The sequence below is a fragment of the Rhineura floridana genome, chromosome 3, assembly GCF_030035675.1.
Source record: "Rhineura floridana isolate rRhiFlo1 chromosome 3, rRhiFlo1.hap2, whole genome shotgun sequence".
Classification (NCBI taxonomy): Eukaryota; Metazoa; Chordata; class Lepidosauria; order Squamata; family Rhineuridae; genus Rhineura; species Rhineura floridana.
Genome location: NC_084482.1, coordinates 221416227 through 221488091, shown reverse-complemented (window position 1 = coordinate 221488091; position 71865 = coordinate 221416227). Strand labels below are relative to the sequence as shown.

Here is a 71865-nt window from a genome sequence, read left to right as displayed (position 1 = left end):
CAAACACACAATAAAACACTGAATGACAACTATTAAAACCAGCAGGAATTTCGGGTCTGTCTTCCTCCGAACACCTTCCAAAAAGATGTCTTCACCGACGGCATGGAAATATAAAGAGACGAGGCCTGACGTAGGGAGAATGTTCCATGTCGAGGAGCCATTACTGAAAAATGACCATGTACCTCATCCTGTGTAGGGACCACCAGGAAGGCCTCATCTCCTGATCTTCAAGCAAAGGCAGATTCATACATGTGGGGGTGTTGTTGGCTGGCTACTAATTTATGAGCCTGGGAGTCCCTCCATCTCAATATTGCCAATATGAGCTTTAAAAATGGCTTCTATATGGGTCACTTTGCAAACAAACAAAGAGGCCTGATGGGAAAAAGTACCCTAAGGAGTAAAATTGGTCCCACTCTGCATTCCAGTTTGTGCGGTTCCTTTTGCTGCTTGAAATCTCTCTTAGCCCCAGATGTCAACCGGGGTCTGACTCCATCACCCTCCCCTGCTTTTCATTCATCACCGCAGGTTCCTGCCTTCTCTGGACCCTTTCCTGCTGCAGAAAAGGTCCCGTCAAGGGCGCTGCTGCAATTCCAGCTTTCCTGGGATGTCTGCTAGCTGAGGGAATGGCACTTGTTCCACCTGGCAGAGAGCCTTTCTCAGGGTCCCTCTTGCCTGCTGCCTTTGCTGTGTCCCTGCCTGAGTCAAAGAGTCTCTGTGCTCCATTTCTGCTTCCAGACTTCCCACCAGGGCTGGCAAAGCTAAATCGTGTTCTCTGTCCTGTCTTCTGGAGGTCATTCCCTACAAACTGTAGCCTCCACCTCTGCTTCCTCTTCTCCAAACTGCCGCTTCTTCCTGCTTCAAAGACAAAAGCTGACCTTTGGGCAGTGGAAGGCAGAGGGAGGAGGCAGCGGGTGCTCCCGGGAGCATCTCTTCCCACTGGGAGGTTAGAGTTCAAGGCACAGAGTGTCAATGATCTGCTGAGGATGCAGGAGAAGATGCTCTGCTGGAGTTTGGGAGCTCCTGCCCTCTCCTCCTCCAGCTGCAAGGTAAGATTTTTCATCATGGGGCAGCAAAAGGCGGCAGGGAGGGGCACTTTTTGCACTGAATGATCAAAAAGCCCCAAGAACAGAGGAAGCTGCATTCTACCAGATCACATTGGTCCATCTAGTCCTGCCTGCTTACAGCAACTAGCTGTGGATGTCAGGCAGAGAAAGACCTTTCCCAGCACCTCCTACCGGATCCTTTCACCCCTCTTGGAGCTGCCAGGGACTAAACCTTGGACCTTCTACATGCAAAGCAGGTGTTCCCCTTCTGAGCTGCAGTCCCTCCCCAAATATCCACGGCCCAGGCACCCATTTCCACGACAGCATCCCTGCAGTGGAAGGTTAAATAGCACAGGTACTAAATCCATACCTTCAACATTCATCAGTCAAGGGGGAAAAGTGCCCATACCGAGAGAGGCCACCGTCTCATAATTCTCCTCCATGACTTCCCTGTGCAGAGCTCTTTGGCCAGGATCCAGCAGGGCCCATTCCTCCTCCGTGAAATACACGGCCACCTCCTCAAAGGTCACCAGACCCTGGAAGGGCAACAGATCCTGGAAAAAGGAGAGGCAGTTTCTCCAACATGTACCATTTGCTCAGCCAAAAACTTGAATAGCTTTCAAAGAAGATTGGACAAATCCATGGAGGATCAGGACATCAGTGGCTACGAGCCACAATGGCAATGCATTCCCTCCACTGCCAGAGGCAGTATGCTGGGAATGGCAACAGAGCAGGACACTTGGCAGCTACACTTTGGTTCATATCGTACTAATAGCCTGACCAGTGGGGCATGCTGGGATTAATTAATTAATTAATTAATTTTATTGCATTTATATACAACCCCATAGCCGAAGCTCTCTGGGTGGTTTACCACAAAAACAATATAGAAATCTAAAAATACATTTTAAAAAGCAATCTAAAAGCACATGCTAAAATGCCTGGGAGAAGAGGAAAGTCTTGACCTGGCGCGGAAAACATAACAGTGTTGGCGCCAGGCTCACCTCATCACAGAAATCATTCCATAATTTGGGGGCCACCACTCAGAAGGCTCTCTCCCTTATTGCCAGACTCCGAGTTTCCCTCGGAGTGGGCACCCGGAAGAGGGCCTTAGATGTTAAGCGTAGTGTACGGGTGGGTTCGTGTCAGGAGAGGCATTCCATCAGGTATTTTGGTACCAAGCCGTGTGACTCTCTTGAAGCTGTCCCACTCTCTTTTTCTTTGCATTTCTTTAGTACAGTTACTTTTTATTTAGCTTTTGTGGGGGTGAGTATTTCTGGATTTTACACTGCTCAGACACAATTGCAGGGCAGAGCTTGATTGACTCTCGAAAAAGATCCCACCTCTCCAAGAGTGTATTTTAGGAGTTTTGCCAGAGTTCTGCCAGACACGTGTCACCGAATCACAAGTGGGGCGAGTGCTCATGTGTTCAGGTCCTGCTTGCAGGCTTCCCACAGGCATCTGGTCGGCCACTGCAAGAACCGGCTGCTGGAACAGACGGGCTATTGGCCTGATCCGGCAAGCTCTCCTTATGGAGCCTCAGAGGTAGTATTCTCCCACAGCCCTCCCCAGTACGCTCAGGGAGACACACCCCAGCTGTCCCCTCGGTCTCTCCCCCAATGATCCTCCCCTTACCTGATTGGGCTGCCCGGCTGCTCTTTCCACTCCATCCCAGAAAAAAGACAATCTGGACGGTGCCTCTGAGGCCATGGCGCTGCCTGAGAGGGAGGAGTAAACTAGGCCAGCTCTGGGACTCCCACAGCTTTCACCATGATGCACGTTTCGTAGGGAGCAGCTCTCAAAGGCCTGCAGGGGAGAGACGGAGGATGGGAGGGATTTCATCCTTCATGCAAATTTGGGTTCCAGAGGTTTGAATGTTATAAGCAGCCTCAATCCAAATCAATAAATGGCACGTCCCTTTCCTCTGTTGTTTTCCCCCACAATGCTTGATCTGCAAAAGGCCTTAAAGGCCCCAAATCTCTCTCAGAACATTCTCCAGTTTCTTCCAGACTTTTCTCCATGCTTGGGCACCTTTTCTGTCCTTTGCTACCCCCAGGAATTTCACCCATGTCGGACCCCTCACCTCTCATCTCTGCTTCTGCTTCCGTAAAGTCTTTAATTCCTGAGCCCCACAGAGTTTCTTCGTCACATTGTGAACCATTTCAGGCTTTATTATTGGGCCTTTTCATCAGGGATATAATTAAAAATTTAATCTGCACAGATATTAATTCCATGTCATCTTCCTGACAGTTGGCAAAAAAATAGGTTTTGCACACATTGTCAAGAAATACTGGGGGTGAATTTGGTCAAATGACTCCATCTTGGAGCTTCCTGGGGATGCAAAACACCTCCAGTCTTTCCATCAGAAATATGGGGAGAGGAAAAATGAGATGCATTCAGTCTGGTTCAGCTCACTGGGCAATGAAAAGAGTATGAAGAACTACTTGCAATACATCCATTTCAAGATCAGCAGGACACGTTATTTGGTACCATCCACTTGTATAATCTGAGTTAACCTTTAGACATTTCTGGACTACAACTCCCATCATCCCTGGCGTTTTGCCATGTTGTCCAGGGCTGATGGGAGTTGGTCCAACCATACCTGGAGGGCACCAAGTTACAGAACACTACTCCAAGTTGGAGAGGTGATGCACAAGGTGGAAAGCTTAACAGCAAACTCACCACACAGGGTTGAGCAACTGGGGTAATAAGTTGATTTGCTTATTATAGGTTTATCCAAACATTTCAATATATTTTTATATTTCTGTGCAGGCTTTCCTCTAATGAGCTCACCGTGGGAAACATAATTTGTGCCCCTCCTTTTGTCTTCACAACAACACTGTCACTGGGACCAGGACACCACCTGAATTTCACTCCTGAGCAGGGATTTGAACCTGGGTCTCTGTGGACATAGTTCAGCATTAAACTGTGATTCCAATACAATAGACACACACACTTCCACAGATGTGGAAGGCCCCACACAGAGTGGATGTCTGAAATCTAGAGTGGCACATAAAAGTTTATCCTCACAACAATCCAGTGAGGTGGGCTGGGCTGAAAAAAAGTAGACCCAGAGACCTGCATAGATCTGGGGGGGGGGGAGAGGTCTTAGACCCCTTACTTTTTTGGGAGCAGGCTCTCAGCAGAGTCCCCATGTCTCCAGCAACCTATGAGCCAATCAGCAAGAAAGGAGAGTGTATTAGCCACTGAGAAGAGTCTTCTAACATGCTTCCTTGTTCTTTCCTGATAATTAGAGTGAATCAGAGTGAAAGGAGGTGAAGTCAGCCACTGAGACTCTTCTCAGGAGGCAACACTTTGCCCTTCCATGCTTTTCGGCTTCTAGCTGTGGGAGAAGGCATTAACATGCATCTCATTCTCAACCCAGCAGGAACAGGATGGGAGGGGGCATGGCTATCATGAATGGACCCTGCACTTCTGAATTTGCCACTACACTACTGTAGAGATGTGAAGGCCCATAACAAAAGTGGAAAATTTGGGAGGGAAAGCAGTTTTTTTCTCTCCCCCCCCCCCATGCTCTGACCCCGCTCCTTAGAGAGCTCTGTATTGCTGTCCTGGGCTCCTACTGGGAGAAAGGGCAGGATATAAATCTAATAATTAATTAATTGCGCTGAAGAAATGTCTGACTTGTTCCTGGCTACAAGAGACTCTACTATACAAATGTCAGTGACACATCCATAGCTCTACCCACTCTGGCATTTGACAGTAAATTGGCCCTTGGACTGCTGCTTGTGCGTAAATGTGGCCCTCGGGTTGAAAAATATTCCCTAACCACTACATTAGCCACAGGCTCTCATCCGAGACCACCTTACAGGGCTCTTGCGACCACTGCCCAGCTATTGTGCTTTGGACAGGGGGGACGCTGGCTGCCAGCACCCCCACAGATGGGCCAATCCTGCAAGAGAAGCTGAGATCCACCCCAAGGGGGCTTCGATGTTCCCCTCCAACACACTCCCAAGGGGATGTCTGGAGAAGCCTCTTCCTCTGGAGCCCAGCTGAGGAGGGGACATTTATTCATCCATTTCCTCCATCCTCTGCCTTGAAAGCTTCTAGAAGCCCATTCAGAGCCTGGTCAGTTTCAGATTCCTCTCTCCATCCCTCCATCTTTCTTGCCTGACAGGAGGGAAACTGACCAGCCCCTCTTCCAGTGGAGGAAATCCAAAAGGGGCTCTCCCTCCAGCTGTGGGGCAGAAAAGCAGCACAGCATTCTCCCCTCCCCTCCAATGTGCCCCCCAACAAGGCTGCATCAAGAGGTCCCCCTTTCCCCCCTGCCTGAGCTGCGTTCCATCCTTGGGGGGAATGGGCTGACCTGCAAAAGGGTTGGGGGGCAGCTTCAGTGGAAACAGTTTTGGCCACACTTTGCCTCTGGACTGCGTGGATCAGGCCCCCTCCACACACTTTCTATGGGTTCCCAGAGGGAAGGGGGGGCTTTTCCATCACCCCCTCCCCCTCCCAAAAAACAAATCTTCCTTCCCTCATCAGTCTCCCGTCAGGCCCAGGAATTGCAAAGGCAGCTCCCCTCCCCCAGCTGTGGCCCTCAAAACAACACAGGACATCAACCCCCAACATACAGCCGCCCCCCAAGTGCCCCTCTGCAAAGCTGCATCCCCTTGCCCGGGCTCTGGCTTCCAAGACGGCCTTGCAAAGCCAACCCCGCGGCACTTTGCAAATGGATTGCATGCACCAGGGACCGCCAGAGGAAAAGGAGGGAGTGGCCCCCCCTTCCCTCACCCCCCAACAAAAATACCAAATCCTCCACCCCCTTTGCACCTCTTTCTCCTCTGCACGAATTCTTTCTTTACCCGGAATACGAATTAAGACAGCCCCCCTACTTCCCCTTCAATATTCCCTCCCCCCTCCATGTGATTAAGACTTCCTGCCTCTCTAGGAACCAGAACTCCTTGCCTTAACCCATCGGAGGACTAAGTGGCAAGAGCTGCTTCTGCCCCCCCCAACTGCCAACATTTTCCTCCCTCCCTTCTGTCCCAGTATTGCACCTCATCTTCCTCTCTTGCCTCCTGCAGTAGCAGCAGCAAGATAGGTGTGTGTGTGTGTGTGTGTGTGTGCTGTGTGATATATATCATATACGCATTTGTGTGTAAAAGGTAATGTGTTCAAGATAACAGAGCTAAAGTGCCCCCATTCCCACAGTTGCTTCCAGTGCTGGTGTCTTCCCCACTAGTACACTCCCTCTTCCCAATGCTGACTTTCTCATCTCCTGCCTGGGCACCTTCTCCTCCTGCATCTCCCACCCTGCGGCACTTTCTGCCCTTGTCTCCGATGCAGGGAAATGTCCAACTTCAACCAATCTCAGAGGGTTGCCGCATCCTTATTCCTCCCCGTGTGGCATGGTTCCACCTCGCAGCAGTCACTGTTCAGGTTGCTGTTGCGATGGCCTCAAATCATCTCAATCTGAATGCAGGGGATTGAGAATTCTGGCGTCTCTCCCCTTGGTCCGCTCTCTGCCAGCTACCATATGACAAACTTTGCGGTCACTTGAGCTTCCAACAGTTTTTGCCAGCAGTTAGGTCTGACCAGGTGAACCAAGTGGCCGGAGATCCCAGCCAAGAATCTTTTCAGGTATAGGAATATCTCAGGTAATTAATGGACAATCAACAAATTTATTATTTGGGAGCTTATTGCTATAGGGCGGTCTAAAAATGTAATAAAATAAATAATAAATAAATAAATAAATTATTATTTATTTATTAATTCAATTTATATACCGCCCCATAGCCAAAGCTGTCTGGGCGGTTTACAACAGGTAAAAAACATCTGACATACAATTAAAACCTCATATTAAGCAGTTTAAAAATAAGTTAAAAATATCAAGAATTAAAACATAATTAAACACACACTAAAATGCATATTAAATACTACTAAAATGCTGAAAATGCCTGGGAGAAGAGGAAGATTTTTATCTGACGCCGAAAGGATAATAATGTTGGCGCCAGGCGTATCTCATCAGGAAGAATATTCCACAGGTACAAAGGAAATGTTTATCAGTGTCTATTTATTATTAATACATCTAATTTACTATACATTGTGGACATACCCATATATCAGAACATAGATCTTACACAGCGCATACAACGGGGATGTACACTAATGTGTTACATTTCAAAGGACAGCATAGGTCACATTGCATTTCCATCTGAAAAGGAGTGATCTCACCTTTGCTGCGTGTGGACCTTAACACTCAGAGCAGGTGGTTCTTTCTTCGACCAGTGTCACAGACAACTGGTAAAAATCCCTAAGGCTGTCTGTCTTTTATAGCTCTAGTTTGTATCTATCTAGACTTTGTCAGTTCATGTTCATATTACAACTATACTCCATCATTTGAACTCTCATCCTAACCCTACATCTTGATGCTGATGTTGTATTCTAATAAATTCTCCTGACTCACCCCTTTACAGCTTCAGCCATATATAGACATGATCATGGGCTGAACGCTCAGACTCCTTATAAAATGTTCATACTATGAGAAACATTTTATTTTGGAACTACTGTAAACAAAACTCAAAGGAAAAAAAGATTCTTTAAGTGGCAGCTTGTCTTTTTACTCTCATTTTGGCTTGTATTGTTTGCACCACTTTTCCCCACATAATTTTATATAAATCAATTATAAAGAATTTGAGATGGCCAATTTCTATAAAAATTCAGGTGGCCTGTGACACAGTGAATTGCATCCGCTGTTCCTAACTTTACTAGGTTCTCCAGTGCCACCCCGAACAGGCATTTCAAGATGAGCTTCATGCCCAGTGGATGCATGTTCACAAGTGTCAGACTGAGCCTGTTTTGTCCACATAACTTTGTTCTGTTCACAGAGGGCAGGACTTTGTTGTTGTTGTTATGTGCTTTCAAGCCATCCTATGCAGATTTCAGTGATGGGCTGCATATATAACAGGTGAGATAATTTTTTAAGCATCCTGGCCCCAACCTGTATAGGGCTTTAATCTATGTAGCCTGCAAGATGAAGAATAAAGCTCCCATTGAAGTTCTTTCCATACTCCCTACATTTCAATTGTTTCTCCTGTGTATCCCCTGTGATGTAAGCCTACTGCTTTCATTGAATCTCTTTCCATACTCCGTGCATTAAAAAAGTTACTCCATAGTGTTTTTTCATGTGAAGTGTGCTCTGACTGAACCTCTTTCCACTCACTACATTTAAATGGTTTCTCCCGTGTGTGTTCTGTGATGTAAAACAAGTCTACTGCTTACACTGAAGCTTTTTCCACACTCCCTGCATTTAAACGGTTTCTCCCCTGTATGGGTTCTTTGATGCAAAGTACGGTGACCGCTCTGACTGAAACTCTTTCCACACTCCTTACATTTAAATGGCTTCTCCCCTGTGTGGGTTCTTTGATGTGAACTAAGCTTACTTCTCTGACTAAAGCCCTGTCCACACTCCATGCATTTAAATGGTTTCTCCCCTGTGTGTGTTCGGTGATGTAAAGTAGGGTGACTGCTTACACTGAAGCTCTTTCCGCACTCACTGCATTTAAATGGTTTCTCCCCTGTGTGTGTTCTTTCATGTAGTGTAAGGCTACCACTCTGACTGAAGCTCTTTCCACACTCTTTGCATTTAAATGGCTTCTCCCCTGTGTGGGTTCTTTGATGCGAAGTAAGGTCACTGCTCCGACTAAAGCTCTTTCCACACTCCCTGCATTTAAATGGCTTCTCCCCTGTGTGGGTTCTTCGATGTAAAGAAAGTTTACTGCTCTGACTGAAGCTCTTTCCACACTCCCAGCATTTAAATGGTTTCTCGCCTGTGTGGGTTCTTTCATGTAAAGTAAGGCTACTGTTCAGACTGAAGCACTTTCCACACTGCTTGCATTTAAACGGCTTCTCCCCTGTGTGAGTTCTGTGATGTAATTTAAGGTTACTGCTGTCACTGAAGCTCTTTCCACACTCTCTGCATTTAAATGGTTTCTCCCCTGTGTGTGTTCTGTGATGTAAAGTAAGGTGACTGCTCTGACTGAAGCTCTTTCCACATTCCCTGCATTTAAATGGTTGCTCCCCTGTGTGGGTTTTCATGTAAAGTAAGGCTACTGTTCTGACTGAAACACTTTCCACACTCCCTGCATTTAAATGGTTTCTCCCCTGTGTGTGTTCTGTGATGTAAAGTAAGTTTACTGCTCTGATTGAATCTCTTTCCACATTCCCTGCATTTAAATGGTTTTTCTCCAGTGTGGGTTCTTTCATGTACTGTAAGGTACCGCTTGTGTCTAAAGCTCTTTCCACACTGCTTGCATTTAAATGGCTTCTCCCCTGTGTGAGTTCTCTGATGTAAAGTAAGTTTATTGCTTACACTGAAGCTCTTTCCACACTCCATGCATTGAAATGGTTTCTCCCCTGTGTGTGTTCGCTGATGTAAAGTAAGTTTATTGCTTACACTGAAGCTCTTTCCACATTGCCTGCATTTAAATGGTTGCTCCCCTGTGTGGGTTCTTTCATGTAATTTAAGTTGACCATTTCCACTGAAGCTCTTTCCACATTGCCTGCATTTAAATGGTTGCTCCCCTGTGTGCGTTCTGTGATGTAAAGTAAGGCTGTTTTTTACACTGAAGCTCTTTCCACACTCCCTGCATTTAAATGGTTTCTCCCCTGTGTGTGTTCTGTCATGCAATGTAAGGTACCACTTGTGGCTAAAGCTCTTTCCACACTGCTTGCATTTAAATGGTTTCTCTCCTGTGTGGGTTCTTTCATGTAATGTAAGTTGACCATTCTGAGGGAAGCTCTTTCCACACTCCTTGCATTTAAATGGCTTCTCCCCTGTGTGGGTTCTTTGATGTGAAGTAAGATTACTGCTCTGACTAAAGCTCTTTCCACACACCATGCATTTAAATGGTTTCTCCCCTGTGTGGGTTCTTTCATGTGAAACAAGATGATCGTTCCGAGTAAAGCTTTTTCCACATTCCGTGAATTTAAATGGTTTCTCCCCTGTGTGGGTTCTGTGATGTGAAGTAAGGCTATTTTTTACACTGAAGCTCTTTCCACATTCCATGCATTTAAATGGTTTTTCTCCGGTGTGTGTTCTTTGAGGAAAACTATGACAAGTAGAGGATTTCTTGCTCCCATTCTTTGGCTGCTTTCTTTCAGACGTTTTTGGTCCCCTGTGATTTCCAAATATCTCTTTTTGACTCTCAGTCTTGGCTATTACCAGTGGCACCATCTGTGGTTTTCTATAATTCTCATTCTGCCGGTCACCTGCTGAGGGGGAAGAGGGTTGAAAAAAACACATTGGAATTTCAAGGCAAAAACAAAGCATTTCATCACAGATGAAGCCCAATTATCTGCTTCTCCATTTTTGCATCTCCATAATTCTCCCCCTTTTATCTTTGCATGGCCCTCCCTCCCTATTCAATATCTATATAAACTCGCTGACAAAATGCCTGTTGGCAGTAAACTCTCACCCTCCTGTCTTTGCAAGGAGACACTTAACCTGTCTTCTATATGCCGACGACATTGCCCTGTTATCCCAAACGCAGGTGGGCTTACGTCGTCTCTTAAGAGAACTTGCCTCCTTTTGTGTGGATGAACTTTTGAGAATTAACTATGCGAAATGTAAGGTTTTAGTTTTTGCCAAAAGTAGACATAAACACCGCTGGCAAATTGACAACCATATTATTGACCAAGTCAACGCCTTCAGTTACCTTGGCATTGCATTCCACCCCTTAGGTTCTTGGAATGCGCATTTTGTCCAGTCTGCTACGACGGCACAGAAATCAGCCAGAGTTTAATGACCTTCTTTTATACAAAGGGCGGTCAGTACATTCCGGCAGCAGTCCAAGTATTCAACGCCAAGGTGCTTCCTCAACTTCTTTATGGGACCCAAATTTGTAGTGGAGGCAATTACGCATGGTTGGAGAGGGTACAATCTAAATTCATGAGGTCCGTTTTGGGTGCTCCGAGATGTGTCCCCAATGTGACCTTACGCTTGGAATTAGGTGCCCTTCTGATTGAGACCCACGCTTGGATATTAAAATTTAACTACTGGATGAAGCTGCTATTTTTACCCACGGGATTGCCCCCCTTAACTTTGGAAGATTCCTTCCAATCTCAATGGCATCGGGTAACGATTCACAAACTCGGAACTCTCGGTTTTTCGCTCCCAGCGATTGGTGCCCTAGGCCATACGACCGCTAAAACAACAATCATCCAACGCCTCAAAGATGTTGAGTATCAGAACAACATGAGCCTAGTTGCCGCTTATTCAGAATGCAGTATTAATGTAAATCCCTGTATCTTGGCCACTTACATTTCAAGTTTATCTACCCCAAAACTCAGGAGAGCTTTTACCCTGGCACGACTCAATGTTCTGCCCTCGGCACTATGGAGGGTAGATACAGGGGAGTCGATTGTTATGATCGAACTTGCCCCTGTGGAGCAGATGCGGTGGAGACAGTGAACCTTGTACTACTTTGCTGCCCTTTTTATTCAGATCTCCGCCTGAAGTTCATCTCCCCACTTTTATCTAATCTTCCTCTGAGCCCAGAAGCTATGATTTTACAATATTTAACTGCAGATTCAGAATCACGGATCACTCTGAGGTCGCCTCGTTCTGCACAGCTGCTATGGCTCGCAGGAGGGACCTAATGCGATGTCTATTAGATCAAGGTTTTAGCTAGATTACTATGTGGACCCGGTTTTAGCTTTAAAGCTTTCTCACTGCACTGATACTGTATTCTATTCTATCTCCACTCTGATATTCAGAGGATCCGTAATTATATTGCTGGTCTTGGACCGTAATAAAGATTTTACGTTATCTTTGCATGGCCAGATGAAAGCAAGGTTACCTGAATATCCTACAGTCTCACACAGCAACATAAATTCCTTTCAGGTCCATATAACACTTGATGTCACTAAGCCCAGATTTGTCTGGGTTTCCTCCTACTGCCATACAACTGTGATATATATTTCTAAAATAATATGCAATGAAAAGTGGGGTGTGGGGGAAGAGAAGGGCAGCAAGTCTGCAGAACAGGACAAATTGGGCACAGCTCACTTCTCCTTGATTCTTAATAATTTGACTGCAGTCAAAAGAGCCGGTCAGACAGAAATATAGGAACAAATGAAGTTGTGATATACTGAATCAGACCCCTGGTCCCTCGAGCTCAGTACTGTCAATACTGGCTGGCAGCTGCGCTGCAGGTTTTCAGATAAAGACACTTCTAAATTCCACCTGAAGATTCAAGGGATTAAACTTAGCTGAGCTAAGACAGGGATGGCCAAAGACCAACACTACACGAGTTTGCAATGATGCTCTGAACCGTAAGGGGAATGCCCGACTGATCTCTCCCCTTCATCAAAGCCCTGTACAATTAGATCTTGTTCTTCCAGCCAAGAGACTAAGCCCAGATTTGACATTTCTTTCAAAGTTACAGGTAAGCTAGTTAATTCTGAACTGAAATTATTCTCCTCTCTCCAAAACAAAGAACGATCTTAGATCTCCTGGAGATGAATAGCACAGGGACATGTAGATCCAAATGTCTCTTGTGGACAAGAAACTGTTCAAAAACCTCAATTCAGTGACACTGTGGAAACCAATCCAGCTATCTTAATTTGGGGGATTTCTCAGCAGATGGGAAGGAAACTTCAACCTGGATGCCATTCCCCCTCCTTATATGAACAGCCTGGCTGGATCAGACTACAGGCCTATCTATTCCAGCATCCTCACAGTGCCAAAGTGGATGCAGATGGGAAGTCTACAGGGAGCATGTGAAGGCATCACTTAGCTCCAGCTGTTTTTCTGATTCCAGAGATATCACATCAATTTATTCATTTATAGGCTCTTTGTATACCGCTATTTCATTAGAAACGTCAAAGCAGTTTACAACACGTTAAGAAAAGGCAACCACCATAAATTAAAAACATCAAATATACAATAAAAACAAAGGTCAAGTGTTGTGAAAAGAGCATGCTCTTAATTGCCTGCCTGGCGGCACAGAAAGGTTTTCAGCAGGCGCTTCGAAGTTAAAACAGAAGACGCCTGCTGAACCTCTGTTGGCAGAGCTTTCCAGAGAACTGGGCCGATGACGCTGAAGGCTCGATTTCATGTCAATGTTCAAATCATTTAAACTCTATGAAATCTAGTTTCAAAGGAGATGAAGCTTCATCATGGATAGGGAGTAATTTACAAATGAATGCAAGCAAGAGTGAATTCGTTACAAGAAATTTTAAATGTCTCTACGCAAAGCACAATAGCAAGCTGGAGGATGCAAAGGGAGACATCCTGGTTTGCTCCAAGAAAGCTAAATTGAGGAAGGTAACCTGGAAAGAAGGTGATGTGGAAGGCTAGTGACCAACTAATTTCAGAGATGAAAGGGAGACATCCTGGATAAACTGAGGAAGGTAACCTGGAAAGAAGGTGATGTGGAAGGCTAGTGACCAACTAATTTCAGAGATGAAAGGGAGACATCCTGGATAAACTGAGGAAGGTAACCTGGAAAGAAGGTGATGTGGAAGGCTAGAGACCAACTAATTTCAGAGATGAAAGGGAGACATGCTGGATAAACTGAGGAAGGTAACCTGGGACGCACGTGCAAGAAAGGAAGATGCTTTAAATGCAATTATAATGCCAATATAGAGGTACTGATTAAACAGAGATTATAACTTTAGGGTTTCTATAGGTTTCAATTAATCATAAAATGGCATCCGTATTTGTTAGGGAAAAGCTTTAAAAGAGCAGGTCACTTTGGGTCACCAATGATTGACATTTGAGGTTTAGAAAGTCCCGAAGGTCACAAAAAGCAGAACCAAAAGGAGATAGAAACCACAAAGTTTAATCTCAAAAAGTCGAACAAGTGTGCACTTTGAAAACAACCTATGCAATCAGGACAGACACTTTCCAGGAAAGAAGGTGATGTGGAAGGCTAGAGACCAACTAATTTCAGAGATTTGACATTAAAACATCTTTAAGAAAGAGGGGGGAACATCGGTGAGGGTATATAAAGAACATGTCATCACTACCTGACCATCCAGAGGCGGATCCTATGTTCTCTGAGCTACCACTTAGTCCCAGCAGCCTGGGCATTGCTTTTGGAGCATGGGGGTGCCCCTCTGCTGAGCTGGCAGAGTAAGGAAGATCTTTCATGCCTGCAAGCTACTTCATTGCTGCTAAGGATCCATTGGAGAAGCTTTGCTGATTTGAGAGTGAATGTGCACGCTTGTAATTTTCCTCTTTCCTCTTTTAATAAAGTATTTATATTTTATGTCACACTTTTGATTACTGCTGAAAATAGAGAGTGCTTCAAAGGCACGTAGCACACGCTATTGCCAACCCTACACCTATGTGTGGGAAGCGTGGGGTATTTGAGGTGTTGGGGTACTCCCTCTAGGTTCCTGGAGACCACCAAGATTCAGTGTTGTGAAATCCTTCTACAGCTTCCCTGAGTAATCTTTCAAGTCCATACCTACTGATCTCTCCCTTTCATCAGAGCCACATACAACTGGATCATGCTCTTCCAGCCAAGAGGTGAAGCCTAGTTTTGACATTCCCAAATTATCCTCTCCTCCCCAAAGCAAACAAAGATTTTAGATCTGGAACCGATTAGTACAGGGACCCATGTTATCCTCCTGACCAGTTGCCTGGAGGTGTACATAAATCTCCACTCAGGGGCTCTGTGGAAACCAATCCAGCCATCTTAATTTGGGGGATTCCTCAGCAGGTAGAAAAGAAACTTCAACCTAGCGGCTCTTCCTCAGAACAGCCCTGTGGAATCAGACCACAGGCCTATCTAGTCCAGCATCCTCACAGTGCCTGATCAGATGCGAATGGGAAGTCTACAGGGAGGACATAAAGGCACCACCCTCCGATCTGACATCAGATGTGCGGCAGATAAAGGTGAGGCTTCAAAAGAACCACCAGGACCTTGAAATGGGCTGCCAATTGCTCCTTTGCTGGACTGGGGCGCACTTGCACCTGCCAGTCAGCTGATCAGCGGTTGGAGGGGGCTTTGCTCAAGGAAGGGGAAGCTGTTTCCAATGAATGGAAATCACTTCTCCCTCCCAGCGCTGCTCTGTGAAGCAGCCCCATTCAGCTCCTGAAGTTGAAAGAAGCAGTGTGGGGTGGCAAGCCAAGGGTTCAGCTTGGCTGTGGGTGCCTGTTCCCTTTCGGAAGCCACTGGTTTTTAGAAAGATCGGCTGTGCATGGGACTTCTCTGGCAGGCAGCCCATCTGAAAGGCACCTTTTTCCCCTCCCCCCCTGCTCAATGAAAGGAGGGGGAAGGGTGCTTTGCAGCTTTAAGACAGTCACTGTGCTCCCAACGGGGCAAGGGTTGCACTCAGGTCCTGCTTGCTTGCTTCCTATAGGCATGCTGCCATTGGACTGATCCAGCAGGCTCTTCTTAAAGACATCAAAGATGTTCTCCAGGACAACTCACACCCTGATGGGTCAATTAATCTGCAACGAATCATATTACACAGGAACTGAAAAATCCTACAATTTCCAAACCAAAATGGGGCCTCAACGCAGCTGAACATCTACCTGTTGATGTCGCATCTTTGGGATACTGGATAAAGGGATCTTTTCTTTCTTCCCAACACGAATGGAGGTCCGACTCTTTGAAGGAAATAGACAAGACTAGTTACTTTTGACCAGAAAATATTCAGCCCTTACAAACAGAGATTTTTATAGATAAGAAAAGGTATAATTTTGATCTGGTAAGTCCTGCTCTCGGTGAATACAACAGAGTTGTGTGGACCAAGTAGGGTCAGTCTGGCACTTGTGAACATGCGTCCACTGGGCATGAAGCTCATCTTGAAATGCTTGTTGGGGGTGAACCTAGTAAAGCCAGCTTCTTAGTAGGCTGCAAACTACTAGGGCAGAACCTAGTAAAGTCAGCAACAGTGGATGCAATTCACTGTGTCACAGGCCACCTGTATTTACAGAAATTGGCCATCTCCAATTCTTTATAATTGATTTACATAAAATTATGTGTGGAAAAGTAGCGCAAACAATACAAGCCAAAACATGAGTAAAAAGACAAGCTGCCAGTTAAAGTGTCTTTTTTCCTTTGAGTTTTCTTTACATAGTTCCAAAATAAATTCTTTCCCATAAAGTATCAACATTTTATAAGGAGTCCGGGCATTCAGCCAATGATCATGTCTATATATGGCTGAAGCTGTACAGGGGTGAGTCAGGAGAACTTATTAGAATACAACATCAGCATCAAGATGCAGGTTAGGATGAGAGTTCAAATGATGGAAACAAGAGTATAGTAGTAATATGAGCATGAACTGACAGAGTCTAGATCAGGGTTTCCCAACCTTTGGTCCACAGATGTTGCTGGACTACAGTTCCCATAATTCCTGACCATTGGTCATGCTGGATGGGGCTGATGGGAGTTGTAGTCCCACAACGTCTGTGGCTCAAATGTCGGGAAACCCTGGTCTAGATAGATACAAACTTGAGCTATAAAAGACAGACAGCCTTGGGGATTTTTACCAGTTGTCCGTGACACTGGTCGAAGAAAGAACCACCTGCTCTGAGTGTTAAGGTCCACACGCAGCAAAGGTGAGATCACTCCTTTTCAGATGGAAATCAATGTGACCTATGCTGTCCTTTGAAATGCAACACGTTAGCGTACATCCCCTTTGTATGTGCTGTGTAAGACCTATGTTCTGATATGTGGCTATGTCCACAAAGTATAGTAAATTAGACGTCTTAATTATACATAGACACTGATAAAGATTTCCTTTCTTGATCGGCCATTAGATATTCCTAGACGTAAAAAGATTCTTGGCTGGGATCTCTGGCCACTTGGTTCACCTGGTCAGACCTAACTGCCGGCAAAAACTATTATGTATATCACACACGGACACGCCTGTCTTGCTTCTGCTACTGCAGGAGGGAAGAGACGAAGATGAGGTGCAATATTGCGCATTGCTGGTTTCTGTTATCAGTTCGTTATTTTCTTCCAGTTTTTTACAGCTCTGCTATTAGTGGATATTTACTTATTCATTGTCATGTAGGTGAATTATACGTCACCTTTTTGGACAGGACAGTTTATAATAAGGAAGAAGTAGATAAGAATATATAAACATCCCAAAAAACTCCCACAGTCTATCCAAACACACAATAAAACACTGAATGACAACTATTAAAAGCAGCAGGAATTTCGGGTCTGTCTTCCTCCGAACACCTTCCCAAAAAGATGTCTTCACCGACGGCATGGAAATATAAAGAGACGAGGCCCGACGTAGGGAGAATGTTCCATGTCGAGGAGCCTTTACTGAAAAATCACCATGTACCTCATCCTGTGTAGGGACCACCTGGAAGGCCTCATCTGTTGATCTTAAAGCACGGGAGATTCATACAGGTGAGGGTGTTGTTGGCTGGCTACTACTTTATGAGCCTCGGAGACCCTCCAGCTCAATATTGATAATATGAGCTTTAAAAATGGCTTCTATATGGGTCACTTTGCAACAGAAACAAAGAGGCCTGATGGGAAAAAGTAGCCTAAGGAGTAAAATTGGTCCCACTCTGGGTTCCAGTTTGTGCGGTTCCTTTTGCTGCTTGAAATCTCTCTTAGCCCCAGATGTCAACTGGGGTCTGACTCCATCACCCTCCCCTGCTTTTCATTCATCACCGCAGGTTCCTGCCTTCTCTGGACCCTTTCCTGCTGGAGCAAAGGTCCCCTTTTCAAGGGCGCTGCTGCAATTCCTGCTTTCCCGGGATCTCTGCTAGCTGAGGGAACGGCCCTTGTTCCAGCTGCCAGGGAACCTTTCTCGGGGACCTTCTTGCCTGCTGCCTTTGCTGTGTCTCTGCCTGAGTCAAAGAGTCTCTGTGCTCCAGTTCTGCTTCCAGACTTCCCACCAGGGCTGGCAAAGCTAAATCTTGCTCTCTGTCCTGTCTTCTGGAGGTCATTCCCTACAAACTGTAGCCTCCACCTCCGCTTCCTCTTCTCCAAACTGCCGATCTTCCTGCTTCAAAGACAAAAGCTGACCTTTCGGCAGAGGAAGGAAGAGGGAGGAGGCAGGAGGTGCTCCCGGGAGCATCTCTTCCCATTGGGGGTTTAGAGTACAAGGCACAGAGTGTCAATGATCTGTTGAGGATGCAGGAGAAGATGCTCTGCTGGAGTTTGGGAGCTTCTGCCCTCTCCTCCTCCTGCTGCAAGGTAAGATTTTTCATCATGGGGCAGCAGAAGGTGGCAGGGAGGGGCACTTTTCGCACTGAATGATCAAAAAGCCCCAAGAACAGAGGAAGCTGCATTCTACCAGATCAGAGAATTGGTCCATCTAGTCCCGCCTGCTTACAGCAACTAGCTGTGGATGTCAGGCAGAGAAAGACCTTTCCCAGCACCTCCTACCGGATCCTTTCACCCCTCTTGGAGCTGCCAGGGACTAAACCTCGGACCTTGTACATGCAAAGCAGGTGTTCCCCTTCTGAGCTGCAGTCCCTCCCCAAATATCCAGGGCCCAGGCACCCATTTCCACGACAGCATTCCTGCAGTGGAAGATTAAATAGCACAGGTACTAAATCCATACCTTCAACATTCATCAGTCAAGGGGGGGAAAGTATATTTACCCAGAGAGGCCACCGTCTCATAATTCTCCTCCATGACTTCCCTGTGCAGAGCTCTTTAGCCAGGATCCAGCAGGGCCCATTCCTCCTCCGTGAAATAGACGGCCACCTCCTCAAAGGTCACCAGACCCTGGAAGGGCAACAGATCCTGGAAAAAGAAGAGGCAGTTTCTCCAACATGTACCATTTGCTCAGCCAAAAACTTGAATAGCTTTCAAAGAAGATTGGACAAATCCATGGAGGATCAGGACATCAGTGGCTATGAGCCACAATGGCAATGCATTCCCTCCACTGCCAGAGGCAGTATGCTGGGAATGGCAACAGAGCAGGACACTTAGCAGCTACACTTTGGTTCATATCGTACTAATAGCCTGACCAGTGGGGCACACTGGGATTAATTAATTAATTGATTGATTTTATTGCATTTATATACCACCCCATAGCCGAAGCTCTCTGGGTGGTTTACCACAAAAACAATATAGAAATCTAAAAATACATTTTAAAAAGCAATTTAAAAGCACATGCTAAAATGCCTGGGAGAAGAGGAAAGTCTTGACCTGGCGCCGAAAAGATAACAGTGTTGGCGCCAGGCTCACCTCATCACAGAAATCATTCCATAATTTGGGGGCCACCACTCAGAAGGCCCTCTCCCTTGTTGCCAGACTCCGAGTTTCCCTCGGAGTGGGCACCCGGAAGAGGGCCTTAGATGTTAAGCGTAGTGTACGGGTGGGTTCGTGTCAGGAGAGGCGTTCCATCAGGTATTTTGGTACCAAGCCGTGTGACTCTCTTGAAGCTGTCCCACTCTCTTTTTCTTTGCATTTCTTTAGTACAGTTACTTTTTATTTAGCTTTTGTGGGGGTGAGTATTTCTGGATTTTACACTGCTCAGACACAATTGCAGGGCAGAGCTTGATTGACTCTCGAAAAAGATCCCACCTCTCCAAGAGTGTATTTTAGGAGTTTTGCCAGAGTTCTGCCAGACACGTGTCACCGAATCACAAGTGGGGCGAGTGCTCATGTGTTCAGGTCCTGCTTGCAGGCTTCCCACAGGCATCTGGTCGGCCACTGCAAGAACCGGCTGCTGGAACAGACGGGCTATTGGCCTGATCCGGCAGGCTCTCCTTATGCAGCCTCAGAGGTAGTATTCTCCCAGAGCCCTCCCCGCTATGCTCAGGGAGATGCACCCCAGCTGTCCCCTCGGTCTCTCCCCCAATGATCCTCCCCTTACCTGATTGGGCTGCCCGGCTGCTCTTTCCACTCTATCCTACAGAAGAGACAATCCGGACGGTGCCTCTGAGGCCATGGCGCTGCCTGAGAGGGAGGAGTAAACTAGGCCAGCTCTGGGACTCCCACAGCTTTCACCACGATGCACGTTTTGTAGGGAGCAGCTCTCAAGGGCCTGCAGAGAAGAGACGGAGGATGGGAGGAATTTCATCCTTCATGCAAATTTGGGTTCCAGAGGTTTGAATGTTATAAGCAGCCTCAATCCAAATAAATAAATGGCACGTCCCTTTCCTCTGTTGTTTCCCCCCACAATGCTTGATCTGCAAAAGGCCTTAAAGGCCCCAAATCTCTCTCAGAACATTCTCCAGTTTCTTCCAGACTTTTCTCCATGCTTGGGCACCTCTTCTGTCCTTTGCTACCCCCAGGAATTTCACCCATCTCGGACCCCTCACCTCTCATCTCTCCATCTGCTTCCTCAAAGTCTTTAATTCCTGAGCCCCACAGAGTTTCTTCGTCACATTGTGAACCATTTCAGGCTTTATTATTAGGCCCTTTTCATCATGGATATAATTAAAAATTTAATCTGCACAGATATTAATTCCATGTCATCTCCCTGACAGTTGGCAAAAAAATAGGTTTTGCACACACCCTAACCCTAACCCTAACCCTAAAGAAATACTGGGGGTGAATTTGGTCAAATGACTCCATCTTGGAGCTTCCTGGGGATGCAAAACACCTCCAGTCTTTCCATCAGAGATATGGGGAGAGGAAAAGTGAGATGCATTCAGTCTGGTTCAGCTCACTGGGCAATGAAAAGAGTATGAAGAACTACTTTCAATACATCCACTTCAAGATCAACAGGACATCCTCTTGGACCCCTCGCCTCTCATCTCTGCTTCTGCATCCGCAAAGCCTTAATTCCTGCTCACCGCAGAGTGTCTTCTCCACGTTGTGAATCATTTCAGGCTTTTATTATTGGGCCCTTTCCATCATGGATGTAATAGTGACAAATAGTGGTAACAAGAGAGGAAGGTCTAGGCTTAATGGACAATATAAAAACTGGCAAGTCACCGGGCCCGGATGGCATCCACCCGAGAGTTCTCAAAGAACTCAAATGTGAAATTACTGATCTGCTAACTAAAATATGTAATTTGTCCCTCGGGTCCTCCTCCGTGCCTGAGGACTGGAAAGTGGCAAATGTAACGCCAATATTCAAAAAGGGATCCAGGGGGGATCCTGGAAATTACCGGCCAGTTAGCTTAATTTCTGTCTCTGGAAAACTGGTAGAAAGTATTATTAAAGCTAGATTAACTAAGCACATAGAACAAGCCTTGCTGAAGCAGAGCCAGCATGGCTTCTGCAAGGGAAAGTCCTGTCTCAGTAACCTATAGTGTCAACAAGCATATAGATAGAGGTGATCCAGTGGACATAGTGTACTTAGACTTTCAAAAAGCTTTTGACAAGGTACCTCACCAAAGTCTTCTGAGGAAGCTTAGCAGTCATGGAATAAGAGGAGATGTCCTCTTGTGGATAAGGAATTGGTTAAGAAGCAGAAAGCAGAGAGTAGGAATAAATGGACAGTTCTCCTAATGGAGGTATAATGTGCTTTATTTCACAATAAACACATCTTGATTCTTTAACATAAGAATAGTATACTTTAATCACCGTTCCACAGGGCACAGTCTTTACATCTGCTTATGCTGTGCTTAACCCATCTCAACCGAAACACCAACTGAACTCAACTGACAATTCCAAGACCTTAAAGAGAATCAAGATGTGTTTATTGTGAAATAAAAAACACATTATATGGTGTCAGAAGTCCAAAATGGACTCAGTCCGGCCTCCACCTCCTCTGGTATTGCAAGGTAATCTGGCTGAGACATGGAAGCGATGGGAGCAAGCTTTTATTTTATATCTTTCTGCAGCTGGAGTTAATAATGTTGCTAAGAATTGACAAATTGCTATTTGGTTACATTGTGTTGGAGAGGAAGCATTGGCAGTTTACAATACTTTTGATTTGCCTGAAGGGGGGCCACAAGACATAGAGGAAGTTCTTGAACAATTTAGGATATATTGTACTGTTGGTGTGTGTGCGTTGTTGCGTGAAACAGCATACGTTACGTTGGAGTTAAGTTGAGCAAGAAACTTCTTCAGAGCAGTAGAGCATGTTAAGAGTCTTTTATTAAGACATTATGGCTTAAGGCTTAAGAGTAAATACATGTAGAATTTCTTCAGTCACCCCCCCCTTCTGGTACATCTCTCTCCAAAGGTAAACATAGAACACAACCTCTCAGTTCAGAGGCATGATACAGAAGACAAAACTCACAGACTCTGTTAGAACTTTCCCAGTCGCTATCAGATGGTTACCATAGCAACGGCCCTGGCAGTCCGTTCCCAGACTGGGCAAAGACATAACTCCCCCTTAACTACAGTTTTTCAGAACTTTCAGACTTGATGGAAAACTACCAGGCCTCATGCCAACAAGTCCCCCTTTTTCCCATCATGTCTGTCAATTACAAATAAATCTCAACAATACATCTCCACAATACATAGTCATACAGTAATACATTTAAAATTACATCTCAGTACATTACAGTACATTACAGTACATTTCAGAACATCTCTGTACATTTAGCTAGAACTTTATTCAATCAAACTTTGGTTGAACACAAGTCAAATAAAGTGGCTCAGGATCCATTTCTACAACTTTATTCATTCCAGGACTTGTTATTAATCCCACGGTAAATCTTTCAGGCGGTTTGCCTAAATTCACTCTTGTAGAGCATCTTAAAGGAACCAGGGCTTCAGCTCTCTCTGCCCCCCCATTTGTACTTGCGCTTGTGCTTGGCACCGCGTGCCCAGGAGATTCCATTTCCTCAGCTTTTCGTTTCTTCGATCTGCGTCTCCCACAAATGAGCTCATTTAATGCATCTTTGAGAGGAATTTGTGTGCCTTCCACTTTAATGTCAAGATTTCGCTTAAATGTCTGTGCTTGTGTTCGTGTTTGTGTGTCATCTGTTCCTGTAAGAATGACTGTCTGCTTTTGATCCCAAGGTTTCTCTGAGACTTGAATGCTTCTGCTCAGAATTAACTGCTGTGTTTCTGGACACCACACTCTGAAATATGCATTCTGAAAACCCAAAACAAAACATTGCTGTGCTCGAGGTGCAAGCTTGCCTCTTCTCTTGTGTTGTGGAATGTGTACCCAGCATCTAGCTCCGAATTTTTGAATGTGTTCTATTTTAGGCTTTCTGCCAGTAAGTTTCTCATAAGGAGACATTCCAAGTGCACTATGTAACACCCTGTTGTGAATATAATTCGCATAAAGAATTGCTTCTGCCCAGAAAGAATTCCCTAAACTGCAATCCATCAGCATGGCTCTCATTGCTTCCTGCAGCACCCTATTTTTTCTCTCAGCAGTTCCATTGGAAAACGGGCTAAATGGAGCAATGAAATTCTGGTTTATTCCCTTACTCTCCAGAAAGTCACTCAATGCCTTATTCGTGAATTCCCCTCCCTGGTCCGAGCGTATGGCCCCCACTGTGGTGCCATGTTGAGTTTCGATTCTCTTAATGAACAGTTTCAGCTTCTGCTCAGCTTCACTTTTATGCTTTAACAGAAAAACATGAGAAAATCTTGAAAAATCATCTACCAGTACCATGAAGAATTTCGCACCTCCTCGTGAAGCATTTATTGGCCCTGATAAATCAACATGAACTAGCTGGTAGGGAGCTGTTGTGGTTCTTTCAGCCTCCCGGTTTATTGGTGCAATAGTCATTTTAGCTTTATGACAAGAATCACAATCCATTAACTGACCACAATCTCTTAAATGCATGTCTTCACTATGCATTGGGGTTTTCTTAATTGTGTCAAGGTTTGCATGCCCCAGCCTTTGATGCCATTCATGGACGCAGCCCTGATGTACCTGTGCCTCAGCGTTTAACACAGCACACCCTGCTTGACTGCTCTTTATTACAAACTGTGAATCATTCAGGCTTCCCTGCATGCACACTTGATCTCCCCTCATTACAAAACATTGGTCTTTGTGAAACAAAATTGAGTAATTACAACTCACCAGTTTGCTAACTGATAAAATATTATGAGCCAATTCCGGAACAAACAAACAGTCTGACATTATTCCAAGCTTGTCAAATTTCACCAGACCTTTAGCTTCCACAGATTTACGTGATCCATCTGCCAGGTAAACAAAGTCTTGCACTTTTTCTGAAATGTAAAACAAACGTCTGTCTTTAATTAATATATGGCTTGCCCCGCTGTCAATAATCCAGGTAACAGGTCCTAAATCTTGAGACTTCTGTTTACAAACAAAGTTCACACTGCCCTGCTTCAAGCCTCCATCCCTGGAGTTTCGCTTGACTGGACAGTCCCGCTGTAGATGCCTACGATCTCCGCAAACAAAACAAGACTTCAGCCTCTGTTGCTGCTCCTGTTTATAATCCTTCAGCACGGCATATTTCACCTCTTGCCTCCTGACAGCTTCCATCGACTCGGCTCCTTTCGCCTCCTGTCTCCGCTGCCATTCTTGGGTCAGCTTTTCCTCAATAAATGCAACGTTCAAACCTCCGTCAGGCATGGCTTCAAAAGCCATGACCATATTATTCCAAGTCCCATCGAGCGAAGCCAGGATCAGATAGGTCTTCTGAAGCTCAGAGTGTTCGACGCCTCGGTCTGTCAGCTCAGCAAACAGGCGTCTGAATTCCGTGAGATGCTCACTCAAGTTGCACTCACCCGTGAAGCGCATCTGATACAGCTTCCGTGCCAAACACAATCTAGATCCCGCGGTCTGTTGCACATGAATGCCTTCCAACCGGTCCCACATCTGTTTGGCGTTTGTAGCATCCCTCTCGTGCAGCAGTTGAGAGTCTGATAGAGCCAGAAGTATAAAAGCTTGAGCTCGCTCATTGTTCCTAGTCCAAGCCGCTGTAAGGGGTGCAGGGGGTGTACCTTCAATAGCTTCCCATAAATCTTCTTTTACTAGCAAACCCGCATTCTCGGCTTCCAGCTGCCATAATTCTTTTCATTAAGCCGTTCCATCAGCAAGCCTCCCCCAGACAGGTTTACAGCCATGTTGCTCACCTCCGTCTAGTACAATCAATCAAGCTGCCCTCTGGAACTCCATCTGCCGTTCAGACCAGCAACTTACTCCCATGTAATACGCTGTGGATCTGGGCCATAACCCCTGTTGGTGTGTGTGCGTTGTTGTGTGAAACAGCATACGTTACGTTGGAGTTAAGTTGAGCAAGAAACTTCTTCAGAGCAGTAGAGCATGTTAAGAGTCTTTTATTAAGACATTATGGCTTAAGGCTTAAGAGTAAACACATGTAGAATTTCTTCTGTCACCCCCCCCTTCTGGTACATCTCTCTCCAAAGGTAAACATAGAACACAACCTCTCAGTTCAGAGGCATGATACAGAAGACAAAACTCACAGACTCTGTTAGAACTTTCCCAGTCGCTATCAGATGATTACCATAGCAACGGCCCTGGCAGTCCATTCCCAGACTGGGCAAAGACATAACTCCCCCTTAACTACAGTTTTTCAGAACTTTCAGACTTGATGGAAAACTACCAGGCCTCATGCCAACAAGCACTCCTCGTAAGAACATGATATTTGAATGCTATGCTTTTTGGAACCACTCACAGAGATATCAAGAAACCAGTGAACAGTTTGTGACTGAGCTTAAGCTTAAGGCTAGTAAGTGTGAGTTTGGTGCAACAGTTAATGATATGATACGAGATAAGATTGCGTTCAGCGTTAAAGATGAAAAATTGAAGAAAAGATTGATTGCGGAACCTGAGCTTACTTTGGAGAAGGCGATTGAAATATGTCATTTAGAGGAAATAACAAGAGTTCAACTACAAGCTATGTCAACTCCCTCAAGAGATGGCCAAGAGTTACATACAGTATCTGTGATTGATAAGACCCATGGACAAAGTCCAGTACAGGCTTTTGGATCTGATAAGTTTCAATCTAAAGATAACTATTTTTTTTTTTCAATAATTTTTATTCAGATTTTCATAAAACATACAAAACAAAATCATAAAACATTCAAAGACAAAAAACAAAATCAAAAATAGTTAAACAAAAAGAAAAAAAGAAAAAAAAAACAAAAATAAAAAATAAAGAGTAAAATATTGACTTCCCATTTGTCAAAGATCAAATCAGTTATAAGTCTATAATATATAACAATCCTGTCTCTTAAGTCATATTATAAAATCACTTTCCTCCAGTAGTTATCTTACTTAATCATCAAATCTCATAAACATTACTTTATTCTTTCCACAAAAAGTCAAAGAGAGGTTTCAATTCTTTAAGAAATATATCTATCAATTTTTTTTTCCAGATAAGCATATCGATTAATCCATCTCATTACTAATTATGATAATCTTATTGTCATAACCATAGTCAAAATAAACATTTCAATTAATCCATCACATCAGAATCTGTTAGGTTCAATAATTTCAGTAGCCATTGTTCTATTATCTCTATTAGTTCCATTTTCCATCTTCCATCTTCAGTAGTCTTGTTAAGTCCAGTAATTTCAATATCCAATCTTCCATTATCAGTATTCCATAATAATCTTGCTGTCAAAGCCATAGTCATATAGTAAGAGTCTGATGGGGATTACCTCTATCCCAAATATTTTCTTGCCATCCATTCTGAATAGGTTGCTGAAATACTGCTGTAAAATCATATCTCTGTTCTTTTTTTCAAAATACACTGGGTCATCTCTTAAAAGTTTTTCCATTGTCACATGGCTGCAGATAATTCCATAGATTTTCTCTATATTGGGCTCCATCACATCATTCCAGTCCAGAAGATTATCCATGCCATTGATAACTTTATCTCTAGAATCTTCATTCATTTCTTCAGAGATAACATTGAGTTCCAAACAATAGATTTTATTTCTAAAGTCCATAGACTCCAAATCTTGTTCCTGTTCCACGTTGGTTCCAATCTCCGGGATCTCCTCTCTCACAGGGACCCCTATTCCAGTCTCCAGGGTCGCCTCTCTCACAGGGACCCCTGTTCCAATCTCCGGGGTCTCCTCTCTCACAGGGACCCCTTCCAGGGTCACCTCTCTCACAGGGACCCTTATATCTTTAATCTCCTGCTTCATTTTACTCAATTCAATTTTCATTATCTCAATCTCATCCATTATTTTCTGAAACATAGTTATTTCCAGATTTTCAGCCACTTTCTTAATTGCCATTTTAAAAGAAAAATATAGGAAAACCACTTCTTATTTCAGCAACAATTGGGTTAATACTCCAAACTTGGTGACATCACAGTATAAACAGAGCAGACAGCCTTATCTCTCCAATAGTTAAGTAAACAAAATGCAGTTCCCAGGATCGAAACAATTAATGGCAATCGTCAAGAAACAGATTCGTCAAAATAAAATAGACCAAAAAGAGAGTAGTCTCAAAACAGTATAATATTTTTCAAAATAAAAATCTGGAATAGAAATCCCTCTTCTGTGTATATCTTTAGAATGCAAATCCAGGACAGCTTTTTGCAACAAAAACAGAGATAAGCTATTAATTAGTGCGTAGCAGAGAGAAGTTATGGCTCCCCAGTGAGATGTCAAAAACTGATCAATCTGGCAAATCTCTTTTAAACAGCAACAATTTAAGTCAAGTAAAAGAAAAATATAGAAAGAAGGGTGCTTGCCTGTTAGTGCGTTCTCTCTTAGAAGATAAGGTGAACGTTCGCTTTATCAGATAGAGCTTGCTGTTAAAAATCCGTCCCACCTTCGTCGGCTGGACCTCGTCCCATAAATTAATGAGATCTGGTCGTCCCAACAAAAATAGGCTTTGAGGTTAATCTCTTCGTTTCTCCCTACCCGGGAGAAGTTTAATCAGTCAAAAAAAAAAGAAAAAACTGACTGATATATCTGAATAAGCTTCTTTTGAGGCAGGAGCCCGTCTCAAAAGCAGGCACAGGCTAAGTCACCCTTCCCGGAAGTCCAATCTAAAGATAACTATGAGCAGATTAAATATAGTAGATGCTCCTGTTGTGGTACTGTGCATCCACCTCGAAATTGTCCAGCGTTTGGAAAAACCTGTTATAAATGTCATATGAAAAATCATTTTGCTAGAGTATGCAAAGTAAATTTACTCAGTGCCAAAAAGGGGCAACAGAATTATTCGATGCATGAGCTAGATTTAAACAGTTTGTTTATAGGAGAATTAACTCATGAAGCTGGTGAAGATTTGGTGAGTGGATGGTATGTTGATATAGTTCTGCAAGGACTCTCAGTAAGGTTTAAGTTGGATACAGGAGCTGAGGCAAATGTTTTGCCTCTACAAATATTTCATGAGTTACCAGACAAGAAGGTGTTGTTTAAAACTGATGTTTGTCTTGTGTCTTATGGTGGAACTCGTATAAAGCCTGTGGGAGCTATTGTTCTTGATTGTCGTACTTCCAGAGGGGCAGCAAGGCTGATGTTTTATGTAACAGATGGATCCTCTCTTCCATTGCTTGGACGAGCAGCTTGTGAGACTCTGGATTTAGTTCGTCAAACTGATAATGTGATTACAGTTCAATCATTAAAGCAAGAACAGCTACTTAAGAAAAATTCTGATGTGTTTGATGGGCTTGGTGAATTTGAAGGTGTCCACCATATACATCTTGATCCTACTGTGGCTCCTGTTATTCATGGATGTAGAAAAATTCCTTTTGCCATATTGAATAAACTGAAAGAGACTTTGGGACAAATGAGAAATGCTGGAGTGATATTCAGGGTTATAGGTCCTACGGAGTGGGTCAGTAGTCTTGTTATTACAGAGAAGAAGAATGGAAAGTTACGGATATGTCTTGATCCTCGGGATTTGAATAAAGCAGTTCGTCGACAACATTATACAATTCCTACAACAGAGGATGTTTTGAGCCGTCTAGCAGGAATGAAGTTTTTTACTATTTTAGATGAAAAGGATGGTTATTGGCAAGTCAAGCTAGATGCACATTCTTCACGGTTATGTACATTTAATACACCTTGGGTACGATATTGTTTTAATTGTTTGCCATTTGGGCTTAAGTCTTCTAGTGAAGTGTTTCAACAGAAAAATGAGGAAGTTTTTGGTCATATAAGAGGGGTTTATATGATAGCTGATGATATGATTATTGCAGCAGCAACCTCAGAGCAGCATGATCAGATTCTTTGTCAAGTTATGGATTCAGCAGAGTTATGGATACCAGAGGCAAGGTGTTCAAATATCACATTCTTACGAGGAGTACAATATATCCTAAATTGTTCAAGAACTTCCTCTTTATCTTGTGGACCCCCTTCAGGCAAATCAAAAGTATTGTAAACTGCCAACGCTTCCTCTCCAACACAATGTAACAAAATAGCAATTTGTTGATTCTTAGCAACATTATCAACTCCAGCTGCAGAAAGATATAAAATAAAAGCTTGCTCCCATCACTTCCATGTCTCAGCCAGATTACCTTGCAATAACAGAGGAGGTGGAGGCCGGAATGAGTCTATTTTGGACTTCTGACACCATATAATGTGCTTTTTTCACAATAAACACATCTTGATTCTTTAACGTAAGAATAGTATACTTTAATCACCATTCCACAGGGCACAGTCTTTACATCTGCTTATGCTGTGCTTAACCCATCTCAGCTGAAACACCAACTGAACTCAACTGACAATTCCAAGACCTTAAAGAGATATTACAGCACAGGAGGGCTGTAGAAAGTAGAGTCCCTCAAGGATCAGTATTGGGACCTGTACTTTTCAATTGGTTCATTAATGACCTAGAATTTGTTTTTTTTTCAATTAATTTTTATTCAAATTTTCAAAACCAAGACAATACAAAAAGAAGAAACACAAATCATAAACTTATACAATAAAATATATATATATATATAAAATATTGACTTCCGATTTATCATAGTTCAGCTATAAATCTATAATATATAAAAAGCCTGTCTCTTAATAGATTATAAAATCACCTTCCTCCAACGGTTATCTTAATTGGTTTCAAATCTCATTAACATCATATCATTTTATTCTTCCACAAAAAGTCAAAGAGAAGTTTCCAATCCTTGAGATATATGTCCATCAATTTTTTTTCTAGATAAACATGTCAATTAATCCAACTCATCAAGTCTACTTAGTCCAGTAATTTCAAATCGCTCTTCTTCCATTATCCGTATTGATTCCATCTTCCATCTTCCATCTTTATGCACCCAGTAATCTTGCTGTCATAGTCATATAATAAGAGTCTGATAGGAATTTCCTTTATCACAGATATTTTCTTGCCATCAATTCCGAACGTATCACTGAAGTATTGTTGCAAAGCCGCATCTCTGTTCCTCTTTTTTACATGATACACTAGCATATCTCTTGAAGATTTTTCCATTGACACAGAGCAGGGATTAATTCTGTTAACTTTCTCCATTTCAAGTTCCATCAAGTCCTTCCAGTCCAGGAATTTTTTTGAACCAATAATATCTTTATCTCCAATCTCTTCAATTCCTTCAGGGACAGAGCTGAGTTCCAAAGCATAATATTTATCTCCAGGATCCATCACAGCCAGGAAATCCAAATCTTTTTCCATGTCCATATTTAATCCAATCTCCATAGTTTGAACCTTGCCTTTAATTTCTCTTTCATCTTTTTTTGGTTTTCCAGAGCTATCTTTATTCTCCTTTCTCATAGAATCCTGCATTTCTTTCAGCACCTATCTCATTTCATCAAATTCAGTTCTCAACTCTTGACTATTATTTCTCAGTTCTTGTTTTATTGACTTAATCCCATTCATTATTTTCTGAAACATGTCTAAAGATAAAGTCCCTTCTTGTACATCCATGATCTTCTTAATTGTCATTCTTAAAGCCAAAGGAACAAAACTCTTTCAATTTTCAATGTCCCAAGCAAAGAGCAGTTTATTTCTTTATCCAGTTACAAAGGAGTTAATCTTTCAAACCAACTGGCGTCACACTCTAAACAGCCCTTATCTCTTATATGTCCAGAAGTACAAAAACAGCTTTAGTTCACAGCGTCCAAATGACTAGTAACAGAAAGAATGTGCAGATTCGTCAAAAAAAAAAAAGTAGAACAGGAAAAATAGTCCCAGACTTATATTACACAAAAATCTTATAGATCAAAAAGATTTTTCTTATCTCTTCCAGTCAGAAACCCCTCATCCGTTGTAATCTTTATAATGCTATTTTCAAAGTCAGCTTTTTGCAATAAAAAAAAGATAGGCTATTTTTATTTTCTTCCCCCTTAATTCCGTGAGTAAAGAGAAGGAAAGTTTTGGCTCACCCAGGTTTTCTTAATTACTGATCCTCTGACAAATCTCTTTAGCTGTATAGATAAGAAAATAATGAGCGCAGACAGGAGAATATTTGCCTGTTACTCCGTTTTCTTTAAAAAGAAAAAAAATGGATCACTTATTCAGCTGAGCTAGCTAGAAATCCTCTCTCCGTCCGAGCTGCTGAAAGACCTTCTTTCTGATGAATTCCAGTCTCCAATACTCACAACAAAGCTATGTGGAAAATCTCACGTTTCTTCCTTATCTGGAAGAAGTTATCCCCAGTCAAAAAAGACCCTTCTGACTGGATTTAAAGCTCAATAAGTTTCATCCAAGACAGGAGCCCATTTCGGAGGCTGCACAGGCATAGGGATCCTCCTGGGAAGTCCCATTAATGACCTAGAATTAGGAGTGAGCAGTGAAGTGGCCAAGTTTGCTGACGACACTAAATTGTTCAGGGTTGTTAAAACAAAGAGGGATTGCGAAGAACTCCAAATAGACCTCTCCAAACTGAGTGAATGGGTGGAAAAATGGCAAATGCAATTCAATATAAACAAGTGTAAAATTATGCATATTGGAGCAAAAAATCTGAATTTCACATATACGCTCATGCGGTCTTAACTGGCGGTGACCGACCAGAAGAGAGACCTCGGGGTTGTAGTGGACAGCATGATGAAAATGTCGACCCAGTGTGCGGCAGCTGTGAAAAAGGCAGATTCCATGCTAGGGATAATTAGGAAAGGTATTGAAAATAAAACAGCCGATATCATAATACTGTTGTATAAATCTATGGTGCGCCTGCATTTGGAATACTGTGTACCGTTCTGGTCGCCTCATCTCCAAAAGGGTATTATAGAGTTGGAAAAGGTTCAGAAGAGGGCAACCAGAATGATCAAGGGAATGGAGCGACTCCCTTACGAGGCAAGGTTGCAGAATTTGGGGCTTTGTAGTTTAGAGAAAAGGCGGGTCAGAGGAGACGTGATAGAAGTGTATAAAATTATGCATGGCATTGAGAATGTGGATAGAGAAAAGTTCTTCTCCCTCTCTCATAATACTAGAACTTGTGGACATTCCAAGAAGCTGAATGTTGGAAGATTCAGGACAGACAAAAGGAAGTACTTCTTTACCCCGCGCATAGTTAAACTATGGAATTTGCTCCCACAAGACGCAGTAATGGCCACCAGCTTGGATGGCTTTAAAAGAAGATTGGACAAATTCATGGAGGACAGGGCTATCAATGGCTACTAGCCATGATGGCTGTGCTCTGCCACCCTAGTCAGAGGCAGCATGCTTCTGAAAACCAGTTGCCGGAAGCCTCAGGAGGGGAAAGTGTTCTTGCACTCGGGTCCTGCTTGTGGGCTTCCCCCAGGCACCTGGTTGGCCACTGTGAGAACAGGATGCTGGACTAGATGGGCCACTGGCCTGATCCAGCAGGCTCTTCTTATGTTCTTATGAAAAACTTAATCTGCACAGGTATTAATTCCATGTCATGCCCGACAGTTGGCATAAAAATAGGTTTTGCACACATTGTAAAGAAATATTAGGGGTGAATTTGGTCAAATGACTCCATCTTGGAGCTTCCTGGGGATGCAAAACACCTCCAGTCTTTCCATCAGAAATATGCGGAGAGGAACAGTGAGATACATTCAGTCTGGTTCAGCTCACTGGGCAATGAAAAGCGTATGAAAAACTACTTGCAATACATCCATGTCAAAATCAGCAGGATGCCTTGTTAGTACCATCCACTCGTATAATCCAAGTTAACCTTTACACATTTCTGGACTACAACCCCCATCTTCCCTGGCATTTGGCCATGTTGTCTGGGGCTGATGGGAGATGCAGTCTAATAATACCTGGAGGGCACCAGGTTACAGAACGCTGCTCCAAGTTGAGCAGGTGATGCACGAGGTGGAAAGCTGAACAGCAAACTCATCTACTGTATTGGGTTGAACAACTGAGGCAATAAGTTGATTTAATTATTATTATTATTACCGATACATTTTATTATATTTTTATATTTCTATGCAGGCCTTCCTCTAATGAGCTCACCATGATTTGTCCCCCTCCTTTTGTCTTCACAACAACACTGTCACTGGGCACAGGACACCACCTGAATTTCACTCCTGAGGAGGGATTTGAATCTGGGTTCCTGTGGACATAGCATTAAACTATGATTCCAATAATACAACAGACACACACACCTGCACAGACGTTGAAGGTCCCACACAGAGTGGATGTCCGAAATCTGGAGTGGCACATAAAAATTCTGCACAGTTTATCCTCACAACAATCCAGTGAGGTGGGCTGGGCTGAACAAAAGTGGTCACTGCCCCAGGGTCACCCAGGGACCTGCATAGATTTGGGGGGGGAGATCATAGACACCTTATTTTTTTGGGAGCAGGCTCTCAGCAGACTCCCCATGTCTCCAGCAACCTATGAGCCAATCAGCAAGAAAGGAGAGTGTATTAGCAACTGAGAAGAGTCTTCTAACATGCTTCCTTGTTCTTTCCTGTTAATTAGAGTGAATCAGAGTGAAAGGAGGTGAAGTCAGCCACTGAGACTCTTCTCAGGAGGCAACACTTTGCCCTTCCATGCTTTTTGGCTCCTAGCTGTGGGAGAAGGCATTAACATGCATCTCATTCTCAACCCAGCAGGAACAGGATGGGAGGGGGCATGGCTATCATGAAGGGACCCTGCACTTCTGAATTTGCCACTACACTACTGTAGAGATGTGAAGGCCCATAACAACAGTGGAAAAATTTGGAGGGAAAGCAGTTTTTTCTCCCCTCTCCCGTGCTCTGACCCCGCTCCTTAGAGTGCTCTGTATTGCAGCCCTGGGCACCTTCTGGGAGGAAGGGCAGGGTATAAATCTAATAATTAATTAATTGCACTGAAGAAATGTCTGACTTGTTCGTGTCTACAAGAGACTCTACTATACACATGTCAGTGACACATCCATAGCTCCACCCTCTCTGGCCTTTGACTGGAAATTGGCCCTTGGACTGCTGCTTGTGCGTAAATGTGGCCCTCGGGTTGAAGAATATTCCCTAACCACTCCATTAGCCACAGGCTCTCATCCGAGACCACCTTACAGGGCTGTTGCGACCACTGCCAAGATATTGTGCTTTGGACAGGGGGAATGCTGGCCACGCCAGGAGACACAGACCCCCAGTCAGAGCTTGGAAAAGTTACTTTTTTAAACTACAACTCCCATCAGCCCAATCCAGTGGCCATGCTGGCTGCGGCTGATGGGAGTTGTAGTTTAAAACAGTAACTTTTCCAAACTCTGCCCCCAGCACCCCCACAGATGGACCAATCCTGCAAGAGAAGCTGAGGTCCACTCCTCTAGGGTCTTCCCCTCCAATACACTCCCAAGGGGATGTCTGGAGAAGCCCTTCCCCTGGAGCCCAGCTGAGGAGGGGGCATTTATTCACCCATTTCCTCCATCCTCTGCCTTGAAAGCTTCTAGAAGCCCATTCAGAGCCTGGTCAGGTTCAGATTCCTCTCTTCAACCCTCCAATTTTCTTGCCTCGCAGGAAGGAAACTGACCAGTCCCTCTTCCAGTTTAGGAAATCCAAAACGGGCTCTTCCTCCAGCTCTAGGGCACTTTCTAGGGATTCCCAGACAGAAGAGGGGCCTCTTCCATCAACCCCCTCCCCCTCCCAAAAAACAAATCTTCCTTCTCTCTCCCCTCCCCCCACCAGTCCCCTGTCAGGCCCAGGAATTGCAAAGGCAGCTCCCCTCCCCCAGCTGTGGCCCTCAAAACCAACACAGGACATCAACCCCCAACAGCTGCATCCCTTTGCCTGGGCGATGGCTTCCAAGAGGGCCTCGAAAGGCCAACCCCGCGGCACTTCGGACCCCCCTCTGCAAATGGATTGCATGCAGCAGGGGAGTGGGGCTCTTCCCTCCTTTTCCCTCACCCCCCAACAAAAATACCAAATCCCCCCCCTTGCACCTCTTTGCCCTCTGCACGCTCCAGCTTCCTCCTCTCTGGGCCTAATACTTTCTTTACCTTGAATACCAATGAAGACAGCCCTCCTACTTCCCCTTCAATATGCTCTCACCCCCTCCATGTGATTAAGACTTCCTGCCTCTCTAGGAACCAGAACTCCTTGCCTTAACCCATCGGAGGACTAAGTGGCAAGAGCTGCTTCTGCCCCCCACTGCCAACATTTTCCTCCCTGCCTTCTGTCCCAATATTGCAGCTCATCTTCCTCTCTTGCCTCCTGCAGAAGCAGCGGCAAGATAGGTGTGTGTGCTGTGTGATATATACAATATACACGTTTGTGTGTAAAAAGTAAAGTGTTCAGGAGGGACAGTGTAAAAGCTGGAAAGGAACACGCCGGAATGGGCTCTTTAGAAAAGAAATTGATGCCAAAAACACTAGGATGTGTTAGAGACACATGAGAACAACATTTAGGAACAAAAACCATTCCGATAGCATTTTTATCAACCCTTTAACAACCAAAATGCCCTCCGGAATGGAATGAACAGCCCCAAACGGCGACTTCCCAGCGAGCCAGACCTCTGAAATTCACCAGTCCCACATGACTACATGGGATGCATGCAGTAAGACACAAAACGTCCACGCAAACCACGTTCCGATACCTGTTCCGGGCTATAATACATTTTTACGTAAACCAGCCCAGAACAGAAACTTCCGAATCAGCCAGACCTACCAAAATTCACCAACCACACATGTTGCTGCCTCTCGTTGTGTTGGGAAATGGGAGATAACACAGGATGACCCAGGAACCTCTGGGGTGATCAGCAATACCTTTTCTTGCTGTTTGTAGGTCCGCTAAGCAGCACTATTGGTGCTGCTATCAGGTTGTGAATGGCTGGTGAATTGGGGAGGGAGAGAGAAAGAGAGATTGGAGGGGCAAGTCGGCTGGCAGAAGGGGGAGAGAAATAGAGTTTGCCTTCTGTGAAATAGATGTGCTATCACAGGAAAAAAACTGGGTTCAAAGAAGTGCTCTTGTGTGCTTGGGCTCAGACTCCACCTCTGCCTTGTATTCAAGTTCTGGGCCAAACCTCACCAGTTTGCTTTCTGTGAAATGAGTTTCTGACACAACTACTTTCAAAATCAAGGTTATTAAAGTCTGGAACCTGTGGGAGGGACTCCTACTCATTGAGCAGAGCGCATAAGGTGGAGGCAGAAGAACTTTCCAGTCAAAAGGCTCTCAGGCAAGAAGGCTGGAGAACAGGACCTTGGACAGCCACTGCCAGTCTGAGGGCCAAACTAGAGGAGATACCAATCATGCAACAAACAATTGCACGATGAGCTTTGCAACACTAAATTGAAGGTGCAGGGCAGCTGATCCCTAGTGGGGTCCTGACATGCACCTGTTATTTACATTGGGAACAACAACAACAACACCAGCTCACCAGTCTAATCACTTTTACTGGCTAGATCCCAAGGAAGAGGCAGGAGGAGACAGGAACAGGAAGTGCTTCAAGCAACCTGGTCCCCGAGTTCAGCAGTTGTGCAACTGACCTCCCAGTCAGTAATCTTCACACTTCTGATTCCCAGAAAATGGCATTCAGAGGCATACTGCTTCCCAGAGAGAAACTACAGGGAAGCATCATTAACAATTGCATAACATGGATTAGTTACACAACATGGATTAGTTTGAAGTTACCAGACCATTCATATATCTGGCCCAGAACTATCTATCCCAACAAACTGCCTCCCCCAATAATTTAAGCAGAGATTTTCTGCAGCTTTGCTGCCTTTCCTAAAGGCCCTTCTATTGCCTGGAGAAGCCATTTGGCTATGTGACCGCTGACAAAACCCAATTCTCACTCCTTTTCTCTATGTGCACCAGATGACAGTGAGGTCCTTCTTTTGCCTGCTAGGAAATAGCACTGAGACCAGATGAGACTGTGGAGTGAAATCAGTTTGGAAAATGTATTTAAAATACATCAGCAGAAAACTAGTGAATTCATTTTACTTTATGAAAGATGTTAGAATAGCCAATACAAAAAACATCTAAGCAAAATAAAAACCATGTTATACACAAAAATACATTTTTAGTTATTTATATTAATAAAATGTGTACACTGCAGAAGAATTTTATAAAGAATATAAAATGTACATTAAAATGGTCAATAAAAAAATCAACATTTAAAAAACACTAAAAATCAATAAAATCAACAGTTAAAGGTATGCTAAACTAAACTATATGAAAATACTGAGTAAGGAGACCCTTAGAAACAAGGACTAGTATTATTTTATTTTCATTTAGAAATCACTTCCCAGAAAGTATCTCAAAAATACCACCAAAAAAAAACATTTCATATGCAAACCAATTAAAAATATTTTAAAATCCCACACAGACCCTCCGTGACGCAGAGTGGTAAGCGGCAGTAACACAGCCGAAGCTCTGCTCACGTCTGCAGTTCGATTCCAACGGAAGGAGGAAGTCGAATCTCCGGTAAAAGGGTTCGAGGTCCACTCAGCCTCCCATCCATCCGTGGTCAGTAAAATGAGTGCCCGGCATATGCTGGGGGGTAAAGAAAGACCGGGGAAGGAACTGGCAGTCCCACCTCATATATACGGTCCGCCTAGTAAATGTCGCAAGACATCACCCTAAGAGTCGAAAACGACTCGCACTACAAGTGCGGGGACACCTTTACCTTTTAAAATCCCACAGAAACAGTAATAAAGCTCTGCCCTTAAAAGGTTTGTTGAAAAAGGTAGGTCTTCTATAGGCACCACAAAAAAAAAAAACCTGTCTGATATGTAACAGGAGGAAGTTCAAAAAAGTAGTTGCCACCACACAAAAGGCCAGGTTTCTCTATCATGCAGAGTGGACTTCCCAATGAGATGGTATGCGTAAGAGGCCATCTTCTGCAGACTTCAGTGATGGGCTGCATATATAACAGGTGAGATAATTTTTTAAGCATCCTGGCCCCAACCTGTATAGGGCTTTAATCTATGTAGCCTGCAAGATGAAGAATAAAGCTCCCATTGAAGTTCTTTCCATACTCCCTACATTTCAATTGTTTCTCCTGCGTATCCCCTGTGATGTAAGCCTACTGCTTTCATTGAATCTCTTTCCATACTCCATGCATTAAAAAAGTTACTCCACAGTGTTTTTTCATACGAAGTAAGTGTGCTCTGACTGAACCTCTTTCCACTCACTACATTTAAATGGTTTCTCCCGTGTGGGTTCTGTGATGTAAAACAAGGCTACTGCTTACACTGAAGCTTTTTCCACACTCTCTGCATTTAAACGGTTTCTCCCCTGTATGGGTTCTTTGATGCAAAGTACGGTGACTGCTCTGACTGAAGCTCTTTCCACACTCCCTGCATTTAAATGGTTTCTCCCCTGTATGGGTTCTTTGATGTGAAGTAAGGTGACCGCTCTGACTGAAGTTCTTTCCACACTCCTTACATTTAAATGGCTTCTCCCCTGTGTGGGTTCTTTGATGTGAAGTAAGCTTACTTCTCTGACTAAAGCCCTGTCCACACTCCATGCATTTAAATGGTTTCTCCCCTGTGTGTGTTCGGTGATGTAATTTCAGGCTACTGTTTACACTGAAGCTCTTTCCGCACTCACTGCATTTAAATGGTTTCTCCCCTGTGTGTGTTCTTTCATGTAATGTAAGGTTACCACTCTGACTGAAGCTCTTTCCACACTCTTTGCATTTAAATGACTTCTCCCCTGTGTGGGTTCTTTGATGCGAAGTAAGGTCACTGCTCTGACTGAAGCTCTTTCCACACTCACTGCATTTAAATTGTTTCTCCCCTGTGTGGGTTCTGTGATGTAAAGTAAGGCTACTGTTTACACTGAAGCTCTTTCCACATTCCCTGCATTTAAATGGTTTCTCGCCTGTGTGGGTTCTTTCATGTAAAGTAAGCCTACTGCTCTGACTGATTCTCTTTCCACACTCCCTGCATTTAAATGGTTTCTCGCCTGTGTGGGTTTTTTCATGTAAAGTAAGGCTAGTGCTCTGACTGAAGTACTTTCCACACTCTCTGCATTTAAATGGTTTCTCCCCTGTGTGTGTTCTGTGATGTAAAGTAAGTTTACTGCTCTGACTGAAGCTCTTTCCACATTCCCTGCATTTAAATGGTTTTTCTCCAGTGTGGGTTCTTTCATGTACTGTAAGGTACCACTTGTGTCTAAAGCTCTTTCCACACTGCTTGCATTTAAATGGCTTCTCCCCTGTGTGGGTTCTGTGATGTAATTTAAGGTTACTGCTTTCACTGAAGCTCTTTCCACACTCCATGCATTTAAATGGTTTCTCCCCTGTATGGGTTCTTTCATGTAATGAAAGTTGATCATTCCGAGAGAAGCTCTTTCCACACTCCTTGCATTTAAATGGCTTCTCCGCTGTGTGGGTTCTGTGGTGTAATTTAAGGTTACCATTTCCACTGAAGCTCTTTCCACATTGCCTGCATTTAAATGGTTGCTCCCCTGTGTGCGTTCTGTGATGTAAAGTAAGGCTGTTTTTTACACTGAAGCTCTTTCCACACTCCCTGCATTTAAATGGTTTCTCCCCTGTGTGTGTTCTTTCATGCAATGTATGGTACCACTTGTGGCTAAAGCTCTTTCCACACTGCTTGCATTTAAATGGTTTCTCCCCTGTGTGGGTTCTTTCATGTAATGTAAGTTGACCATTCTGAGGGAAGCTCTTTCCACACTCCTTGCATTTAAATGGCTTCTCCCCTGTGTGGGTTCTTTGATGTGAAGTAAGATTACTGCTCTGATTAAAGCTCTTTCCACACACCATGCATTTAAATGGTTTCTCCCCTGTGTGGGTTCGGTGATGTAATTTAAGGCTACTGCTTACACTGAAGCTCTTTCCACACTCCATGCATTTAAAAGGTTTCTCTCCTGTGTGGGTTCTTTTATGTGAAGTAAGATGATCGTTCTGAGTAAAGCTTTTTCCACATTCCCTGCATTTAAATGGTTTCTCCCCTGTGTGGGTTCTGTGATGTGAAGTAAGGCTATTTTTTACACTGAAGCTCTTTCCACATTCCATGCATTTAAATGGTTTTTCTCCAGTGTGTGTTCTTTGATGAAAACTATGACAAGTAGAGGATTTCTTGCTCCCATTCTTTGGCTGCTTTCTTTCAGACGTTTTTGGTCCCCTGTGATTTCCAAATATCTCTTTTTGACTCTCAGTCTTGGCTATTACCAGTGGCACCATCTGTGGTTTTCTATAATTCTCATTCTGCCGGTCACCTGCTGAGGGGGAAGAGGGTTGAAAAAAACACATTGGAATTTCAAGGCAAAAACAAAGCATTTCATCACAGATGAAGCCCAGCTCCTGACATTTTTTCCTTGTAAAAATCATTATGTAATCGCCAGGATAAGCCTTAAAATGGACGCCGATATCACTGTTCAATTCTTTTGGTATCAAGTTTAGCAGAAGATATATGAGTACTCTTATACTCTTATACGTTATGTTGCAAAGGTCTCTATGGTTTGATTTATTTCGATTATTTCATTTAGATAGTTTGGTAGACAGTGCTGGGAAGGAGTCAGTGGTCGTGGTGCATGTTGGCACCAATGACATGGGGAAATGCAGCCGTGCGGTCCTGGAAGCAAAATTTAGGTTGCTAGGTAGGATGCTGAAAGCCAGGACCTCCAAGGTGGCTTTCTCTGAAATGCTACCGGTTCCATGCGCAGGACCAGCCAGACAGGCCCAGCTTCGCAGTCTCAATGCGTGGATGAGACGATGGTGTCGGGTGGAAGGGTTCAGATTTGTTAGGCACTGGGGAACATTTTGGGACAAGCCGGGCCTGTACAAAAGGGACGGGCTCCACTTGAACCAGAATGGAACAAGACTGCTGGCACTTAAAATTAAAAAGGTGGCAGAGCAGCTTTTAAACTGACTGAGCGGGGAAACCCGACAGGAGCTGAAAAAGGTCCGGTTCGGAATAAACCTCCCCCCTGGGATAAAAACCAAAGAAATGATGAAATTTTAAAAGGGGTAGGCCTAGAAGTAGGCATTGTGAGAGCAGGGGCACAGGATATAAATTCAGAAGAGCAAAATTACCACAGGCCTAACCACAAGTGCCAAAGACACTTGAAGAGAGACACTGCTTAAAAGTGCCTGTACGCTAATGCTAGGAGCCTCTGAACCAAGATGGGAGAACTGGAGTGCTTGGTCTTAGAGGAGAGCATTGATACAGTGAGCATAACGGAGACCTGGTGGAATGGAGAAAACCAGTGGGATACGGTTATCCCTGGATATAAACTATATCGGAAGGACAGGGAAGGACGTATTTGTGGCGGAGTCGCTCTATACGTGAAAGACGGCATTGAATCCAGCAAGCTCGTAACCCCAAAAGAGGCAGACTCCTCCACAGAATCATTGTGGGTGGTGATACCGTGCCCCAGGAGGGACTTAATACTGGGAACGATCTATCGTCCCCCTGATCAAAATGCTCAGGGAGACCTTGAGATGAGATATGAAATTGAGGAAGCATCCAAACTAGGAAATGTGGTAGTAATGGGTGACTTCAACTACCCGGACATACACTGGCTGCATATGTGTTCCAGTCATGACAAAGAAGCAAAAATTCTACATATTCTAAATGACTATTCCCTAGACCAGTTGGTCATGGAACCGACCAGAGGGACGGCAACCCTGGACTTAATCCTCAGTGGGGACCGGGACCTGGTGCAAGATGTAAGTGTTGTTGAACCGATTGGGAGCAGTGACCACAGTGCTATTAAATTAAACATACATGTAAATGGCCAATTGCCAAGAAAATCCAACACGGTCACATTTGACTTCAAAAGAGGAAACTTCACAAAAATGAGGGGATTGGTAAAAAGAAAGCTGAAAAACAAAGTCCAGAGGGTCACATTACTCGAAAATGCTTGGAAGTTGTTTAAAAACACTATATTAGAAGCTCAACTGGAGTGCATACCGCAGATCAGAAAAGGTACCACCAGGGCCAAGAAGTTGCCAGCATGGTTAACGAGCAAAGTCAAGGAAGATCTTAGAGGCAAAAAGTCTTCCTTCAGAAAATGGAAGTCTTGTCCGAATGAAGAAAATAAAAAAGAACACAAACTCTGGCAAAAGAAATGCAAGAAGACAATAAGGGATGCTAAAAAAGAATTTGAGGAGCACATTGCTAAGAACATAAAAACCAACAACAAAAAATTCTATCAATACATTCAAAGCAGGAGACCATCTAGGGAGACAATTGGACCCTTGGATGATAAGGGAGTCAAAGGTGTACTAAAGAACGATAAGGAGATTGCAGAGAAGCTAAATGAATTCTTTGCATCTGTCTTCACAGTGGAAGATATAGGGCAGATCCCTGAACCTGAACTAACATTTGCAGGAAGGGATTCTGAGGAACTGAGACAAATAGTGGTAACGAGAGAGGAAGTTCTAAGCTTAATGGACAATATAAAAACTGACAAATCACCGGGCCCGGATGGCATCCACCCGAGAGTTCTCAAAGAACTCAAAGGTGAAATTGCTGATCTGCTAACTAAAATATGTAACTTGTCCCTCAGGTCCTCCTCCGTGCCTGAGGACTGGAAAGTGGCCAATGTAACGCCAATCTTCAAAAAGGGATCCAGAGGGGATCCCGGAAATTACAGGCCAGTTAGCTTAACTTCTGTCCCTGGAAAACTGGTAGAAAGTATGATTAAAGCTAGATTAACTAAGCACATAGAAGAACAAGCCTTGCTGAAGCAGAGCCAGCATGGCTTCTGCAAGGGAAAGTCCAGTCTCAGTAACCTATTAGAATTTTTTGAGAGTGTCAACAAGCATATAGATAGAGGTGATCCAGTGGACATAGTGTACTTAGACTTTCAAAAAGCGTTTGACAAGGTACCTCACCAAAGGCTTCTGAGGAAGCTTAGCAGTCATGGAATAAGAGGAGAGGTCCTCTTGTGGATAAGGAATTGGTTAAGAAGCAGAAAGCAGAGAGTAGGAATAAACGGACAGTTCTCCCAATGGAGGGCTGTAGAAAGTGGAGTCCCTCAAGGATCGGTATTGGGACCTGTACTTTTCAACTTGTTCATTAATGACCTAGAATTAGGAGTGAGCAGTCAAGTGGCCAAGTTTGCTGATGACACTAAATTGTTCAGGGTTGTTAAAACAAAAAGGGATTGCGAAGAGCTCCAAAAAGACCTCTCCAAACTGAGTGAATGGGCGGAAAAATGGCAAATGCAATTCAATATAAACAAGTGTAAAATTATGCATATTGGAGCAAAAAATCTGAATTTCACATATACGCTCATGGGGTCTGAACTGGCGGTGACCGACCAAGAGAGAGACCTCGGGGTTGTAGTGGACAGCACAATGAAAATGTCGACCCAGTGTGCGGCAACTGTGAAAAAGGCAAATTCCATGCTAGCAATAATTAGGAAAGGTATTGAAAATAAAACAGCCGATATCATCATGCCGTTGTATAAATCTATTGTGCGGCCGCATTTGGAATACTGTGTACAGTTCTGGTCACCTCATCTCAAAAAGGATATTATAGAGTTGGAAAAGGTTCAGAAGAGGGCAACCAGAATGATCAAGGGGATGGAGCGACTCCCTTAAGAGGAAAGGTTGCAGCATTTGGGGCTTTTTAGTTTAGAGAAAAGGTGGGTCAGAGGAGACATGATAGAAGTGTATAAAATGATGCATGGCATTGAGAAAGTGGATAGAGAAAAGTTCTTCTCCCTCTCTCATAATACTAGAACTCGTGGACATTCAAAGAAGCTGAATTTTGGAAGATTCAGGACAGACAAAAAGAAGTACTTCTTTACTCAGCGCATAGTTAAACTATGGAATTTGCTCCCACAAGATGCAGTAATGGCCACCAGCTTGGACGGCTTTAAAAGAAGATTAGACAAATTCATGGAGGACAGGGCTATCAATGGCTACTAGCCATGATGGCTGTGCTCTGCCACCCTAGTCAGAGGCAGCATGCTTCTGAAAACCAGTTGCCGGAAGCCTCAGGAGGGGAAAGTGTTCTTGCACTCGGGTCCTGCTTGCGGACTTCCCCCAGGCACCTGGTTGGCCACTGTGAGAACAAGATGCTGGACTAGATGGGCCACTGGCCTGATCCAGCAGGCTCTTCTTATGTTCTTATATTCTTATGTTCTTATTCAGGGGTCATGTAGCAGGGACATAAGTATTTTGCTTTGATGTCCTATTTCTCCTGCTCCTTTAGCATACGCTCTGTGGAGGGAGTCAGGTTGTTATCTTAATTACTGCTACCCATTAGCTTTGAAGTAGAATTAACAATGTTGGGCTAATCGCCAAGTCTTTAAGCATCCTGCCATCTCTATTGCCAGAAGGCAGGTAGGAATTAAAAGATTACAAGTTGTAAACTAAGGGAGCTGAGATTAGAGCTGAAGAAGAAAGCGTCTTACCGGGACCAGAACCGGAAGTCCCCCCCTAGGTATCTCCTTGGGGGAAGGGAACCCCCCCTGAACCATCTCAACTATCTCAAGCTCTGATAATTCTTTCCACCAAACTTTACTATTCACTATTCCCAGTCCTTATCAACAAACAATGCAAACGATGACCTCCCAGCCACTATTCCAACATGATTGGTCATTAGACCATCAACTAACAATCAAGCTACCTAAGGAGGATAATCATAGTAAAAGCCTGGGTGAAGAATTACAGGATGCAGGCTTTAATTGCAATCTAACTCTGAGGGATGAGGAGATTCCTTCAGAAATATTAACCATAGACGATATAAATGAATCACAAGAACCTAGGTGTGCCCATCCAGAGAATCAGTCCACAAATAAATTTTCAACACAGCAGAGTATGACAGGACTGAACCTGCCGTCATTAGGCTGGGGAATAGCTGTTACCGAAGAACTGAGTTTGATAAAAGCCTACCTAGCTGAAACAAATAGTCTACTCAGTACTCTGATTAAGTCTTTGGGGCCGCTTTTGTCGGAGGAACTAAACCCCCCTGACTCCACCTCTGCTACCCCAGCTATTCGAGAATGCTCGACACGGAAGTCAGAACTGAAAGCAAAAAACGCTACGTCTTTGCATCGGGCTTACCGGAGGGCTAACAAAATGAAGAAACCAAAGAATATAAAGAATTTTAAACCTGTTTTAACAAAGAGAATGAATTTTAACCCTTTATTCAAGCTATTGAACGCACCAATTAAAACTCAGCTAACTTCCATGCAAGCTTGCAAAACAAAAATACCCCCCAAAACCAGCCCTCAACATTTAAATAAGCTAAGTCCCTTGTTGGAGAAAACTAAATCCTTGACTTCCCGGAAGTGAGTGCTCAGCTGGTGACTGTCTCTGAGAGATCTCTGCCTCAGAGGAAGCTTTTTTCAGGTTAAAAGCCAGTCAAGAGGAAACTTTGACTGGCTTAAATGTTCTCCAAGGTATAGGAGAACCGATCAGATTTTCCACAAGACTTCGTTGAGCTGTCGGCGGCTGGAATTGATCAGGAAATCCCTGAGATAAGAAGGCATGCCGAGCGGCTGAAGACGGAGTCAGGATTTCCATGCAAGCTGTACTGGAAAAAAGCGAAGCGTTTTTTTTTTCTTCTTAAAAAAACGTCCTTAACCAGTGAGCCCACTTCTGTCTAAATCTTATCATTCGGCTTAAATTACTACAATAAAAGGGATTTGTTTACGAATCAGCAACTGAGAAACCTGGGTGAGTCATACTTTTTCTCTTTTAAATATAATTAAGGAAGAAAGAAAATGTAAACAACTTATATACTTTTTTTACGACAAAAAGCTGGCCTGAATTTGGAGTTTTAAAGTTTAAAAACGGATGAGAGGTAATTATTATTTGATGGAAATATATTTTGGACTATTTTTCTGCTTGGACTATTTCTTTTTGGACGAATCTGCTGCTCGTATATGTTACTAATCGTTTGGTGTTGGGAACCAGAATTGTTTTGCATTCTTGGACGTAGATAAGAACTGTGCTGTGCTGGCTGGACTATAATAACAGGCCTGGAATATTAACTCTTTTGTTGGTGGAGGAAAAAAAAAAGAAATAGACTGCCTCTAGGTTTTGGAACAGTGATTAATATCAGAAATTAAAGGCTTTTCTTGAAAATGACAACTAAAAAAGCAACTAAGGCCCAGGAGCGAAGAGGTTCTACTGATCCACAGGAAGGGGCTATACCCCCAGATTTGTTTCAAAAAATAATGGAAGGGATTAATGATATAAAACAGGAAATGAAAACTGAACTGACAGATATAAAAGACTATATTAAAACACAAGTGGATGAGATTAAAGGGACAATTGGGCAAATAAAGGAGGATGCAAAAAACACTAAAGAAAAGGTACAAATCTTGGAGAATAGAACAGATATATTAAATCTGGAATTAGAAAAAAACTTGGACTATATGGCTGTGACTGAATTTAGAAATAAAGAACATTGTTTGAGATTCCGTGCAATCCCTGAGGAAACAGGTGAAGACATCAGAGATAAAATTGTTAATGCTCTAGCAAAATTTCTGGATTTGAATGAAGATCGGATGGAATTTGAAATAGACAAAGTGTATAGAATTAATTCCAGATATGCAACAATGAATAAAATTCCAAGAGATGTGCTTGTTCATTTTATAAAGAAGACGACCAGAGATATGGTATTACAGCAACACTTTAAAAATACCTTTAAAATTGATGGTAAGGAAATACTGGTGATGAAAGAAATTCCTATTAGACTTTTACGTAAGAGAAAAGAATATGCTTTCCTTACAGAGAAACTTAAGCAACGTAAAATTCAATTTAGATGGGATGTTCCAGAAGGAGTGATCTTTACATTCAGACAACAGAAATATAGATTGAATACTGTTCAAAAAGCAAGGGACTTCTTGAGAAAAGCTTCAAAAGATATGGATGAAGATAAACTCAAAGATATGGATATAATTCCTGGGGAACAAAGTCAACAAAGATATGCAGAGGAAGGGAAGGAAGATGATGGATTAAAAGGAGCATCAGGCACATTTTAAATTACACGCTTAAAGATGGATTACAAATATCTAACTTGGAATATAAATGGAGCTAACACGGCGCAGAAGAGAAAGAAAGTGTTTCATTATTTGAAAAAATTAAAATTGGATATAATTTGTTTACAAGAAACTCATATTAAGAAGAAAGATTCCAAATATCTGATTTGTAAAAATTTGGGTGAAGAATTTATTTCGGCTGGACCAAAAAAAAAAAATGGAGTTGTTCTCTACATTAACCCACAATTGCTTCCTAAATTGGTATTACTGGATGATAGTGGTAGATTTGTGGGGGTTGAAATTACTCTACAGGGTACAAACATTTTGATAGTGGGTATCTATGCCCCCAATGAAGATAAAACAAGGTTTTACACAGGACTTATGGAAAAATTGTCAGAGTTTTCATATGATCATTGGTGTGTCATGGGTGATTGGAATGGGGTAATCTCACCAAAAATTGATAGGCTTTCTGAAAAAAATATCAAAGAGACACAGGGTAAATTACCGAAGATTTGCTTTGAACTGATGGAACATTTAGAATTGGTGGATACCTGGAGATATATAAATGATAATGCAAAGGAATTTACTTATTTTTCAGAAAGACACAAAACATTCTCGAGGATTGATATGATTTGGATGTCTAAAATTTTAGCGAAGGATACTTTTAAAATGGATATATTACCAAAAACTTTTTCGGATCATAATCCTGTGATATTAACTTTAAAAAAAAAAATCTTGGATTTAGATGGAGACTAAATGAATCTTTATTACAGAATGACAAAGTAGTACAAGAATGTAAGAAGAAATTAAAAGAGTTTTTTGAACATAATTTACATAAAGGAACAAGTGAAAATATCGTTTGGGATACAAGTAAGGCATTGATGAGGGGATATTTTATTAAATGTAACTCTGAATTAAAAAAAAAGAAACAACAGAAAATGCAATTAATTTTGGAAGAAATAAAACAAAAAGAGGAAGAATTGAAAAAGAATCCAACTAAAGTTTCTATTGTAAATCAAATTAAAATGTTACAAAAGCAAGTATCAATGCTGACAGTTAGAGAAATTGAAAGAAAACTAAATTTTGCTAAACAAAGGACTTTTGAATTTGCAAATAAACCTGGGAAATGGTTAGCATATAAATTAAGAAAAGAACGTCAAAAAATATTATTTTAAAGATACAAGAAGGAGATGAGACGTTGACAGATAATGTAAAAATCAAAAAGATTTTTCATCAATATTACTCAACATTGTACAAATGTCAGGAAATTCCATCTGAAAAAATAGAAGAGTATATATCTAAACAGAATTTGCCTAAAATTACAGACTTTCAGAGACAAGCTATTAATGGCCCTATTACGTCCAGAGAGATATCTGAAGCTATAAACAAAATTAAATTAGGAAAGGCACCAGGACCAGATGGGTTATCTGTAATGTATTATAAATGTTTGGAGGAAGAACTCTTACTACCTTTACAGTCTACAATGAATTTTATTCTGCAAGAGGGAAAGATACCGGATAGTTGGAAAAATGCTAATATAACATTAATACCTAAAGAGGAGCAAGATTTAACTAAAACAAAAAACTATCGACCAATATCTCTATTGAACAATGACTATAAAATTTTTACAATGATCTTGGCGGAAAGATTGAAAAAACAATTTATTCAGGAAGATCAATCAGGGTTTTTACCTAAAAGACAATTACGTGACAACGTCAGGAATGTCTTGAATGTCTTGGAATATTTAGAACAACGAAATGATAAACAAGCAGCTTTGATTTTTTTAGATGCTGAAAAAGCATTTGATAATTTGAATTGGAAATTTATGTTTCAGGTTTTGGAGCAAATGGATTTTGGAGACAATTTTATAAAATGGATTAGATCGATTTATACATCTCAGAAGGCTCAGATAATTGTTAACGGAGATTTAACGGATTCATGTGAAATACAAAAGGGTACAAGACAGGGATGTCCTTTATCTCCCCTTTTATTTATTCTGGTCTTAGAAGTGCTGCTTAGAGATATAAGGCAAGATAAAAGAATTTCAGGATTAAAGATAAAAAAAGAATATAAATTGAGAGCATTTGCTGATGATTTGATAATTGTACTAGAAAACCCTCTGGAAGGAATTAATGTATTGATGGACAAATTAAAAGAATTTGGACCGTTAGCAGGATTTAAGATCAACAATCAAAAAACAAAGATGTTGGTGAAAAATTTAACTTTAAGGGAACAGAAAGAGTTAATGGACAAGACAGATTTTACAATAGAGAAAAAGTTGAAATATTTAGGTATCATTATGACAAATAAAAACTCAAAGTTGTTTCATAATAATTATGAAAAATTATGGACAGAGATTAAGAAAGATTTGCTAAGATGGGATAAACTACAACTGTCATTAATGGGTAGAATATCTGTGATAAAAATGAATGTATTACCGAGAATGATGTTTTTGTTTCAAACAATACCTGTAATATCCTCTGATTTACCTTTTAAACAATGGCAAAAAGATATCTCTAAATTTGTATGGCAAGGAAAAAAACCAAGAGTTAAATTTAAACTACTACAAGATGCCAAAGAAAGAGGAGGACTGGGATTACCAAATTTGAGACTTTATTTTGCTGCCTGCTGTCTAGTCTGGATAAAGGAATGGATCTTATTGAGGAATAAAAGACTATTGGATTTGGAGGGCCATAATTTGAAGTGGGGATGGCATGGATATCTATGGTATGACAAAGTAAAAGTAAATGTAGACTTTAACAATCATTTTATAAGACGTCCTCTGTTGAAAATATGGAATAGATATAAACCAAGGTTTTATTCGAAAATACCATTATGTGTCTCAAGTCAAGAAGCGTTTTACAGAAGAGAAATGGCTGGAAAAGAGAAATGGTCAACTTATCAAGAACTATTAGAAAATGTACATGGAGAATATATAATGAAAGAGAGAGAACAACTGACAAAGGAAGGATATAGTTTTCAATGGTTTGCCTACTTACAATTGTTAGAAAGATATAAAATGGACAAGAAAATGTATGGGTTTGAAATAAGTAAATCTGCTTTTGAAATAGGATTGTGTACAAATGATGAAAATATAATTGCGAAAATGTATAAACTCTTACTGAAAATGGATATGGAGGAAGAACAAGTAAAAGAGTGTATGGTAAAGTGGGCAAAAATTTTTGGTTATAACATACAAATGGATCAATGGGAAAATATGTGGAAAAAAGGCTTGAAATTTACACTATGCTATAATCTTAAAGAAAATTTTTATAAAATGATGTACCGTTGGTACATGACTCCAGAAAAGTTGTCAAAAATGTATAGTAATGTTTCTAATGTTTGTTGGAAATGTAAACAACAAGAAGGATCATTTTATCATATGTGGTGGCTGTGTAAAAAGGCAAAATCATTTTGGGCACAGATAGGTAGGAAGATGCAAAAAATTCTAAAGATAAATATTCAGTCAAAACCAGAATTTTTTTTATTGGGTTTTATGGATAAACAAATAGAAAAGAAATATGGAAGAATAATATTATATATGATTACGGCAGCAAGATTATTATATGCACAAAAGTGGAAAATGGAATCAACACCAACAATGGAAGAATGGCTATTGAAATTAATGGACTTAGTAGAAATGGATAAATTGACGTGTTTACTTAGAGAAAAATCGACAGATACATTTCTTAAGGAATGGAAGCCTCTCTTAGACTTTTTGTTGAAAGATCAAAATAAAATGATGATACTGGGATTTGACGATTAATTAAGACAGCCTATGGAGAAAAGGGATTCTGTATGTATACATTAAGGGACAGGTTTGATGTATACTATATACCTATAGCTGATCTGCGACAAATCGGAAGTCAACTATTTTATTTTTATTTTCTGTTGTATTGTTATGTTTTTTTGACTTTGTTTTGTTTGTTTTTTGAAAAATTTGAATAAAAATTATTAAAAAAAAAGAAAGAAAACTAAATCCTTAATAGAGCCCAGCACAGAAACGTCAGAGAATGGATCCAGGATTTCAGATATCAATGAATCTACCGATGCCCACCTACTTCCGGACAGATTCTGCAACGCCTCAAACTGGAACTTGCAATTGGCGAGAGACAAATTAGCAGTAACATTCTTACCTACGCAATTGGAGCAGAGATCGACTACATGGATAAAACATGTAAGTCCTGCCTTAGACTTTACTCTCCGAACATTCCATACAAGAACTGCGTTAAGCATGTGTCTTATCTCTATTCACAATTTCCCGAAAAACGTGTCATTTTCACCTTCCAATTGATATTTATCGCCGAACAGATTTACAAAATTAGAGAAGACCTCTATACCCATGGTATCCGGATTCATCGCTACTTTGTAAATAAGGCTCCATTTAATTCACTGCTTAACCGCTCCCTCCTGCAATCAAGGGAAGAAAGATCTCGGCCCCAGACACCCCCTACTAGTCAGAATAGTCAGGAGCTCCCCATTCGGACTAACCCCCCGGCCCAATGCCAACTTCAACTTCACTGGCAGGAGGGACTAGATCATGAAGAGCTCCTCCTTATGGAATCTTATGACCGTCTACCTAAACCAGATCAGGAAGGAATTACTAAGAGATTGGCTTATCTTATCCAAAGCTTAACAAAGCGATGCTCCGAATCAAACAGAGCTGATTCCCCCCAAGCCTTCCCTTTAGTTTCAGATAATTTTAACAAATCTCCGTCTAGAACTATGACAAACCAATCTCTTTCACACAGTTTGCTATCAAGCAATATTAATAGACCCCTAACCCCAGATAAAGGAAGGAAGATACTTAGACCCCAACATTATGATCCGATTCCGGGTGTATCCAAGCCATCAACTAGCTCTTCTTGGCTTGAGATGCGCTTCCTGCAACCCGAAGAATTGGGCTCTCCGACCACAAGTCGGAAGATAAAACCAAATTCCTCCCCCAGAACAGCACAAGTTCCTGGAGTAATTTCCAATGTCAGTACCCTATACCCAGAAATACATATTATTGTTCCATGTCCATGACCTTAGTCAAAAGTAATAACCAAAACAAACAGTCCAATGCCCAATTCCAACCCTCGGGCAGGCTTTAATCCATCTCATGTCACGTTGGCCCACTCCAAAGCTGTAGTCTGTCTAGCCTGCGAATTATTTCCACTCTGATTTCTGTATATAGTACAAAACAGTTTAACCATGTATTTTATTTTTTTCTCTTGTATTTTACCTTGTATTATGGGTCTTTGACAGCAAATAAAGTGACTTACACTAGATGAAGCCCAATTATCTGCTTCTCTATTTTTGCATCTCCATAATTCTCCCCCTTTTATCTTTGCATGGCCCTCCCTCCCTATTCAATATCTATATAAACTCGCTGACAAAACGCCTGTCGGCAGTAAACTCTCACCCTCCTGTCTTGGCAAGGAGACACTTAACCTGTCTTCTATATGCCGACGACATTGCCCTGTTATGCCAAACGCAGGTGGGCTTATGTCATCTCTTAAGAGAACTTGCCTCCTTTTGTGTGGATGAACTTTTGAGAATTAACTATGCGAAATGCAAGGTTTTAGTTTTCGCCAAAAGTAGACATAAACACCGCTGGCAAATTGACAACCATATTATTGCTTACACTGAAGCTCTTTCCACACTCCATACATTTAAATGGTTTCTCCCCTGTGTGTGTTCGGTGATGTAATTTCAGGCTACTGCTTACACTGAAGCTCTTTCCGCACTCACTGCATTTAAATGGTTTTTCTCCAGTGTGGGTTCTTTCATGTACTGTAAGGTACCGCTTGTGTCTAAAGCTCTTTCCACACTGCTTGCATTTAAATGGCTTCTCCCCTGTGTGAGTTCTCTGATGTAAAATAAGTTTATTGCTTACACTGAAGCTCTTTCCACACTCCATACATTTAAAAGGTTTCTCTCCTGTGTGGGTTCTTTGATGTGAAGTAAGATGATTGTTCTGAGTAAAGCTTTTTCCACATTCCCTGCATTTAAATGGTTTCTCCACTGTGTGGGTTCTGTGATGCGAAGTAAGGCTACTGCTTACACTGAAGCTCTTTCCACACTCACTGCATTTAAATGGCTTCTCCCCTGTATGGGTTCTTTGATGCGATGTAAGGTGACCGCCATGACTGAAGTTCTTTCCACACTCCTTACATTTAAATGGCTTCTCCCCTGGGTGGGTTCTTTGATGTGAAGTAAGCTTACTTCTCTGACTAAAGCCCTGTCCACACTCCATGCATTTAAATGGTTTCTCCCCTGTGTGTGTTCTTTCATGTAATGTAAGGTTACCACTCTGACTGAAGCTCTTTCCACACTCTTTGCATTTAAATGGCTTCTCCCCTGTGTGGGTTCTTTGATGCAAAGTAAGGTCACTGCTCTGACTGAAGCTCTTTCCACACACCATGCATTTAAATGGTTTCTCCCCTGTGTGTTTTCGGTGATGTAATTTAAGGCTACTGCTTAGACTGAAGCTCTTTTCACACTCTCTGCATTTAAAAGGTTTCTCTCCTGTGTGGGTTCTTTTATGTGAAGTAAGATGATCGTTCCGAGTAAAGCTTTTTCCACATTCCCTGCATTTAAATGGTTTCTCCCCTGTGTGGGTTCTGTGATGTGAAGTAAGGCTAGTTTTTACACTGAAGCTCTTTCCAAATTCCATGCATTTAAATGGTTTTTCTCCGGTGTGTGTTCTTTGATGAAAACTATGACAAGTAGAGGATTTCTTGCTCCCATTCTTTGGCTGCTTTCTTTCAGATGATTTTGGTCCCCTGTGATTTCCAAATATCTCTTTTTGACTCTCAGTCTTGGCTATTACCAGTGGCACCATCTGTGGTTTTCTATAATTCTCATTCTGCCGGTCACCTGCTGAGGGGGAAGAGGGTTGAAAAAAACACATTGGAATTTCAAGGCAAAAACAAAGCATTTCATCACAGATGAAGCCCAATTATCTGCTTCTCTATTTTTACATCTCCATAATTCTCCCCCTTTTATCTTTGCATGGCCCTCCCTCCCTATTCAATATCTATATAAACTCGCTGACAAAACGCCTGTCGGCAGTAAACTCTCACCCTCCTGTCTTGGCAAGGAGACACTTAACCTGCCTTCTATATGCCGACGACATTGCCCTGTTATGCCAAACGCAGGTGGGCTTATGTCATCTCTTAAGAGAACTTGCCTCCTTTTGTGTGGATGAACTTTTGAGAATTAACTATGCGAAATGCAAGGTTTTAGTTTTTGCCAAAAGTAGACATAAACACCGCTGGCAAATTGACAACCATATTATTGACCAAGTCAACGCCTTCAGTTACCTTGGCATTGCATTCCATCCCTTAGGTTCTTGGAATGCGCATTTTGTCCAGTCTGCTGCGACTGCACAGAAATCAGCCAGAGCTTTACTGACCTTCTTTTATACAAAGGGCGGTCAGTACATTCCGGCAGCAGTCCAGGTATTCAACGCCAAGGTGCTTCCTCAACTGCTTTACGGGACCCAAATTTGTAGTGCAGGCAATTACGCATTGTTGGAGAGGGTACAATCTAAATTCATGAGGTCTGTTTTGGGCGCTCTGAGATGTGTCCCCAGTGTGACCTTATGCTTGGAATTAGGTGCCCTTCTGATTGAGACCCACGCTTGGATATTAAAATTTAACTACTAGATGAAGCTGCTATTTTTACCCACTGGATTGTCCCCATTAACTTTGGAAGATTCCTTCCAATCTCAATGGCAACGGGTAATGGTTCACAAACTCGGAACTCTCGGTTTTTCGCTCCCAGCGATTGGTGCCCTAGGCCATACGACCGCTAACACAACAATCATCCAACACCTCAAAGATGTTGAGTATCAGAACAACATGAGCCTAGTTGCCGCTTATTCACAATGCAGTATTAATGTAAATCCCTGTAACTTGGCCACTTACATTCCAAGTTTATCTACCCCAAAACTCAGGAGAGCTTTTACCCTGGCACGATTCAATGTTCTGCCCTCGGCACTATGGATGGTAGATACAGGGGCGTTGATAATTATGATCGAACTTGCCCCTGTGGAGCAGATGCGGTGGAGACAGTGAACCTTGTACTACTTTGCTGCCCTTTTTATTCAGATCTCCGCCTTAAGTTCATCTCCCCACTTTTATCTAATCTTCCTCTGAGCCCAGAAGCTATGATTTTACAATATTTAATGGCAGATTCAGAATCACGGATCAGTCTGAGGTCGCCTCGTTCTGCACAGCTGCTATGGCTCACAGGAGGGACCTAATGCGATGTCTATTAGATGAAGGTTTTAGCTAGATTACTATGTGGACCCGGTTTTAGCTTTTTAGCTTTCTCACTGCAATGATACTGTATTGTATTCTATCTCCACTCTGATATTCAGAGGATCCGTAATTATACCGCTGGTCTTGGACCGTAATAAAGATTTTACGTTATCTTTGCATGGCCAGATGAAAGCAAGGTTACCTGAATATCCTACAGTCTCACACAGCAACATAAATTCCTTTCAGGTCCATATAACACTTGATGTCATTAAGCCCAGATTTGTCTGGATTTTCCTCCTACTGCCATACAACTGTGATATATATTTCTAAAATAGTATGGAATGAAAAGTGGGGTGTGGGGGAAGAGAAGGGCAGCAAGACTGCAGAACAGGACAAACTGGGCACAGCTCACTTCTCCTTGATTCTTAATAATTTGACTGCAGTCAAAACAGCTGGTCAGACAGGAATATAGGAACAAATGAAGTTGTGATATACTGAATCAGACCCTGGTCCCTCGAGGTCAGTACTGTCAATACTGGCTGGCAGCTGCGCTGCAGGTTTTCAGATAAAGACACTTCTAAATTCCACCTGAAGATTCAAGGGATTAAACTTAGCTGAGCTAAGACAGGGATGGCCAAAGACCAACACTACACGAGTTTGCAATGATGCTCTGAACCGAAAGGGGAATGCCCGACTGATCTCTCCCCTTCATCAAAGCCCTGTACAATTAGATCTTGTTCTTCTAGCCAAGAGACTAAGCCCAGGTTTGACATTTCTTTCAAAGATACAGATAAGCTAATTAATTCTGAACTGAAATTATTCTCCTCTCTCCAAAACAAAGAACGATCTTAGATCTCCTGGAGATGAATAGCACAGGGACATGTAGATCCAAATGTCTCTTGTGGACAAGAAACTGTTCAAAAATCTCAATTCAGTGACACTGTGGAAACCAATCCAGCTATCTTAATTTGGGGGATTTCTCAGCAGATGGGAAGGAAACTTCAACCTGGATGCCATTCTCCCTCCTTATATGAACAGCCTGGCTGGATCAGACCACAGGCCTATCTATTCCAGCATCCTCACAGTGCCAAAGTGGATGCAGATGGGAAGTCTACAGGGAGCACATGAAGGCATCACTTAGCTCCAGCTGTTTTTCTGATTCCAGAGATATCACATCTATTTATTCATTTATAGGCTCTTTGTATACCGCTATTTCATTAGAAACGTCAAAGCAGTTTACAACACGTTAAGAAAAGGCAACCACGATAAATTAAAAACATCAAATATACAATACAAACAAAGGTCAAGTGTTGTGAAAAGAGCATGCTCTTAATTGCCTGCCTGGTGGCACAGAAAGGTTTTCAGCAGGCGCTTCGAAGTTAAAACAGAAGACGCCTGCTGAACCTCTGTTGGCAGAGCTTTCCAGAGAACTGGGCCGATGACACTGAAGGCTCGATTTCATGTCAATGTTCAAATGATTTAAACTCTATAAAATCTAGTTTCAAAGGAGATGAAGCTTCATCATATATAGGGAGTAATTTACAAATGAATGCAAGCAAGAGTGAATTCGTTACAAGAAATTTTAAATGTCTCTATGCAAAGCACAGTAGCAAGCTGGAGGATTGCAAAGGGAGACATCCTGGTTTGCTCCAAGAAAGCTAAACTGAGGAAGGTAACCTGGAAAGAAGGTGATGTGGAAGGCTAGTGACCAACTAATTTCAGAGATGAAAGGGAGACATCCTGGATAAACTGAGGAAGGTAACCTGGGACGCACGTGCAAGAAAGGAAGATGCTTTAAATGCTAATATAATGCCAATAGAGTGGTACTGATTAAACAGAGATTATAACTTTAGGGTTTCTATAGGTTTCAATTAATCATAAAATGGCATCAGTATTTGTTAGGGAAAAGCTTTAAAAGAGCAGGTCACTTTGGGTCACCAATGATTGATATTTGAGGTTTAGAAAGTCCCGAAGGTCACAAATAGCAAAACCAAAAGGAGACAGAAACCACAAAGTTTAATTTCAAAAAGTCGAACAAGTGTGCACTTTGAAAACAACTTATGTAGTCAGGGCAGACACTTTCCAGGAAAGAAGGAGATGTGGAAGGCTAGTGACCAACTAATTTCAGAGATTTGACATTAAAACATCTTTAAGTAGGAGGGGGGAACATCCGTGAGGGTATATAAAGAACACGTCATCACTCCCTGACCATCCAGAGGCGGATCCTATGTTCTCTGAGCTAGCACTTAGTCCCAGCAGCCTGGGCATTGCTTTTGGAGCATGGGGGTGCCCCTCTGCTGAGTTCCTCAGCAGGCAGAGTAAGGAAGATCTTTCATGCCTACAAGCTACTTCATTGCTGCTAAGGATCCATTGGAGAAGCTTTGCTGATCTGAGAGCAAGTGTGCATGCTTGTAATTTTCCTCTTTCCTCTTTTAATAAAGCATTTATATTTGATGTCACACTTTTGATTACTGCTGAAAATAGAGAGTGCTTCAAAGACACATAGCACACGCTATTGCCAACCCTACACCTATGTGGGGGAAGCGTGGGGTATTTGAGGTGTTGGGGTACTCCCTCTGGGTTCCTGGAGACCACCAAGATTCAGTGTTGTGAAATCCTTCTACAGCTTCCCTGAGTCATCTTTCAAGTCCATACCTACTGATCTCTCCCTTTCATCAGAGCCACATACAACTGGATCATGCTCTTCCAGCCAAGAGGTGAAGCCTAGTTTTGACATTCCCAAATTATCCTCTCCTCCCCAAAGCAAACAAAGATTTTAGATCGGGAACTGATTAGTACAGGGACCCAAGTTATCCTCCTGACCAGTTGCCTGGAGGTGTACATAAATCTCAACTCAGGGGCTCTGTGGAAACCAATCCAGCCATCTTAATTTGGGGGATTCCTCAGCAGGTAGAAAAGGAACTTCAACCTAGCGGCTCTTCCTCAGAACAGCCCTGTGGAATCAGACCACAGGCCTATCTAGTCCAGCATCCTCACAGTGCCTGATCAGATGCGAATGGGAAGTCTACAGGGAGGACATAAAGGCACCACCCTCCGATCTGACATCAGATGTGCGGCAGATAAAGGTGAGGCTTCAAAAGAACCACCAGGACCTTGAAATGGGCTGCCAATTGCTCCTTTGCTGGACTGGGGCGCACTTGCACCTGCCAGTCAGCTGATCAGCGGTTAGAGGGGGCTTTGCTCAAGGAAGGGGAAGCTGTTTCCAATGAATGGAAATCACTTCTCCCTCCCAGCACTGCTCTGTGAAGCAGCCCCATTCAGCTCCTGAAGTTGAAAGAAGCAGTGTGGGGTGGCGAGCCAAGGGCTCAGCTTGGCTGTGGGTGCCTGTTCACTTTCGGAAGCCACTGCTTTTTAGAAAGATCGGCTGTGCATGGGACTTCTCTGGCAGGCAGCCCATCCGAAAGGCACCTTTTTTCCCTCCCCCCCTGCTCAATGAAAGGAGGGGGAAGGGTACTTCAGAGAGCACTTTGCAGCTTTAAGACAGTCACTGTGCTCCCAACGGGGCAAGGGTTGCACTCAGGTCCTGCTTGCTTGCTTCCTATAGGCATGCTGCCATTGGCCTGATCCAGCAGGCTCTTCTTAAAGACATCTAAGATGTTCTCCAGGAGAACTCACACCCTGATGAGTCAATTAATCTGCAACGAATCATATTACACAGGAACTGAAAAATCCTACAATTTCCAAACCAAAATGGGGCCTCAACGCAGCTGAACATCTACCTGTTGATGTCGCATCTTTGGGATACTGGATAAAGGGATCTTTTCTTTCTTCCCAACACGAATGGAGGTCCGACTCTTTGAAGGAAATAGACAAGACTAGTTACTTTTGACCAGAAAATATTCAGCCCTTACAAACAGAGATTTTTATAGATAAGAAAAGGTATAATTTTGATCTGGTAAGTCCTGCTCTCGGTGAATAGAACAGAGTTGTGTGGACCAAGTAGGGTCAGTCTGGCACTTGTGAACATGCGTCCACTGGGCATGAAGCTCATCTTGAAATGCCTGTTGGGGGTGAACCTAGTAAAGCCAGCTTCTTAGTAGGCTGCAAACTACTAGGGCAGAACCTAGTAAAGTCAGCAACAGTGGATGCAATTCACTGTGTCACAGGCCACCTGTATTTATAGAAATTGGCCATCTCCAATTCTTTATAATTGATTTACATAGAATTATGTGTGGAAAAGTAGCGCAAACAATACAAGCCAAAACATGAGTAAAAAGACAAGCTGCCAGTTAAAGTGTCTTTTTTCCTTTGAGTTTTGTTTACAGTAGTTCCAAAATAAATTCTTTCCCGTAAAGTATCAACATTTTATAAGGAGTCCGGGCATTCAGCCAATGATCATGTCTATATATGGCTGAAGCTGTACAGGGGTGAGTCAGGAGAACTTATTAGAATACAACATCAGCATCAAGATGCAGGTTAGGATGAGAGTTCAAATGATGGAAACAAGAGTATAGTAGTAATATGAGCATGAACTGACAGAGTCTAGATCAGGGTTTCCCAACCTTTGGTCCACAGATGTTGCTGGACTACAGTTCCCATAATTCCTGACCATTGGCCATGCTGGATGGGGCTGATGGGAGTTGTAGTCCCACAACATCTGTGGCTCAAAGGTCGGGAAACCCTGGTTTAGATAGATACAAACTAGAGCTATAAAAGACAGACAGCCTTGGGGATTTTTACCAGTTGTCCGTGACACTGGTCGAAGAAAGAACCACCTGCTCTGAGTGTTAAGGTCCACACGCAGCAAAGGTGAGATCACTCCTTTTCAGATGGAAATCAATGTGACCTATGCTGTCCTTTGAAATGCAACACGTTAGCGTACATCCCCTTTGTATGTGCTGTGTAAGACCTATGTTCTGATATGTGGCTATGTCCACAAAGTACAGTAAATTAGACGTGTTAATTATACATAGACACTGATAAAGATTTCCTTTCTTGATCGGCCATTAGATATTCCTAGACCTAAAAAGATTCTTGGCTGGGATCTCTGGCCACTTGGTTCACCTGGTCACACCTAACTGCCGGCAAAAACTATTATGTATATCACACACGGACACGCCTGTCTTGCTTCTGCTACTGCAGGAGGGAAGAGAGGAAGATGAGGTGCAATATTGCGCATTGCTGGTTTCTGTTATCAGGTCGTTATTTTCTTCCATTTTTTTACAGCTCTGCTATTAGTGGATATTTACTTATTCATTGTCATGTAGGTGAAGTATATGTCACCTTTTTGGACAGGACAGTTTATAATAAAGAAGAAGTAGATAAGAATATATAAACATCCCAAAAAACTCCCACAGTCTATCCAAACACACAATAAAACACTGAATGACAACTATTAAAACCAGCAGGAATTTCGGGTCTGTCTTCCTCCGAACACCTTCCCAAAAAGATGTCTTCACCGACGGCATGGAAATATAAAGAGACGAGGCCCAACGTAGGGAGAATGTTCCATGTCGAGGAGCCTTTACTGAAAAATCACCATGTACCTCATCCTGTGTAGGGACCACCTGGAAGGCCTCATCTGTTGATCTTAAAGCACGGGAGATTCATACAGGTGAGGGTGTTGTTGGCTGGCTACTACTTTATGAGCCTCGGAGACCCTCCAGCTCAATATTGATAATATGAGCTTTAAAAATGGCTTCTATATGGGTCACTTTGCAACAGAAACAAAAAGGCCTGATGGGAAAAAGTAGCCTAAGGAGTAAAATTGGTCCCACTCTGGGTTCCAGTTTGTGCGGTTCCTTTTGCTGCTTGAAATCTCTCTTAGCCCCAGATGTCAACTGGGGTCTGACTCCATCACCCTCCCCTGCTTTTCATTCATCACCGCAGGTTCTTGCCTTCTCTGGACCCTTTCCTGCCGGAGCAAACGTCCCCTTTCAAGGGCGCTGCTGCAATTCCTGCTTTCCCGGGATCTCTGCTAGCTGAGGGAACGGCCCTTGTTCTAGCTGCCAAGGAGCCTTTCTCGGGGTCCCTCTTGCCTCCTGTCTTCGCTGTGTCCCTGCCTGAGTCAAAGAGTCTCTGTGCTCCATTTCTGTTTCCAGACTTCCCACCAGGGCTGGCAAAGCTAAATCTTGCTCTCTGTCCTGTCTTCTGGAGGTCATTCCCTACAAACTGTAGCCTCCACCTCCGCTTCCTCTTCTCCAAACTGCCGCTTCTTCCTGCTTCAAAGACAAAAGCTGACCTTTGGGCAGAGGAAGGGAGGAGGCACTGGATGCTCCCAGGAGCATCTTTTCCCACTGGGAGTTTAGAGTATAAGTCACAGAATGTCAATTACCTGCTGGGGATGCAGGAAAAGATGCTCTGCTGGGGTTTTGGAGCTCCTTCCTCACATTTAATGATCAAAAAGCCCCAAGAACAGAGGAAGTTGCATTACACCAGATCAGAGAATTTGTCCATCTAGCCCAGCCTTGGCTACTAGAACTAGCAATGGATCTCCAGGATCTCAGGCAGAGAAAGCACCTCTTTTCCAGCAACTCCTACAGGATCCTTTCACCCCTCTTGCAGCTGCCAGGGACTAAACCTTGGACCTTCTACATGCAAAGCAGGTGTTCCCCCTCTGAGCTGCAGTCCCTCCCCAAATATCTGGGGCTCAGCCACCCATTTCTCTAACAACACCCCTGCCGGGGAAGGTTAAATAGCACAGGTACTAAATTCATAAATTCAGCATTCATCAGTCAAGGGGGAAAAGTGCCCTTACCGAGAGAGGCCACCGTCTCATAATTCTCCTCCATGACTTCCCTGTGCAGAGCTCTTTGGTCGGGATCCAGCAGGGCCCATTCCTCCTCTGTGAAATACACGGCCACCTCCTCAAAGGTCACCAGACCCTGGAAGGGCAACAGATCCTGGAAAAAGAAGAGGCAATTTCTCCAAACATGTACCATTTGCTCAGCCAAAAACTTGAATAGCTTTCAAAGAAGATTGGACAAATCCATGGAGGATCAGGACATCAGTGGCTATGAGCCACAATGGCAATGCATTCCCTCCACTGCCAGAGGCAGTATGCTGGGAATGGCAACAGAGCAGGACACTTAGCAGCTACACTTTGGTTCATATCGTACTAATAGCCTGACCAGTGGGGCACGCTGGGATTAATTAATTAATTAATTAATTTTATTGCATTTATATACAACCCCATAGCCGAAGCTCTCTGGGTGGTTTACCACAAAAGCAATATAGAAATCTAAAAATACATTTTAAAAAGCAATTTAAAAGCACATGCTAAAATGCCTGGGAGAAGAGGAAAGTCTTGACCTGGTGCCGAAAAGATAACAGTGTTGGCGCCAGGCGCACCTCATCACAGAAATTATTCCATAATTTGGGGGCCACCACTCAGAAGGCTCTCTCCCTTGTTGCCAGACTCCGAGTTTCCCTCGGAGTGGGCACCCGGAAGAGGGCCTTAGATGTTAAGCGTAGTTTACGGGTGGGTTCGTGTCAGGAGAGGCGTTCCATCAGGTATTTTGGTACCAAGCCGTGTGACTCTCTTGAAGCTGTCCCACTCTCTTTTTCTTTGCATTTCTTTAGTACAGTTACTTTTTATTTAGCTTTTGTGGGGGTGAGTATTTCTGGATTTTACACTGCTTAGACACAATTGCAGGGCAGAGCTTGATTGACTCTCAGAAAAGATCCCACCTCTCCAAGAGTGTATTTTAGGAGTTTTGCCAGAGTTCTGCCAGACATGTGTCACCGAATCACAAGTGGGGCGAGTGCTCATGTGTTCAGGTCCTGCTTGCAGGCTTCCCACAGGCATCTGGTCGGCCACTGCAAGAACCGGCTGCTGGAACAGACGGGCTATTGGCCTGATCCGGCAGGCTCTCCTTATGCAGCCTCAGAGGTAGTATTCTCCCAGAGCCCTCTCCACTACGCTCAGGGAGATCCACCCCAGCTGTCCCCTCGGTCTCTCCCCCAATGATGCTCCCCTTACCTGATTGGGCTGCCCGGCAGCTCTTTCCACTCTATCCCAGAGAAGAGACAATCCGGACGGTGCCTCTGAGGCCATGGCTCTGGGACTCCCACGCCTTTCGCCACAATACATGTTTTGTAGAGAGCAGCTCTCAAGGGCCTGCAGGGGAGAGACGGAGGATGGGAGGGATTTCACTCTTCATGCAAATTTGGGTTCCAGAGGTTTGAATGTTACAAGCAGGCTCAATCCAAATCAATAAATGGCACATCCCTTTCCTCTGTTGTTTTCCCCCACAATGCTTGATCTGCAAAAGGCCTTAAAGGCCCCAAATCTCTCAGAACATTCTCCAGTTTCTTCCAGACTTTTCTCCATGCTTGGGCACCTCTTCTGTCCTTTGCTACCCCCAGGAATTTCACCCATCTCGGACCTCTCACCTCTCATCTCTCCTTCTGCTTCCGCAAAGTCTTTAATTCCTGAGCCCCACAGAGTTTCTTCGTCACATTGTGAACCATTTCAGGCTTTATTATTGGGCCCTTTTCATCAGGGATATAATTAAAAATTTAATCTGCACAGATATTAATTCCATGTCATCTCCATGACAGTTGGCAAAAAAATAGGTTTTGCACACATTGTAAAGAAATACTGGGGGTGAATTTGGTCAAATTACCACAGGCCTGCTTACAAGTGCCTGTACGCTAATGCTAGGAGCCTGCGAACCAAGATGGGAGAACTGGAGTGCTTGGTCTTAGAGGAGAGCATTGATATAGTGAGCATAACGGAGACCTGGTGGAATGGAGGAAACCAGTGGGATACGGTTATCCCTGGATATAAACTATATCGGAAGGACAGGGAAGGACGTATTGGTGGCGGAGTCGCTCTATACGTGAAAGAAGGCATTGAATCCAGCAAGCTCGAAACCCCAAAAGAGGCAGACTCCTCCACAGAATCGTTGTGGGTGGTGATAACATGCCCCAGGAGGGACTTAATACTGGGAACGATCTATCGTCCCCCTGATCAAAATGCTCAGGGAGACCTTGAGATGAGATATGAAATTGAGGAAGCATCCAAACTAGGAAATGTGGTAGTAATGGGTGACTTCAACTACCCGGACATAGACTGGCTGCATATGTGTTCCAGTCATGACAAAGAAGCAAAGTTTCTAGATATTCTAAATGACTATTCCCTAGACCAGTTGGTCATGGAACCGACCAGAGGGACGGCAACCCTGGACTTAATCCTCAGTGGGGACCGGGACCTGGTGCAAGATGTAAGTGTTGTTGAACCGATTGGGAGCAGTGACCACAGTGCTATTAAATTAAACATACATGTAACTGGCCAATTGCCAAGAAAATCCAACACGGTCACATTTGACTTCAAAAGAGGAAACTTCACAAAAATGAGGGGATTGGTAAAAAGAAAGCTGAAAAACAAAGTCCAGAGGGTCACATCACTCGAAAATGCTTGGAAGTTGTTTAAAAACACTATATTAGAAGCTCAACTGGAGTGCATACCGCAGATCAGAAAAGGTACCGCCAGGGCCAAGATGATGCCAGCATGGTTAACGAGCAAAGTCAAATAAGCTCTTACAGGCAAAAAGTCTTCCTTCAAAAAATGGAAGTCTTGTCCAAATGAAGAAAATAAAAAAGAACACAAACTCTGGCAAAAGAAATGCAAGAAGACAATAAGGGATGCTAAAAAAGAATTTGAGCAGCACATTGCTAAGAACATAAAAACCAACAACAAAAAATTCTATAAATACATTCAAAGCAGGAGACCATCTAGGGAGACGATTGGACCCTTGGATGATAAGGGAGTCAAAGGTGTACTAAAGAACGATAAGGAGATTGCAGAGAAGCTAAATGAATTCTTTGCATCTGTCTTCACAGTGGAAGATATAGGGCAGATCCCTGAACCTGAACTAACATTTGCAGGAAGGGATTCTGAGGAACTGAGACAAATAGTGGTAACGAGAGAGGAAGTTCTAAGCTTAATGGACAATATAAAAACTGACAAATCACCGGGCCCGGATGGCATCCACCCGAGAGTTCTCAAAGAACTCAAATGTGAAATTGCTGATCTGCTAACTAAAATATGTAACTTGTCCCTTGGGTCCTCCTCCGTGCCTGAGGACTGGAAAGTGGCAAATGTAACGCCAATCTTCAAAAAGGGATCCAGAGGGGATCCCGGAAATTACAGGCCAGTTAGCTTAACTTCTGTCCCTGGAAAACTGGTAGAATTAAAGCTAGATTAACTAAGCACATAGAAGAACAAGCCTTGCTGAAGCAGAGCCAGCATGGCTTCTGCAAGGGAAAGTCCTGTCTCAGTAACCTATTAGAATTCTTTGAGAGTGTCAACAAGCATATAGATAGGGGTGATCCAGTGGACATAGTGTACTTAGACTTTCAAAAACCATTTGACAAGGTACCTCACCAAAGGCTTCTGAGGAAGCTTAGCAGTCATGGAATAAGAGGAGAGGTCCTCTTGCGGATAAGAAATTGGTTAAGAAGCAGAAAGCAGAGAGTAGGACAGTTCTCCCAATGGAGGGCTGTAGAAAGTGGGGTCCCTCAAGGATCGGTATTGGGACCTGTACTTTTCAACTTGTTCATTAATGACCTAGAATTAGGAGTGAGCAGTGAAGTGGCCAAGTTTGCTGATGACACTAAATTGTTCAGGGTTGTTAAAACAAAAAGGGATTGCGAAGAGCTCCAAAAAGACCTCTCCAAACTGAGTGAATGGGCAGAAAAATGGCAAATGCAATTCAATATAAATAAGTGTAAACTTATGCATATTGGAGCAAAAAATCTGAATTTCACATATACGCTCATGGGGTCTGAACTGGCGGTGACCGACCAGGAGAGAGACCTTGGGGTTGTAGTGGACAGCACGATGAAAATGTCGACCCAGTGTGCGGCAGCTGTGAAAAAGGCAAATTCCATGCTAGCAATAATTAGGAAAGGTATTGAAAATAAAACAGCCGATATCATAATGCCGTTGTATAAATCTATGGTGCGGACGCATTTGGAATACTGTGTACAGTTCTGGTCGCCTCATCTCAAAAAGGATATTATAGAGTTGGAAAAGGTTCAGAAGAGGGCAACCAGAATGATCAAGGGGATGGAGCAACTCCCTTACGAGGAAAGGTTGCAGCATTTGGGGCTTTTTAGTTTAGAGAAAAGGCGGGTCAGAGGAGACATGATAGAAGTGTATAAAATGATGCATGGCATTGAGAAAGTGGATAGAGAAAAGTTCTTCTCCCTCTCTCATAATACTAGAACTCGTGGACATTCAAAGAAGCTGAATGTTGGAAGATTCAGGACAGACAAAAGGAAGTACTTCTTTACTCAACGCATAGTTAAACTATGGAATTTGCTCCCACAAGATGCAGTAATGGCCACCAGCTTGGACGGCTTTAAAAGAAGATTAGACAAATTCATGGAGGACAGGGCTATCAATGGCTACTAGCCATGATGGCTGTGCTCTGCCACCCTAGTCAGAGGCAGCATGCTTCTGAAAACCAGTTGCCGGAAGCCTCAGGAGGGGAGAGTGTTCTTGCACTCGGGTCCTGCTTGCGGGCTTCCCCCAGGCACCTGGTTGGCCACTGTGAGAACAGGATGCTGGACTAGATGGGCCACTGGCCTGATCCAGCAGGCTCTTCTTATGTTCTTATGTTCTTATCTTGGAGCTTCCTGGGGATGCAAAACACCTCCAGTCTTTCCATCAGAAATATGGGGAGAGGAAAAGTGAGATGCATTCAGTCTGGTTCAGCTCACTGGGCAATGAAAAGAGTATGAAGAACTACTTGCAATACACCCATTTCAAGATCAGCAGGACACGTTATTTGGTACCATCCACTTGTATAATCTGAGTTAACCTTTAGACATTTCTGGACTACAACTCCCATCATCCCTGGCGTTTTGCCATGTTGTCCAGGGCTGATGGGAGTTGGTCCAACCATACCTGGAGGGCACCAAGTTACAGAACACTACTCCAAGTTGGAGAGGTGATGCACGAGGTGGAAAGCTTAACAGCAAACTCACCACACAGGGTTGAGCAACTGGGGTAATAAGTTGATTTGCTTATTATAGGTTTATCCAAACATTTCAATATATTTTTATATTTCTATGCAGGCTTTCCTCTAATGAGCTCACCGTGGGAAACATAATTTGTCCCCCTCCTTTTGTGTTCACAACAACACTGTCACTAGGCCCAGGACACTACCTGAATTTCACTCCTGAGCAGGGATATGAACCTGGGTCTCTGTGGACATAGTTCAGCATTAAACTATGATTCCAATACAATAGACACACACACTTCCACAGATGTGGAAGGTCCCACACAGAGTGGATGTCTGAAATCTAGAGTGGCACATAAAAGTTTATCCTCACAACAATCCAGTGAGGTGGGCTGGGCTGAAAAAAAGTAGACCCAGAGACCTGCATAGATGTGGGGGGGGAGGTCTTAGACCCCTTACTTTTTTGGGAGCAGGCTCTCAGCAGAGTCCCCATGTCTCCAGCAACCTATGAGCCAATCAGCAAGAAAGGAGAGTGTATTAGCCACTGAGAAGAGTCTTCTAACATGCTTCCTGGTTCTTTCCTGATAATTAGAGTGAATCAGAGTGAAAGGAGGTGAAGTCAGCCACTGAGACTCTTCTCAGGAGGCAACACTTTGCCCTTCCATGTTTTTTGGCTCCTAGCTGTGGGAGAAGGCATTAACATGCATCTCATTCTCAACCCAGCAGGAACAGGATGGGAGGGGGCATGGCTGTCATGAAGGGACCCTGCACTTCTGAATTTGCCACTACACTACTGTAGAGATGTGAAGGCCCATAACAAAAGTGGAACATTTGGGAGGGAAAGAATTTCCCCCCCGTGCTCTGACCCCGCTCCTTAGAGAGCTCTGTATTGCTGTCCTGGGCTCCTACTGGGAGGAAGGGCAGGATATAAATCTAATAATTAATTAATTGCGCTGAAGAAATGTCTGACTTGTTCCTGGCTACAAGAGACTCTACTATACAAATGTCAGTGATACATCCATAGCTCTACCCACTCTGGCATTTGACAGTAAATTGGCCCTTGGACTGCTGCTTGTGCGTAAATGTGGCCCTCGGGTTGAAAAATATTCCCTAACCACTACATTAGCCACAGGCTCTCATCCGAGACCGCCTTACAGGGCTCTTGCGACCACTGCCCAGCTATTGTGCTTTGGACAGGGGGGACGCTGGCTGCCAGCACCCCCACAGATGGGCCAATCCTGCAAGAGAAGCTGAGATCCACCCCAAGGGGGCTTCGATGTTCCCCTCCAACACACTCCCAAGGGGATGTCTGGAGAAGCCTCTTCCCCTGGAGCCCAGCTGAGGAGGGGACATTTATTCACCCATTTCCTCCATCCTCTGCCATGAAAGCTTCTAGAAGCCCATTCAGAGCCTGGTCAGGTTCAGATTCCTCGCTCCATCCCTCCATCTTTCTTGCCTGACAGGAGGGAAACTGACCAGCCCCTCTTCCAGTGGAGGAAATCCAAAAGGGGCTCTCCCTCCAGCTGTGGGGCAGAAAAGCAGCACAGCATTTTCCCCTCCCCCCCAACAAGGCTGCATCAAGAGGTCCCCCGTTCCCCCCATTGCCTCAGCTGTGTTCCATCCTTGGGGGGAATGGGCTGACCTGCAAAAGGGTTGGGGGGCAGCTTCAGTGGAAACAGTTTTGGCCGCACTTTGCCTCTGGACTGCATGGATCAGGCCGCCTCCACACACTTTCTATGGGTTCCCAGAGGGAAGGGGGGGGCTCTTCCATCATCCCCTCCCCCTCCCAAAAAGCAAACCTTCCTTCTCTCTCCCCTTCCCCCACCAGTCCCCTGTCAGGCCCAGGAATTGCAAAGGCAGCTCCCCTCCCCCAGCTGTGGCCCTCAAAACCAACACAGGACATCAACCCCCAACAGCTGCATCCCTTTGCCTGGGCGATGGCTTCCAAGAGGGCCTCGAAAGGCCAACCCCGCGGCACTTCGGACCCCCCTCTGCAAATGGATTGCAGGCAGCAGGGGTCCCTCTGAAGAAAGGGGGGTGTGGGGCTCTTTCCTCCTTTTCCCTCACCCCCCAACAAAAATACCAAATCCCCCCCTTGCACCTCTTTGCCCTCTGCACGCTCCCGCTTCCTCCTCTCTGGGCCTAATACTTTCTTTACCTTGAATACCAATGAAGACAGCCCTCCTACTTCCCCTTCAATATGCTCTCCCCCCCTCCATGTGATTAAGACTTCCTGCCTCTCTAGGAACCAGAACTCCTTTCCTTAACCGATCGGAGGACTAAGTGGCAAAAGCTGCTTCTGCCCCCCCACTGCCAACAGTTTCCTCCCTCCCTTCTGTCCCAATATTGCACCTCATCTTCCTCTCTTGCCTCCAGCAGAAGCAGTGGCAAGATAGGTGTGTGCGTGTGTGCTGTGTGATATATACAATATACACATTTGTGTGTAATAAGTAAAGTGTTCAGGAGGGACGGTGTAAAAGCTGGAATGGAACACGCCAGAATGGGCTCTTTAGAAAAGAAATTGATGTCCAAAACACCAGGATGTGTTAGAGACACACGAGAACAACGTTTAGGAACAAAAACCATTCCGATAGCATTTTTATCAACCCTTTAACAACCAAAATGCCCTCCGGAACGGAATGAACAGCCCCGAACGGGGACTTCCCAGCAAGCCAGACCTCTGAAATTCACCAGTCCCACATGACTACATGGGATGCATGCAGTAAGACACAAAACGTCCACGCAAACCACGTTCCGATACCCGTTCCGGACTATAATACTTTTTTCCGTAAAAAAGCCCGAAACGGCGACTTCCCAATCAGCCAGACCTACCAAAATTCACCAACCACACATGTTGCTGCCTCTCCTTTTGTTGGGAAATGGGAGATAGCACAGGATGACCCAGGAACCTCTGGGGTGATCAGCAATACCCTTTCTTGCTGTTTGTAGGTCCACTAAGCAGCACTATTGGTGCTGCTATCAGGTTGCGAGTGGCTGGTGAATTGGGGAGGGAGAGAGAAAGAGAGATTGGAGGGGCAAGTCGGCTGGCAGAAGGGGGAGAGAAATAGAGTTTGCCTTCTGTGAAATAGATGTGCTATCACAGTAAAAATAATGGGTTCAAAGAAGTGCTCTTGTGTGCTTGGGCTCAGACTCCACCTCTGCCTTGTATTCAAGTTCTGGGCCAAACCTCACCAGTTTGCTTTCTGTGAAATGAGTTTCTGACACAACTACTTTCAAAATCAAGGTTAATAAAGTCTGGAACCTGTGGGAGGGACTCCTACTCATTGGGCAGAGCGCACGAGGTGGAGGCAGAAGAACTTTCAAGTCAAAAGGCTCTCAGGCAAGAAGGCTGGAGAACAGGACCTTGGACAGCCACTGCCAGTCTGAGGGCCAAACTAGAGGAGATACCAATCATGCAACAAACAATTGCACGATGAGCTTTGCAACACTAAATTGAAGGTGCAGGGCAGCTGATCCCTAGTGGGGTCCTGACGTGCACCTGTTATTTACATTGGGAACAACAACAACAATAACACCAGCTGACCAGTCTAATCACTTTTACTGGCTAGATCCCAAGGAAGAGGCAGGAGGGGACAGGAACAGGGAGTCCTTCAAGAAACCTGGTCCCCAAGATCAGCAGTTATGCAACTGACCTCCCAGTCAGTAATCTTCACACTTCTGATTCCCAGAAAATGGCATTCAGAGGCATACTGCTTCCCAGAGAGAAACTACAGGGAAGCATCATTAACAATTGCATAACATGGATTAGTTACACAACATGGATTAGTTTGAAGTTACCAGACCATTCATATATCTGGCCCAGAACTATCTATCCCAACAAACTGCCTCCCCCAATAATTTAAGCAGAGATTTTCTGCAGCTTTGCTGCCTTTCCTAAAGGCCCTTCTATTGCCTGGAGAAGCCATTTGGCTATGTGACCGCTGACAAAACCCAATTCTCACTCCTTTTCTCTATGCGCACCAGATGACAGTGAGGTCCTTCATTTGCCTGCTAGGAAATAGCACTGAGACCAGATGAGACTGCGGAGTGAAATCAGTTTGGAAAATGTATTTAAAATACGTCAGCAGAAAACTAGTGAATTCATTTTACTTTATGAAAGATGTTAGAATAGCCAATACAAAAAACATCTAAGCAAAATAAAAACCATGTTATACACAAAAATACATTTTTTAGTTATTTATATTAATAAAATGTGTACACTGCAGAAGTATTTTATAAAGAATATAAAATGTACATTAAAATGGTCAATAAAAAAATCAACATTTAAAAAACACTAAAAATCAATAAAATCAACAGTTAAAGGTATGCTAAACTAAACTATATGAAAACAATGAGTAAGGAGACCATTAGAAACAAGGACTAGTATTATTTTATTTTCATTTAGAAATCACTTCCCAGAAAGTATCTCAAAAATACCAACAATAAAAAAAACATTTCATATGCAAACCAATTAAAAACATTTTAAAATCCCACACAGACCCTCCGTGACGCAGAGTGGTAAGCGGCAGTAACGCAGCCGAAGCTCTGCTCACGTCTGCAGTTCGATTCCAATGGAAGGAGGAAGTCGAATCTCCGGTAAAAGGGGTCGAGGTCCACTCAGCCTCCCATCCATCCGTGGTCAGTAAAATGAGTG

At 43.3% G+C, this 71865-nt stretch overlaps 2 protein-coding genes, 1 long non-coding RNA gene and 1 pseudogene across 3 annotated transcripts; all 4 read right to left on the bottom strand.

Annotated features, from left to right (window-relative positions):
- Positions 1 to 6944: 6944 nt before the first annotated feature.
- LOC133381690 (oocyte zinc finger protein XlCOF6-like) lies at positions 6945 to 10275 on the bottom strand (annotated as a pseudogene).
- Positions 10276 to 15546: 5271 nt separating this feature from the next.
- LOC133381726 (uncharacterized) lies at positions 15547 to 35119 on the bottom strand. The gene is made up of 5 exons (XR_009761713.1): positions 35056 to 35119; positions 33147 to 33246; positions 19812 to 19982; positions 18589 to 18733; positions 15547 to 15621 (listed from the first exon to the last, which is right to left on the bottom strand). It is a non-coding gene; the product is annotated as an uncharacterized LOC133381726 (long non-coding RNA).
- A 2767-nt stretch (positions 35120 to 37886) lies between these two features.
- LOC133381708 (zinc finger protein 208-like) lies at positions 37887 to 66111 on the bottom strand. Its single transcript, XM_061621111.1, has 4 exons — positions 66062 to 66111; positions 52652 to 53893; positions 51088 to 51100; positions 37887 to 40137 (listed from the first exon to the last, which is right to left on the bottom strand). The coding sequence occupies exons 2-4, from the start codon at positions 53853 to 53855 to the stop codon at positions 38253 to 38255; spliced, it is 3102 nt and encodes a 1033-aa protein (XP_061477095.1). The 5' UTR covers positions 53856 to 53893; positions 66062 to 66111; the 3' UTR covers positions 37887 to 38252.
- On the bottom strand, positions 58930 to 69370 carry LOC133379023 (zinc finger protein 141-like). The gene is made up of 5 exons (XM_061613634.1): positions 69313 to 69370; positions 63221 to 63358; positions 61997 to 62141; positions 59019 to 59093; positions 58930 to 58934 (listed from the first exon to the last, which is right to left on the bottom strand). Exons 2-5 carry the CDS (start codon positions 63329 to 63331, stop codon positions 58930 to 58932), a joined length of 336 nt encoding a protein of 111 aa, XP_061469618.1. The 5' UTR covers positions 63332 to 63358; positions 69313 to 69370.
- Positions 69371 to 71865: the final 2495 nt, after the last annotated feature.

What these genes read in the sequence shown, in the direction of transcription:
- LOC133379023 (XM_061613634.1), bottom strand. Translation starts at nt 63,331, where the DNA reads ATGTATTGTGGCGAAAGGCGTGGGAGTCCCAGAGCCATGGCCTCAGAG. An exon ending in CTGCCGGGCAGCCCAATCAG is followed by an intron (nt 62,142 to 63,220) that starts GTAAGGGGAGCA and finishes TTCTTTTTCCAG; the next exon opens with GATCTGTTGCCCTTCCAGGG. An exon ending in TGAGACGGTGGCCTCTCTCG is followed by an intron (nt 59,094 to 61,996) that starts GTAAGGGCACTT and finishes TTTCCTTCAAAG; the next exon opens with AGTCGGACCTCCATTCGTGT.
- LOC133381708 (XM_061621111.1), bottom strand. Translation starts at nt 53,855, where the DNA reads ATGGTGCCACTGGTAATAGCCAAGACTGAGAGTCAAAAAGAGATATTT.